Source organism: Ahaetulla prasina, chromosome 2 (genome assembly GCF_028640845.1).
Source record: "Ahaetulla prasina isolate Xishuangbanna chromosome 2, ASM2864084v1, whole genome shotgun sequence".
NCBI classification, from domain to species: Eukaryota; Metazoa; Chordata; class Lepidosauria; order Squamata; family Colubridae; genus Ahaetulla; species Ahaetulla prasina.
Genome location: NC_080540.1, coordinates 80,910,805 through 80,982,893, shown reverse-complemented (window position 1 = coordinate 80,982,893; position 72,089 = coordinate 80,910,805). Strand labels below are relative to the sequence as shown.

The following is a 72,089-nucleotide window of genomic DNA, read 5'->3' as shown; positions in this document are numbered from 1 at the left end:
TGTGTAGTTGCTTGTTGGGAAAAAAAAAAGTTCCGGAGAATGAATCACCTCATACAATAGTGCAATTCACTCTTACACAGAGAGGGGCTCCTCAGGGTGCCGTCAGCCAAGCAATGTCGGCTGGCGGCCCCCAGGGGGAGGGCCTTCTCTGTGGGGGCTCCTACCCTATGGAACGAGCTTCCCCCTGGACTCCGACAAATACCTGATCTTAGGACCTTCCGCCGCGAACTTAAAACCTACTTATTTCGTCTTGCTGGACTCGCTTAAATTTTAAATTATCAAATTGATTTTATGGGTTTTAAATTTTTTGTAAATTTTAGAGGGTAATATTTTATCTATAAGTAGCCATATCAAATAGGTTTTTTAAGGGTTGTTTTTAGTTTTGTATTGTTGTTTTCTTTCTGTATTTTATTCTTGGCTGTATACCGCCCTGAGTCCTTCGGGAGAAGGGCGGTCTATAAATAAAAATATTCTATTCTATTCTATATTCTATTCTTACCAATAATAGTGATAAAGTGCAAAATAGGCCCTGACTGTCTATTTCTTAGCATAACAGCAATTCTTGCATTAAATCAAGTCAATTTTAAACAGTTTAACTTTTAGCAAATGCTTTTAAAAAAGAATATAATAGGAGGAAGGGAAAGTATTTTGGTCAATTAGTAAAAGGGAGTTAGTTAGAGATTTTTTTGATGTATGTAATCTGCACAATCAATATCAATAAAATGCTTCACAATAAAAATTGATATATGTCCACCACATGGAACACACTTTAGTCTGTTTTAAATTAAATATAGTGGAAGACTTGTGTGTCGGATGTGGGACCTGATCCAATGTGGTCAAAGGATAATGGCTTGGATAAGGACCGGATAAACCCAGTTCAAGTCTAACCACAACCATAGTAACTCACTGGGTAACTTGGGCCAGTCTCTGCCAGTCTAACCTATCCAAGAAGGTTAGTTTCTTGTGAGGATAAAATAAATGGAGTTCCTCTTATAAGCTGTGTCATGCCCTTCAAGGAAAACTATGATAGAAATCCAACAAATAATTAAAAATAAATAGTGTTTTAAAGAGTCAGCATGGCCACATGCAGTATTAGAAAAGGTATAGAAATGAATTCCCTTTGACAGCAGGGGGTATATTACATTTCTTTGAAGTCGCTTTCTGCTCAAAACATTTTATGAAGCTACTTCTTGGGAACTGCTGAGCCTAATATTTTTCTACTCTGGCAATTTCTAATTATCTCTTACTTTCGTTCTAAATGAGGGCATTGGAGTAACAAATGGCTGGTTGAGGGCTAAGAAACAGATGCTCAATAAAAATTAAAATAAATCATACGAGAATGCTATATGTACCTGGTATTGTTTTACATTGGATCACAAAAGATCAAATTTGCAGGTTGTGATACAGCCATGAACCCAGGAGAAATGCTACCCACCCCCATCTCTGAGGCATCAGCTGTTAACAACCTGGATAACAATAACCCCGAGAATATCATGATATGTGCCAAAGGGATTTTACCTTTTACTAGTGCAAAATATGGCAATAAAGTTCACAGGAAACATGAGAAGAACCCTGCTGGATTAGGCCAAAGACTCCTTCAGGTCAGCATTCTGGGTCACCCGGTTTACCAGATGCCTTCTGGAAGCCATAGATAGGAACAAAGAGATGGCTTGCTCAATTGCTACTTCATCATAACTGGTATTTAAATAATGCTTTTTAAAATGTGGAACTGAATACCATTATCAGGGTAAATAATAGCCAGCCCATATGTACCTTTGCCTTAATTAGTAAGGTACTGTCCCCAGGCTAAGTGTCTCTTATATGTGTGTATGCTTGCACATACACAGGTATGTAAATACTTCATTGCAGGTGCTTTTATTATACTGCTTCAGTCCAGGGAATCTAAGTGCCGTAACAAAACCATCGTTTGTGGGACTGATGTTCTCTCTGCTGGCAAGTCTTTTAGAGGCAGGTTCAGTTTGGAGGAGGTGGTCTCAGTGATACAGATTCCCAAGCCAGGTAGAATTGGTGGGCTACAGAACATTAAGCAGAATTATCTAAAAAGAGTTCTGCTTTCCAATGCATAAACTGAGGAACAACTTGTCCTTATGCTTCTCAATGATATCTCAAACACATCTCAAATAAATAGATGTGTCAGCTCTGAGCCTAATTTCATTGCTGTCCCTTGCTTTTCAAACTCTTGTCTTATCAACTTCTCTTCAAGCTTAGCCAATTCTTGGAAGCATAAAGCAATAAACCTGCTTGACTTTAAAAGTTTGTTGATAGTTAATTTCAGTACGTGCTTTCCAATATTTACTGTTTAACCCTGGCATGTTGATCTTGTCTCCTGTTTCAGGAACCAGTCTGGGGTATATGCAACATGCTACTTCATTTATGCTTACACAATTCATTTATACAATAACATGTTTACTGTTTTACAGTATACCAAAGGATTAAGGGCTCCCTTTTCTTTGCATTCAGTCAGCATGTGCTGTAAAACTCTTCAGATTCAAAGGGGAGAAAAATATTTTGGAGCACATATATGATGATTCTCAGTCATCCAGGTCATGGTTTGTCCCAAAGGTACTTTTACAAGAGGCAACTGGACTTTCTGGTTTTTCTTCGAAAACGTTCTTCAGAGCTGAAGAAGCCTCTTAGATGAGAAGTGAAAGGTCTTCAAAAAACAAACAAACCCAGAAAGTCCAGTTGCCTCTTGAAAAACCACCTTTGGGATATTTCGGAGCATGTGTTGAGTTTCATGGAGTACCTATTAACAATTTTAAAAACCAAATACGAGACATTGCAGCTAGAAATCGATATGATGCCAGGAAAAGATGCAACTGCATGAAAACTTGCACTCATTTGCAGGTGTCACTTGAGTTCATGAGCAGAACACAGGTTATTGAAGTTTCTTCTCACAGTTTTCATTTGCTCTTAATATATGTTTAATATGAAGGTGGAATAAATAAGGACACAACTTTAGCTCAATCCTTTACCAGCTTAGAACCAATCTCCTGGCTGTGTTCCATCTACATGGTGGCTTTCTGTTCTGTGTATAGATTTCATAGGAGGACAAGAGATATTTTGGGATTCCAATTTTCCGAAGGTTGTTACACAGCTTGACATGGCCAACAATCTTTCTATAATCAATGAAGCACATATTGACATTTTGGGGATATTTTTTGGCCTTCTGAATTATCCAGTAGGCATCAGTATGGTTTCTTCTTTCTTAGCTTTTTAAAAACCAGCTTGAACATCTGGCATCGCTTGTTCCATGTAGGGCTTTAATTGGATTGGTAGATTGTAAGCATTATTTTGCTAGCAAGTAAAAATAAGGATATTGTGTGATAGTTTAGACATTCTCTTAAGTCTTACATATTGGAAAAAAGAACCCAAACACTAAGTACATACTTGATGGACATTACCTTACAGATGACCCCCACCCCGTTAAAGACCTTGGAGTTTTCATGTCAAATGATCTAAGTGTCAAAGCCCACTGTAACTACATAGCAAAAAAGGCTCTAAGAGTTGTAAACCTAATCCTGCGTAGCTTCTTTTCCAAAAACACTACACTACTAACCAGAGCATATAAAACATTTGCTGGACCAATTCTAGAATACAGCTTGCCTGTTTGGAACCCTCACCACATCTCTGACATCAATACAATTGAGCGAGTCCAGAAATATTTTACAAGAAGAGTTCTCCACTCCTCTGAAAACAACAAAATACCTTATCCCACCAGACTTGAAATCCTAGGCTTAGAAAACTTGGAACTCCATCGCCTTCGACAAGACCTAAGTTTAACTCATAGAATCATCTATTGTAATGTCCTTCCTGTTAAAGACTACTTCAGCTTTAATTGCAACAATACAAGAGCAACCAACAGATTTAAACTTAATGTTAACCGCTTTAATCTAGACTGCAGAAAATATGACTTCTGTAACAGAATCATCAGTGCTTGGAATACTTTACCTGACTCTGTGGTCTCTTCCCATAATTCTAAAAGCTTCAACCAAAAACTTTCTACTATTGACCTCACCCCATTCCTAAGAAGACCATAAGGGGCGTGCATAAGCGCACAAACGTGCCTACCATTCCTGTCCTATTGTGTTTTTTTTCTTTTCTTTTCTTCTTCCTATATATATATTGGTGCTTATACCTCCTAATATTTACTCATATATATACTTATATACTATATAATCCTTTTTATATGACGTTGTGACAAAAATAAATAAATAAATAAATAAAATAAAGTCACCTTTCTTTGGTAGTTGTATTTAAACAGATTTGTCTATCCATTTACTATTTTTATTCAATTTCTGGGTCTACCCATGTCAAATAGGTGACTTTGGGTGACTAATAATTATGAAAACAAGATAAAAACAATGATAAAAAGTGATAAATGAGATAAACAGCAAACAACAACAATTAGCACAACCATATTATAGATCTCAAGCATGTTCTCAGGTCCCCAAGCTGATCAGCAAAACCAGGTCTTCAGGGCCTTGTGAAAGGCCTGTAGTCCCTTGGCCAATCTGTTCTCCACATGTGCTGACACAGTTTGGTTAGAACCTTTACTGATTCTTCTGTTGCTTGCCATACTTCTGAAGATCTTCCATCAATTCCCATAATCTACTAATTTGGTAATGTCTTTTTTGGCTTCGGCTTTTCTTTTCTTCTTAGCAACTTCCACCATCTGTTCTGACATACAGTTGGCTTTCTTCTGTTTCTTTGGCAGTCTCTTTTGACATTCATCTTGAACAACTTTCATTTAATTCCACAATTTTTCTGTTTCTCTGTCAATGAAATTCAGAATTTCTAAGTAATTCCTGATGTTCTCCTTGAAAATGGTGAATATGTGCTCAAAATCATATCTTGGAAACTGGTTGGATTAGTTCTTTCGTTTCTGCTTGACTTGCACATGAATCTGTTCCACGGTCAGCCCTGGCCATTCCTTTGCTGTTATAAATGAGCTCTTTTACCTTTTTGTACCAATAATTTGATTTGTGTGCCCTCTGTCTGGTGAAGACTATGCATGTAATGGTGATTTTGCTTGTGGAAGACAGTGTCAGCAATGACAACATCATTGGGTTGGCAAGAACTGATAAGTCACTTATCTCATTTCTTATCTTGTCTCATTTGTTTCTTGGGCCATACAATCAAGCCATGTTTTCCTCGGTATTTCTAATATTGGCATTCCAGTGTCCAGCCACAGCAGTGCATCGTCTTGCCACCTTCTTTCAATTTCATATGAACTTGGCAATATAACTTGTCAATTTCATCTTCTTTACCAGTGGTTGGCGCATAAACTGCCATATTAAAGGGTTAAAGAGAAATCTAGTTGATATCATAAAATCATTGCTTGCATTGTAATCAAGGACTGTCTTTACTATATGCTTTCTGATTATAAGACAATGCCATTCTTTCTTCTTTTTTAATATTACGAGTGGTAACAACAGTATAATGTTCTGACTGAAAATGTCCAATCCGATCCATCTCAATTTTCTGATTCCTAAGATGTCAACCTGTAGTTGTGTCATTTCATCTTTCATGGTGTTGAGCTTTTCCATGTTCAGGCTTCTTACTTCCCATGTTCCCATCGTAGCTGCAGTTTTGGCTTTTCTTTTCCTGTATGGCAACATCAACAATCATCCTTCAAAAAGGCTTTTTCCTTGGCAGGTCATAAACACTCCATTCGCTCTACAAAAGATTCTCAGCTCTTACTCAATAATATATTGAATAACTCCCTGACCCGAGGGGAACCATCAGCCAGCACTAGATCACTAACCATTATTTATTTAATATGAGAAATAATACTATTGTTTCATTTATATTTTCTATCCATGTGTTTTTCTTGGTAAAATATAGAAGTGGTTTACCATTACCACCCTAAAGCTAATGGTAATTAGTTGATTTCTATAGCCATCCAGAGTCATTTGCTGAGATGGGCAGCTATAGAAATCAAATAAATAAATAAATATTTCTGTCACGCAATATGAAATTATGTCTTTGTTGTTGTCACACCTGGCCAATAAAAAATTCTATTCTATTCTATTCTATTCTATTCTATTCTATTCTATTCTATTCTATTCTATTCTATTCTATTCTATTCTAAAGTGATCATCCACCTCCAGGATTTCCCTACGTTGTTGCTGCCAAATTTAGATGCCTGCTTGCTTAGGTGAGCAGCTGAGGTGACCTTCAGTGCCTTGAGTAACCTGCTGAGAATGCATGCCTTTGACATACGCTCCTGCTGTTCTTTGCTCATCTCTCCCAGGACATATCCTGCCACAATGAGACAGCAGCATAGCAGGGCTTTTGCACTGAGAGGGATTATTCTCTTTTTAAATTGATATAAAGACATTATCAGATGCCTTAACCTTCGGCGTCCTCCCAAAGGTGCTTTTTCAAGAGGCAACTGGAATCTCTTTGCCCTCCTCTCAGTCCTGTTCTCAGCAATTGGCCTTACATTATTTTTTGGCTTTCTTCCCTCCACCTCATAGATTCAGTTTAAAGCTCTCCAGATAAGGCTTGCAAAGTGGTTTCCAGACATGTTCTTCCTACTTCTCACGCAATATAGCATAGCCTATTTTTTGCCAGGAGTCCCATCAGTTATTTCCATTAGCACCATCTGCTTGGCTAACTACTCACTTTCAGTGCTCTGTTTTTCTGGACTATGTTCTTTGATAAGAAAAAAGTGAAGAAAAGGTCACTTGTGCCTGTAGGGCCTCCATCCGCTTACTCACTGCTTCGCAGCCCCTTGCAGTGTCTTCAAGGCTAAATCATTTCTTCCTAGGTGGATCTATTGAAAGGGATATTTATCAGTGGGCTTGAATTGTCTTCGGAGAGTTTCTTTCAGATCCAGACCTAGAAAGAGCTTCTCCTGAAGGGCTTTCCAGCCAACATTGCTGGTGTTGTTTGCTTATTTAATACCCATCTCCTCTCACTTATGACTTCATGACTGTAACTTTGTTGCTTGTATCCTTATGATTTATATTGATATTGTTTCCTAGTATGATTTGATTGCTTATTTGTACCCTATGACTATCATTAAGTGTTGTACCTTATGATTCTTGATGAATGTATCTTGTCACTGAGAGCATATGCAACAAGGACAAATTCCTTGTGTGTTCAATCACATTTGGCCAATACAGAATTCTATTCTATTCTATTCTATTCTATTCTATTCTATTCTATTCTATTCTATTCTATTCTATTCGTATTTTATAATGATTATGATTATGATTTATTACTTGTTGCTTGTATTGTATATTGAAAGCTTATGCACTGGAGACAAAGTCCTTGTGTGTCCACTCACACTTGGCCAATAAAGAATTCTATTCTATACTATACCTCTAAAGGTTCCTTCAAATTTTGTGTTCATGCCAGGGTGAAAATGCTCCATTAACTGTTTCTCAAGGGCATAATTCTGCAATGTCATTTTAACTCACCTCAGACTGCCACAAGGTAGCCTGCTCTCATCTTTCCTTGCTCTGCTCCAAATAATGTTCTTTCAGCCCCTTTCAGCACAATCATACCATGCCAAGCATTCTGTCTGGGAAGAACTGCTCCAAAGCAAATCTGCCTTGCTCTTTTTGACCATCCAAGGTTATTGTGGGTGGATTCCAAATTTAGTTTCTGGCCATCAGTTTTTGTTCACCTTTTGGCAGCAAGAGAGCCAGGGCTATTCCTCACAATGAAAAGCCATTGCTTCCCCTTCTCTTGACAACCCTCAGTGGCTGGAGAAGCATGGGGAGATGGAAGGAGATGGGTCCCTTGGATGCCAGTTCTTCCAAACACTGAAGCCACAGCAGCATCCTAGACAAATGTATACAGCTAGTCTTCAACTTACGATCACAATTGACCCCAAAATTTATGTTGCTAAGTAAGAAATTTGTTAAGTGAGTTTTGCCCCATTTCACGACTTTTCTTGCCACATTTGTTAAGTGAATCATTGCAATTGTTCAATTGGTAACACAGCTGTTAAGTGAATCTGGTTTCCTCATTGACTCTGCTTGTCAGAAGGTTACAAAAGGTGATCACATGATCCCAGGACGCTGCAACCGTCATAAATGTGAGTCAGTTGTCAAGCATACGAATGTCAATCACGTGGCCATGGGGATGTGCAATGATCCTAGATGTGAAAAATGGTCATAAGTCACTTTTTTCAGTGCCATTGTAACTTTGAACGGTCAGTAAGTGAACTTTGTAAGCCAAGGACTACTTGTACCGTGTCCCCCTGCAGCTTTGGCACTGCAGCATCTAAATCCCAGAGAATGGGCAACTTCACTGTAGCATTGCTAACTGAACAGCTGTCATTGGCACCCTTGCAATGAAACCATTAGCATGTTGCTCATGCAGGCTGTCAGCAGGAATTGCATCTTGTATCCCCCATGGTGAAGCCAAGCTTTCCTTGCTTCCACCCCCACTTTCCTCCCCCCCGCCCCGTGGGAATAGAAGTAGGGGTAAGTAGCTCTTCAGCTGTTGTTCTGTGGCAGGAAGTGGTTCTTTTAGATACAGGCCTCAAACGTCTGCTTCCCTTTCCCTCAACTTTGCCTGCCCTCCACGGGTAGGAAAGGACGGAGGAGAATAGTTTCCTTTGCTTCCATTTCTCCAATCCCACAGTGATTACTCTGGAGGACTGATAGCAGAAGACCTGCTTCTCTGCTTCTTCCCATAGCAAGAAAATAAGAGAGGGGCAAAAGGAGGAAGGGCTCTCTTCCTCCTCTCATCTCTCTCGTCCTGAGAGAGAAAGGAGCAGCAGACATTCCACAGAGCAAACACTCCCAGGGATCAAAGAACTGACAGCAGAAAACCTATGGATCTCCTGCTATCAGTTAGTGACACCAAAGCTGATAACCCATATTCCATCTCTATATCTTTCCACCTCACATTTTTGGTGCAGACAGACTTCCTACCAGGGGTGAAATCTAGCAAGTTCTGACAGGTTCTGGAGAACCAGTAGGGGAAATTTTGAGCAGTTCGGAGAACCGACAAATACCACCTCTGGCTGGCCCCAGAGTGGGGTGGGAATGGAGATTTTGCAGTATCCTTCCCCTGCCACGCCCATCAAGCCACACCACACCCACCAAGCCACGCCCACAGAACTGGTAGTAAAAAAAAATGGATTTCACCACTGCTTCCTACCATACTTTGGGTCCAAGGCAGACAGGAATTGAAGGTGTAAGTCAATCCTTTTGAAACTGCCATAAATTTCTGCTGGTTCCAACAATGGACTAACACACACAAAAAAACTTTTGTGGTTTTGAATCAACCAATCAAGACCATTCAAGTCTGCACATTTTAGAACTGCCTGCAGAAAAGTACAGAATCTCCTATTACTATTGCTTATTGCTTCTCCTTTGGGATAAAAGCATGAATCCTTCTCTTTGGATGACCCATGGAGTCCTCTTCTTCTGTCCCTGGACCTGGGCAGCTGCTGTTTCTGAAACGTTAATAGTTGGGCTCAGAAATTTGTTATCAAAGTCCCAAGTATAGGAGGTTTGCTTGACAGATGTGTCTCGCTGCTCCATTTCATCTGTCTGGCTCTCCTCTATCTTCTCAGAAATTGCTCTTTCCCCCCTTCCTAAGCACCTCTTGCATTTGATTCAAGAATTCCTCACTTCTCCCAAATCCTGCAAGTGAGGTTATTTGTGTCTGGCCTCTTCACTTTCTCTTCCAAGAAAACTTTCTATCTTTGGGGAAGAAAACAGTGCAAATCCCTGTAGGCAGCAGTGAAATCCAATTTTTTTACTATAGGTTCTGTGGGCGTGGCTTGGTGGGCATGGCAGGGAAAGGATGCTGCAAAAGGGGGCTGGCTTAAATTTTGTTGGTTTTTAACTTTATATTATGAATTTTAATGGGTTTTTAGAATTTTAAATGTTTTAAAGTCTTAGGCCAATTGTGTAATAAGTTTTTTAATTCTTGTTTTAATTGTATATTGTATTGTTTGTTTTTTATTTTGGCTGTACACCGCCCTGAGTCCTTCGGGAGAAGGGCGGTATAGAAATCTAATAAATAATAATAATAATAAATTTTAAAAAATCCCCATTCCCTCCCCACTCCTGGGGGAAGGATATTGCAAAATCTCCATTCCCACCCCACTCTGGGGCCAGCCAGAGGTGGTATTTGCCGGATCTCCGAACTGCTCAAAATTTCCACTACCGGTTCTCCAGAACCTGTCAGAACCTGCTGGATTTCACCCCTGTCTGTAGGTCACGAAAGCCATCCTATGCATCTTCTTGATCATCTGATGAACAACCAAGAGCAATAATAAAGTATTTCCCTGTCATATTCCTATATTTTTTTTTCTTTTTTTTTATTCAGTGAGATTGATCTCTGGGCAGCCGTCTTCCTTATAGAGTATGTACCCTGAAGATGGCTCAACTAGATCAATAGCAAGCAATGCTCTAATTACACACAATGGGCAATCAGCAGCCGCTCAGGAAGCTGCAGCATCAGTCAGCCAGTAGCCTCTTTCTCCCCTTGGCTCTTCTCTCGGTATCTTTTCTCTCTCTAGTTGAATTCCTCTGCTAAATCTTGCTTGGTCAATCGTTGAGCTTCAAATGCTTTGAAATTTATATTGATTCCTTTGCCAGAAATAGTCTTATGTTTAAATCACCTATTTGAAACAGACCTTTTTCTAAGCAGATATTCATTCATCACCATTCTTACTCAGTCTTGGATCTCAGAATGGCACCATCATGTTTTCTCTACTTTTCCATCTTTTTCTCACCTGTCCACTCATGTCACTGAACAGAATTATTTCTCCCCGAAGTGTATTAATTCAGAATGTCCATAATTTTCCCTGCATTCATCTCTGAGCTTCCCATTATCACCATTCACTGGAGTGTAGCATGCAATTACCATAGCCCATCCTTTTCTACTTTATACTTTCTCCCATATATTTTAGCCCTCTCATTCAAAGCACTCTACTACATGTCCAGGCTACTTTCATTTAGATCTGTTATTTCCTTCACCATTTTCTTCTTTTCTCAGACCCATAACACATTTTTCACCCCAAATTCTTATGGCCTTTGACTTTTATTTATCTCATAAGTCGCAATCTTCTATATGCCTGGTCATCACCACAGGCTTTGAACACCATTACCTATAGTCAACTGAGGCTTTGATATAACACTTTTTATCAATGCAGAAAAGATGTAGACTAGATCGCCAGCCTTATTGCATCCCTGCTGCATGCAGCATTTCCTGCCAACAGGAAGGATTGTTTTGATCTGTTCTGAAACATTTTGGCTAGTATGCCACAGTACAGCCAAAGCTGAGTTTAGCCAAGCAAGCTCATGCAATAATAGTATGCAACTAAAGCCAGAATCTCCATAGAATACCTTGTAAGTTGCAAGTCAAGTGACATATAGTGATTAAAATAGAGCTGGGAATGCATGAATAAATAAACTTTGCCTCTCTTCAGAGGCAAGTTCAGAACTACAGTTCAGAACTACTTGTAGCATATTGACAATAGTTTTCAAGATACCCACCTTCTGCCAACAACCAAAGTATTCTATTCACTTAATAATTCATATGGGTAAGAAATGGAATTTAATTCTGTACAATAAGAATAGAATCGGTTCAGTCATGAAGGGAAAAGCTATTTGGAGTTGAATCTGACTCTTATTTGCTTCAAGAAAGGGGACAGGTAGTTTTCTTGATAATAATACAAAGATGATTTGTCATTGCCTTCTTAACTTACTAGCCAGAAATGCAGCCCTCTGATTTCCTGATACTCGACTATCCAAATGCTAATAAGATCCATTCTACTTAATGTTTTTAAGAGATCAAAAAAATTAAGCTAGATAATGCCATTTGTTATGCTATTAGGGAGAATGCAGAAGTGTTCATTGGCTAAGGTCAGATTATAGCTTTGGTTTTATGTAAAACACCAAAGTATTACAGCTGAAGTGGGCAGGAAACAGACTGGGACTTACGATTTGCTGTAGCTCAACCAGTGTTGTTGACTTGATGATTGTTTAACAATTGAAAAAAAAAATAACATTGTTTTTGTCTTCAGCAAACAGGACTGCTGAAATGGAAAACACTTGCTCTAACGAGGAATGGAGTTGATTTAAAGGACCATGGGATTAGGTAAGCCTAATTCCAAGAATAGGTTGTCCCAGATGTATTCAGTTGATGGAACTTTGGTTTGTATTAAAAAGAGAACATCTAATACATCTTAAATCTTTCCAAGACTGCTGTTTTTTCAACAGCAACCCAAGATTGTTTTATAAACAACAGTAAAACTAAGGCTATTAAAAGTGAATTTATACCTCACATATAGGACTTGGATAATTCCAGCAAAATGAATAACCAAGCTTTTTTGTCTTTGGTTAATCTTATTTCATAGCTAAGATGAAGGTATGGCATTTAAAGATACAGAGTTGCATTAGAAACTCTGAAATTGTGCCAAAGTCACATTTCAAAAGGCAACTGGACTTTCTTAGGTTTTTTTTCTTGAAAATGTTACACTTCTCATCTACGAAATTTATTCAGTTCTGGGTCAACCGTGGCCTGGATAATTGAGAATCTCCATAGACAAACTCTGAAGTTGATTTGAAGAGTGATGTATGATTTCTAGTATACTTAAACCTCCAAATAATTTAGGAGAGATGCCATTCCAACAGATACTTACTTTTTAAGTATTTCCACAAATCATGCTTGTAACTGTTCAGCAATGGATCCATAATAGGATCTTTGAAGGAGTTCCTTTTACGTTCATGGAATTTGGCTCAAGGGAAGATGGAGTGGAGAGGATAGAAGAAAACAGTTCCAGAAACAATTACTCTTGGAAGAAATAGAGAATAGATTGCTCTAATGTCTTTCTGCAAATATATTTGTTTTATATATTATAGCGCATATCTTCACAGTTTCATAATTTTCTCTATGCACCTGTTCATTGTTGCTATGTAGACACAAAAACACAGGGATTCGACAACAATTGTCAGAAAAAGAGTAAAGATTCCATAAAAGTGCTGATGCCCAGGATAAAGCAGGTTGTTATTAGGAAGGAGAATCTAAAGATAGATACAATTTTAAACAGCAGCAGGGAAAGCAAACAAACATAGACAGCTACAAATTAGATTAAAAAGAAAGGAGAAAAAGAATTTAAACCCTCAAAAAGTCAAGAAGAAAGGGGGGGGGGAAGGAGAGAGAGAGAGAGAGAGAGAGAGAGAGAGAGGGAGGGAGAAATGTTCGAATGAAACCAGAGTTTTAGCAATCATGCAAGGGGGAAAAAGAGAGAGCGAAATGAGCACAAAATGTAAAACTGTTCCTAATTTTAGAGCATCTGGCTTCTACTATATCTTGGCAGGGCACAAGCCTGAAAACAGATACATGGAAAGACAGATCTCCAGCATGTTAACTATGGTTCTAATCTTAAATTAAATCAAATAAAAACCAAATACCTAGTTGATAGTCTAATTGGGGGGGGGGAGGCTGTCAGATTAGAGGATCGAGTCTATAGGTTTTTGGTACAAGATACATACAAGACATTCTAGCTGTGGAAAGGTCCGCAGGGGTGTGGTTAAAAAATAAAATAAAATAAACTTTGACTAATAAACATGCAATGCTTTCATTAACTATTGTGGGTGCCACCTTGACATTTCTCAGCATCACTGTTGGACACCTTTGGACACCAGATTCAGTATTTGGAAGCTGTTCTTAAAGAAGAAAAGGAAGTAAAAGCTGAAAGACCCCTGAGGAATCATTGCCACCCAGAGCAGACAATCCTAGTTAGTGAATACTTTGGAACCGGCCAAGACCTTGTTCTCAAGAAGAACCCTCCTACTTCAGGTTATTCCCCAATTCCAGATTTAATAAAAACTTTATTATTTCAGCTTGTATTGGAAACTAGAATATAAAACTGGTATTAGAGCAAAGCTGCTCTGCCTTTGCTTTTTACTCTTAGACCTATGGTCAAATAAATCAGGGGTCTCCAACCTTGGTCCCTTTAAGACTTGTGGACTTCAACCCCCAGAGTCCCTCAGCCAGCTTTGGGAGTTGAAGTCCACAAGTCTTAAAGGGATCAAGGTTGGAGACCCCTGAAATAAATCTTTTACTTTAGAATTATCTAGAGTCCTGATGGGACATTATTTAAAATATAAAACAGTTACAGAAAGCAATTGATACCCCCAGATTTAATTAAATAGAAAGATGAAATTTCCTTCTTAGCAACATATAGTAGTTTTATTAAATCAAGTAATTCCACACTTGAGAAACTTTCTTTCATTGATGTTTTTACAATATGTACATTTAAGAAATCACATTTTTAAAAAATTCAAAAACAACCACAATTTAAATGATAAAATTATAGACAACATTACTAATTGTGCAATACACAGAAATTTAAATACTGGGATTCCCTGTAATAGATCTGCAACCTTGTTCTCGTAACGTCTATGCAAGCACGGTTGCACCATACTTTTCAATTTTTAACCTTACTCTCCGATTTAAGATATTGCTTGAGGCTTAGGCATTTAAATCCATATAGAATATTCTCAACCATTTTCTTTAAAAAAACAACAACACAATTTCAGATGGCCAGAATGAATTTTGAAAGAAGGATCAAGTTAAGGGAAAGAGTATAAGCACGACAAAATGTGTACACACTCATGTTGAGGAGGTCATACGATATTCTGCTAGAAATTCCAAGGGAAAAATTAAGATGGTAGATATAGTAGACTGTGAAAAAACAGTCTTGGAGGCATCAAGAAGTGGAGCGAGAGTGGCCAACGGTAAGAGGCAGTAACCAAAGCAGTCGGATACACAAGTAAGGTGTGCAGGGTGGCTGCTCTTTATAACTGAAAGGCAGGATGGTTGATGTTCACATTCTTAAGAGTGCGTCGGCAGGAGATTGTTCAGCACCTATGGATGTATTTATGCCATCTCCTTCTGTACCACAGCAATGACGAGTCAGGACTTAACAATTAACGCAGTAAGAGTAGTTTCAGTATTGCCAGTACAATGCCATACTAGCATGAGGTACCACAAGTGAACGATAAAATGGAGTTACCTGTCCCAAAACAAGGCAGCTGCACAAATACAGCACAAGGCTGGAAATAACTGTCGGGAGATGGAAGATTTGCCCTCTGGACAGGGGTCAAGGATAAGACTAGAAACTTTTTAATCCCAGCATTAAGCAGGACTGAAAGAAGTCTGCTCAGGAGAGCAACATGAAGGCACAAGTGCAGTACTGGGTGGCCCCAGGGCTCCAAGTCATGGAAGACCACATACAAGAGATTCCATATGGAAAGTGGATCAGGACTTTGGGTAAATTACAGGAGCTCTGGGGCATCTGTCTTTGGATCTCTCATTTTTTACTCTGCTCTTGGCCAAAGGGCAAATTAATTGGTCCTCCAAAGCTGCATTTGCCCATCTACGTGACGGGAAGGGCTTGTACATTTAATCAATTGCAAGCCTAATAGTTTGGGAATTGCCAGTTTGAATGAGGAAGTTGCGCAAGTGAACATGATTAACTTCTGTCTCGGCAATGCTGCTCCAAAAATTAAAGACTTCTAACTGCTTTCCAAGGCAGATGAAGATGTCGAAAGAGCTGATCTCAAACCTCCCACCTCAACATAGCTTGGCTCTTTGCTCAAGAGCTTCTAGGCTAAGGAATATGTATTTGCTTTCATGAGTACAGTAGGCAATTTGAAATCGACCAGGACTAAACTTAATGGAATCATTTTTGTTTTCTGGAGGGGAAAGAGGACAATGTGCTACAAGAAAGGGAAGGAGAAAGAAGAAGAAAAAGGGTGGGCTTAATTTCCCATGAAGGCTGGGAAGAGGAGATATAAACACTTTTCACACACTATTCGGTTATTATCAAACCCTATTGGAGTTCCACAACAGAAATAAAGCTAGAAACTGGTGTCATTTCACTAGCGATGGAACTATTCTTGATATTCTAGAATTTGTTATTCTCATTAAGCCAAGTTCCCAAGATCAAATTCAGAGATTGTCATCCAAGAAAAATCAATGATTGCTGCCTAAATGATCGACGTATTTGCAAATTCAAAGGGAAATTTAAAACCATCATTTCTATAGTGCCTTGGGATAACATACCAACCAAGTCAACAGCTTACAATAGGGATGGGTGGGGGAGAGGGTTTGGTTAAGAGAGAAGAAGACATGTGCAGAGACGGTTGTCCTTGCAGATCAGATATAACAGCCATGGCAGCTCTCTCATTTTACACCTTAGCATCTTCAAATCATCCTGTCCAGCGGAAGGCTGGTGCAGGCTCATCAGTAAGATGAAGCAGTGATGATGGGCTAGAGAGGGAAGTGCAGAGAGAAATACAGAAGGACCCTTTTTCCAACCATTAAGAATGTACATATGTTTTATACATACATTCACATTTATAGTAATATAAATATTTTTTAAAAAAAACAAACAAACAAACAAATGAACACCAGCAGATGAGCAGGTCAAAAACTGGGGTCAGGGCCAGCCCTGGGATATTCCATATTCACTCCTGCCACCATCACTCTCTCATCATGGAAGAGTGGTAGCAAGACAGACAGCTCCCTAGCAGTACACTGAAGGTTTCTGCAGAGGTTCCTTTTCTGCCCGGTCTTCGAACACTTCCCTTCTGGTTTGGGAATCTGCTGCCATCCTGAAACAACGAGCTGCACACATGCTGGTGGTGGCATGTCTTCGACTGTAAGCAAGTGCCTTCTTTTCTGAGTCAGCTCATAAGCGAGTTGGTTCCTCTTCACTTTCACTGCAGTTCCCGCAACAGTCCTGGAAAATGAAGGGAGGGAGTGAAAGGGAAAAGGGAGAGTGCACAGCAAGCACAGAGTGAGTCCACTTATTCAACAAGCAGGGAGCCGCAGGGTTTTATTCCCATTCCCCACAGAGAAACTCCATTACTCAGAAATATACTTTTTGGCCCAGCCCCACCTAAAACAAGGCTGCCAAAAGTACTGCTTTCAAAGTACAGGACTATTCTCCTGAAGCCAAAATTATTTGGACCTTCCATTACATTTATTTCTGGCCACTCTTTGCATTTCCCATGGACCATTAACACTTACTTATTATGGATTATGGAGAGCATAAATGCCATTAGTGGCCACGAACAAAGCAAATATAACTGTGTATTAGTGAACCCAGTCCAAAGATCAAAATGTAACTCAGTTCAGTAAAATTACAGCTGGAAGATATGCAATATGGAACTATGGACCACTTATTCCATTGGACTAACTAAGGCAATTAACACAGGAATTTAAATTCAGAAAGTTTCAAGTATCCAAAATATTAGCAAGATCTCAGAAATCTCCCCAGGACTTTTGGTACGAGTTGAAAAAAAAAAAGAAAAACCCTTTCATTTCCAAGCAATGGGACTACAGATACAGAAGCCATAATAAACTGAGGTATTTCAAAACTCCATACCAAATGATCGAGATAAAGCAATCTTGGTGTTTTGCAGGAAGTAGAAATAGTGACTCAAGGGATTATTAATGCAGAGAAGCAGCATTTCTGGTTGGGCGGGGAGGGGGCAGGAAGGAACTGAAAGGGCTAGGAGTCCACGTTCCTTTCCCTTGTCTTGTCATGCCTGCAGTGCAGAGTTGGGTTTCAGCAGGTTCTGACCAGTTCTGGAGAACCAATAGTGGAAATTTTGAGTAGTTCGGAGAACCGGTAGTAAAAATTCTGACTGGCCCCGCCCCCCTCTATTCTTTGCCTCGCAAGTCCCAGCTGATCTGGAGGAAATGGGGATTTTGCAGTAACCTTCCCCTGGATTGGGGAGGGAATGGGGATTTTATAGTATCCTTCCCCTGCCACGCCCACCACACCACGCCCACTAAGCCATGCCCACCGAACCGGTAGTAAAAAATTTTGAAACCCACCACTGCTGCAGTGGAATCTGGAAGAATTGGGAGAGAAGAGGTTCCTCACCTCTGAAAAAAATGAACAGGCTGTGAAAGGCCCAACCAGGGATCCCTGCTCCGCCATCAAACAGAGCCACTAGAGGAGGCTACTGGAGTTTTACTGGAAAGCAGCAAGTTCCCACAGAACACAGAGGCCAATTCAAAAGTGCCCTTGTTTACTATATCTATGCAACGTAAAATAAATAATTAAAAGAAAGGACACAGCATTGTTCTTAAACTACATGGGAGCTATGGGCGCTGTGGAAAATGCTCTATTTTTAAATCATGAAGCCATGCGAAAGAGAAGGAACAGCCTTGGGAGAAAACAATGGGACTTTCAAGTGGTTCTGAGCTCTCCTGCATCGGCCAGCTTGGAGTTTTCCCCACGGGATGCAGAAATTCTGGCCCCAGTATGGACAGCAGGCCTTTCAGAACAGGGGTCTCCAACCTTGGCAACTTTAAGCCTGGAGGACTTCAACTCCCAGAATTCTGAAAGTTGAAGTCCTCCAGGCTTAAAGTTGCAAAGGTTGGAGACCCCTGTTTTAGAAGACTCAGTGTTGCTTCTCGTTTCTTCAGCAGCCTCAGACTCATCATCCTTTGAAGACGGGGCTACAAATGTGATGCTGCTGGCCCAGGAGGCTTGTTCCTTGAAAAGGGGCCTCCCTGCTTCTTTGCTGCTGTCCCCGGAAGAGCTTTAAAAGCATTTTTGGTTGTGAGCACATCCCCCATATTCAGGAGCAAATGGAATGTTTACATTAAATGGACCTTCATGGAAATGACTTCCCAAGTGGTTATCATCACTGCAAAGAACAGATGGTAGGCTTTAAAACTTATTCCTCCATACAGACTGCTACTTCAGGAAGGAAACTGAGATAACTGCAAAGTGGTACACATGACCTTAACACAGAATTACTGCATTTGAGATGCAAAACTCTGGATGATCAGAAAACCTCCATCAAGAATTCCTATTAGCAGCCAGCTAGTTGCAGTCCAGATTTTTTAATTCAGCTCTGGTAGCCTTACTGCATTGAGGCTCCTGATCAGTTACTGGGAAGACATTGCTCACTCAAAAGTTGATTTTTGACGATGCAAAGAAACCTAATACATATCCCAGAGATCTGACCAATACCAAGCAAGGCTGGGAGGAGTAACAGGAATGTTGTGGAATGCTAAATGTCTATATAGTCAAATGAACCATTCAACAGTCTGCTAATTTTGATACATGAGGTGACAATGATATCCCTTATGAGTACCTGCTGCCCAATTGTTTCAAATTTTAAAGCAACTTGGAACAACTTTGGAGGTTCATGCTGGACCAACCCAGATTACTTTGTCCTGGTAATTTAACAAATTCATCAAGTTTGCTCAGTTAGGAGCAGGGGTGGGCAATTAATTTTCCCAAGGGGCCACAAGAGAAACTGAGACTGTGGTGGAGGGCCAAACCAATAGGACTGTGAAGGTACATAGGTATGCAAACACACACATATGTACATTGAAAAAAAACAAAACAACCGCCTTCAAAATAAAAACAATGCAGTTGTATTGTGTGAATGGCATACACTTATTTACATTTGATTTCTAATTTCTGATTGATTTCATGGGGGCCGGCAAGGACAGTCAAAGGACCGGATGTGGCCCCGGGGGCTATAAAACGTCCAAGTCTATTTAGGAATAACCCAGAATTTCATGTCCATCAGCAACTTGTCCCAATGAATATGTAATTCAATAGAACTCCACTTCATCTGGTAGTCTGATGGATGGAAATGATACTCAGAAGGAAGAAGAGTTATACAAAGTAAGCTATAGCTGACAAAAGTTTATACCTTTTAATAAAATTGGTTAGCTTAAAAAGGTGCTATCAAAAGCCTTTTGATTTCTCTTTTTTTAATGGTCTGATATCATAATGGTTTGTTCTGGACATGTTACTAATATCAACTTTCCCCTAAACAGCAAATGGCTCAAAATGGCCACTTGAAGGTGCTTAGGAAATGTCCTGCCTCGTTTAGAGAATCTCAAAGCTTGCTTGTATGGAAGATGAAAATGGCTTATTCCTATCATTCCTAATACGGCAGAATTAGATCATTCCTGGTAGATGAAAATATGTTCACCCTGACTGAGACTCCATTACTAAATTGAACTAATAATGGGTCAAATTAATATAACTTACTATATTAGCTGGCAACTACTTATCTGCTTTCTTGGAATCCTTTGAGCTTAAGGAGGTGAACAGGGAACAGCTTAAGGAGGTGAACAGGGAATCTACAGCAGTTAAAGCTACCACATGTTTATCTAACATTGCCCTTCCTTGCTAATTAAATAAGCTAAAAAGATTAATGTCATGGGAAATGAAGAAGATTATGAAAGGTTGCAGGAGACAATAAACAAAGCTTTTCTCCCATGATCATCTTGTGTAGGATTGTGATGTGGCCCACCTTATTCAACGGATAGTTTTATACATGAAACTATGTGGAAGAGATTGCTTGGAATTCTGGAATGAGATATCACCCATATGCTGATGGCCTTTAGCTCTATCACACTTGGGCAACTACCAGTACGAAGGAAATAGCTCACATCCTTCAATCCTGCTTGGGCTCGATAAGAAGGAACAAGTTTGTAAGTCCAGTTCTGCTGCGAAAGAGGAAGTCTGGTTCAGAGAGTACTTGTTTTGAAAGAGGTTGCAACCCTCCAAAAGAGCAAACTCGTAACTTTGGCAAGAAGTATTTGCACAATTACATTTAAATGTTCCAGCTGTGACCTTTACTGGGTTGGTATAATTTGGCATGAAGATTTATGCTCTTTACAGCAACATGTGAAAAGCATCCAGAAACTTATATAAAAGGTTGCATGTAGGCTTTTGACCGCTACTTAATATTAATAATAAGCACTCTATTATATAAATATTGAAAAATCTGTATAATTGCTCAATGTTTTCTGTCCTCCGTTCAAGGTAATTCATCTTTAAAGTACTCTTAAAAACTTATGAAATGACTGAAGAGCGCCCTGCTTCTTTGTAAATTTATTTGAGTATCAGTATAAACAGAAGATGCCCTGAGATGACATAATTTGCAAATATTGTTTATTAGATACTTGTCAAAGAGTTTTCTTCTGCTGCCCACTAAACTGTGAAATGGTCTTCCTTAAAAGATGCAACTGATTCTAAATCTATTTCATTTGGGTAATGAAACATCTGCAAGAAAACAACCAAGCTCAGAGAGCACCAAGGACCCCTCATTTCAACCCTGAGCTACAAATATTCTCCTCTGTTGTAAATTAACTATGTCCTAGAGATGCTTCAATACAGGATGTGCTGTGAAAGCTAAGATGAAGAGCTATAGAACAGGGGTCTCCAACCTTGGCCACTTTAAGGCTTGTGGACTTCAACTCCCAGAATTCTGGGAGTTGAAGTCCACAAGTCTTAAAGTGACCAAGGTTGGAGACCCCTGCTATAGAAAACACCTAATGGGAAGAGCTGAAAGGGACCATACCAAACAAATGAAATCTCCACCTCAGGCAATTGCACTCTCATCTGTCAGATGAATTACCTGTCGGCTGAAGAGACGCTGGAGCAGACCCTTTTTGGGCAGGGGAGGCTGCTGCCCTTTCCAGTCCAGATCAGGAGGTAGGATGCCATCTGGACCAAATACATTTAGCTCCTTGAAACATTCTGTATCTATCATCTACAAAATAATAATGATAAAAATTTCAGAACTTACTATAGTTCTGCTATGGCTACCCACTTGTTTCTCAGAGCCTCCCGCATCCAAAATCAGCTACCAGTACCAGTTTTTGTGGCAAAAGCAGATAACCCATTTTTAAATTCTCCTTTCAGACGCATCATTTCCCAGAAGAAAACCTACCTCATTTTGCCAGGGAATAGGGACACTTCCTGTTGCAAATTTATGATAGAAATCATGGTCTGTTGGTTCTAACTCTACCCCTTTGACTGTGGAAAACTGCTCAATATCCAGGACATCTTTGCAATAAATAGCTTGGGGCTAGAAGGGATACAGAAAAAATAACGCATAGAAGGGTTATTTTCTTCCATTTAAAATAGTAAACAATATTATAAGAGCATAAAACGTGGCTGCACCATACATGCATTTTCAACTCACATCAGGTTTAAAAGGTGGGTCCAGCATCCCAGCTTCCAGTCGCTTGAAATTCAGATGTTTAAACAGAGGGTGGTCTTTCACCTCTTGAGCACCGGACCCTCCACACCCCAGCCGTTCCAAGGGGTCTTTGCACAAGAGCTAAAATGCAGCACAGGAAGATCAAACACAAGCTGCCTCTATAGGGTTATGCAACTTCCATTAAAAGGGGAATAAATTTAACCCACATTTAAACTGTTAAAACTGGTTTTTTTTGGGGGGGGGTGGATACTGACATAAAACTTGAAGTGTTCTCTGTAGACTGTTTTTTTGTCCTGGTTTTTGCTAATCCAAAAACTCATTTTATATTTTTGGCTGATTAGAAATCGGCCTCAAACTGCACTTTTTCTTTTACGTCCTTAACCATTTATTTACCATAAAACTTAAAAAATGGCACACCATATAGTAATTTACTAAATGTTTATAAACCTTTAAAAAAAAAACCCCAACATGATTTAAAACAACTACACAAATATGCTACAACACAAAATAAAATGTAACTTTAAAAAAAAATCTTAAAACAACCGAGTAAAAAATACAAGACACAAAAGCAGATGGGGGAAATTAAAGAAGGCCAACCAAAATATACCTAAAATGCAGGAATGTCTCTGATTTTGACTTATCAAGAGGAGAAGTGACTATACATGACAAGAACCTTTGTTGGAGAGGCCATCTTGGCAATGACACCAACTGCTAATTTGCAAATCACAGGACAGAGCAATGTCTGAAGGTTAATGTATTAGGAGACGCTGTATTAGCTAACCTATTTAGAATTTTAGCCCCTTGAATCTGGCTCATTGGCAATCAGGGGCGCATACATATAAACCCCAATGAGGAACCCAACCATTTCATTCTGCTTTAGTTATAGCCTTCAGACCAGTCCCAAGGAGACCTCCTTCCCTAATGTATGAATCATGGTGACCAAACACTGTCTGTCTAGGGCAACATAGCTGGAGTATTATCTTCAGATGGTAAAAGTGAGTCTTTTGCCTGCTTTATTTCTGTAGTCTTTTAGGCCTCTTCATGGATCATAACAGAAGTATACAAGTAGTCCTTATTTAGCAGCCATAACTGGGATGGGTGACTTGGTTGTTAGATGAAGCAATTGCTAAATAAAATGGCAACTGCACTTACGAACTTACTTCGGCTTTTCTTTGCTTTACAGGCCTGTGTCGTAAATATGAGGATTGCTAGCAAAATTACTTTTCATCTCTGTCATAAGTTTTAGTGAATGGAATGAGGCAGTCACTAAGTAAGAACTAGCTTATAGATTTATTCTTTTCTAACATTTATGCCTCACTATTTGATAGCTAATAGCCTTTCCAGTCTTCCTCATACACGGCAGTTACAATTAAGAGACAAAATTAAGATCACTTATATGTCTTCTTGGGATAGCTAATGAATCTGGGTCAGAAAGGGCTTATTAATTTAATATCACAAGGTGGTATTAAACTATCACGGTGAGGGACATGTAGATTTCTGATACGTAAGCATTTTTCCTCTGATTTGAGGCAGATGTACATGCTAGTGAGGGAAACTGAGACCCACAGTGGGAAATTGATTTCACCATCTATAACTGTGATGGCGAACGTATGGCACGCGTAGCCATATTGGTGGGCACGCGAGCTCAGCTCTGGCACTGATTTTTAGGCTGTCTGGGCCTACCTGCAATAGGGAAACAGGCTGTTTCCTACCTCCGGAGAGCTGGATGGGGGTGGGGAAGGCCTGTTTTTTGCTCTCCTTATGCTCTCTAATATCCTTCTTTCTCTTGTTAGTCAAAAATGTGCAGAAAGGATACTCGAAACAATGGCTATTTATTTACTGGTTCGTAAACTGGGAAATCAAGTTGCTTTCTAAACAAAGGAAAGTTTCAGAATAATATCTATACAAGTTTATACAAGGATACAAAGGATTTGAAGTATGATTTAACTGCTTTCTGACAGGTAGATGTCAGGTAGGCTTAGCTGGTATATAGATACGTCGAGATGTACAGCACAATTGCAGCGCACAACTGTGCTCCATACTGGTCTAAATACAGGTTTGCAGATATATAATATGGTTTGTTTTGCTTCCACTTATGAAAGTGATAAATAGCCTCTGTGATGTGTAAACCATTTCTAATGGTTTAGAATCTATTAACCAATAATCCATGATTCAGTATGTGGAAAAACCAAGGCACTGATCACTGATGATGAACTGAAATTCTTGCACTTAACTGGCTACCAAACTACATCAAAAGTACTTTTGTTCCTGTTTTTTCAAAAACATAATTTAACATATATAGTAAAAAACTTTGCTTTCTGTTTTGGCTGAACCCATTCTGGAGTAAGCCAAAACAGTAAATTCAGTTTTAATTATATTATAGTCCAAAGGGAAGTACCAGTCCCTTTGAAAAGGAAAGGATTTATGCTGCAAATTCTAATTGTGCCTGATGGTCAAAGAGGCAGCACACGTACCATGGAACACAGGGAGCGGGAGGCAGGTGAGAACTTCTCGGAATACTCTTCCTGGACTTCCTTCACTAGACGTTCCACTTCTTCACGCTTGATCTTCTTCCTGCGCTGCTGGAATGGAGACTGGCCCTCAATCATCTCATAGAGCAGGCATCCGAAAGCCCACCAATCTGGGCTGAATGTGTACCGTTCATTCTTCACAACTTCAGGAGCTGCAAAAAGAACCATTGGAACCAGATCTTGACACAACCTTTACTTATATGGGATCTGATCTTAGGGAAATGTCAGGCACAAAACACCAGGGCCACACATTAAACTGATTTATTGCTCATGCCTATGCATGGGAATCTACTCAACAGATGGCATTATTTTGGTGCTAGTTAAGGGCTAACGGAATTCAAAAAGGGTTGGTCTTAGTCTGTTTGTGACAATGTAGGGACTCTAGGCCTATGATGGCGAACCTATGGCACGTGTGCCAGAGGTGGCATGCGTGCCGTCGCCCCAGGTCAGATCTCCGTGGCGTTTCTTTCGTGAGCTTCTGTTTCCCTGCAAACGACGAAACAGAAGCTCACAAAAGAAAAAGATCTTACGTCTTGCCGCGCTGCTGGTGTTGGGATGCCCTGCCTCCCACCAGCCAGCTGGTCTTCAGGCCTCTGCTGCGCCTGAGCACATGCCCGTGTGCATGCCTGCACATGCGCAGTCCATGTATGCGCCATGCATGCCCATGTATGTGTACATTCATGCATGCCCCACACATGCCCGTGTATGCGCACGTTCATGCATGCCCGTGCATGCACGTGTGCACCTTTCAGTTAGCGTGTACGCATGCATAGTTTGGGCACTCAGTGTCTAAAAGATTTGCCATCACTGCTAGGCCAGTGATGGTGAACCTTTTCGATACCGATGGTTCAAACTGGAACGCGCGTGGATGCACGGGTTCGCCAGAGCCCCGGAAACTCAAAGACCAGCTCACCAGTGCGCATGTGCATGTGCACGCTGGCCAGCTGTTCTTCATGTGTGCTGGATCCCCAGAAACCTGAAGACAACCTGGTCACCTGATGTTCGGGCTTCTGGTGCTCCAGCACATGAGATCAGCTGGCTGGCGCACATGCACGTGCCAGATGCTAGAACAACAGCTGGCGATGGCGCGCATGCCCACAGAGAGGGCTCTGCATGCCACCTCTGGCACATGTGCCATAGGTTCGCCATCACAGATATAGGGCTACAAAAGCCTACATTTTGAAGAGCCATTGCTGGTCAACATACAGAACACCACATTTAATACATCAGCAATCCAGTTCAATATAAGACAGCTTTGTAGGATTAATGAATCCAATGCACTCTGGCCAAAAGTACTGTGTTTTCCCAGCTTCATATTTAGAGTACTGTGGGGGGGTGATGGTGTAGGATGAATACTTGAAAGGAAGAATCAGAAAGCAGCTGAAAGAAGCAAAGAATGCATTTTTTATTTCCCCTTATTTGGGATTCAGACATGTAACACAAAATGCAAGAGGAAGCCATCTCTTTCTGTATCCTATTGTAAATTACAGGCTCCAACATTTCTACGCTGTTTGCACAGCATTGTCACAAAACGGTTGAGTTCTACTCCTCCATCTAAGCGGTAAAAGGTAATCAATCTCTCAGGGATATCTACTAAAATATTCAGAAAATGAATGCAAGCCAATTTGAACTGTGTGAATATTTTCTTCCAACTACAATTGTGTTTCTAGTCTGCAACCCCTGGATGATTTGGGACATAGAATGTGCAAAAACTAGTTGACAGCAAATGGAATTCTGCTTGTTTGAGTTACTCTAATTTAGTGCATCTGGGTTTGGGCACTAATGTGTCAGGAAGGAATGCTGCTACATTTGTACACAATCCTGAAGCTGAATATTTAAAAATGCTCCAGAGTCAAAAATTTGAAATGAAAGTTTATTTCTGGGCAACCTGAAAACACCTTCCGACGGAGTTGCCTCAGCTTTTTCAACAGGTCTGCCTATAGATCTGCAGAAACATTGGGGATTTATTTGTTTTACCAGTACTGTAATATTTCTGTTGGCTCCACAAAACAAACAATACTGAGAGTCCAAAGGTAACCCTGAAGGAGAAATATTTGGATCAAGCAAAGTTATTGTCAAAATAGAAGCAAATGAAGCGACAAATGCATTTCCTTATTCTGCCCTGCAGATCGAGTATACACGATCACTTTCTACTAGTTAGTCAAACTTAAGCCCAGATGCCCTTTAGTATGACATTCACCTGTTTTGCCCTGTTAAGTTCTGACAAAATATACTGCCCTTCCTCTGATGGGCTTCATAATTTCCAGTTTCCAGTCGACACTCCAGAGCCCTTCTTGGATACTCACCCATGTAGCCAACAGTTCCAACCCGACCTTTTATTGTCTGTTCTTCTGGAACGTGAACAGCTAGTCCCAGGTCAGAAATGCGGATGTGACCTTGTTAGGGGAAAAAGGAGTGGTGAGAATGCCTTGTTTACAGATTTCCCTCACTTTCTATAAAAGGTGAGTAGCATCAACTTAACCATGGAGGGGATCAATTGGTCTGTGAAAAACATTTACTCACCATGGTCATCCAGTAGAATATTCTCTGGCTTCAAGTCCCTGGAGAGGAACATGGATTTATAAGAATAACATCAATCAAGATGTTCATACAACGTATTTCTCTCTATCTTGGGTAAAGGGAATATTGGTCAGGCAGGACTAGTTTCCTTAGGTTTCGTATTTTCACTTCCTTCGGGAGGAAATGCGTCTGCCCAGGTTCTGAACAATAAGTGTTAATTTTACAGTAACAGCACTCAAAGTATTTCTGAGATGATCCACAGCTGAGTTCCAGCTGTGCCCAGAAGGTAAGTGCATTCTCACCTGTAAACTATCCTCTCTCGGTGGAGATCTGCCAAGCCACAGCAGATTTCAGCCGCGTAGAAAACAGCCCGTGGCTCTTCAAATCCTGCTTCTCCCATGTGGTAGATGTGGAACTTCAGGTCTCCACCATTCATGAGAGTCAGGACCAAGCAGAGAGCATCTTTTGTTTCATAGGCATAGGCCAAACTCACCTACAATAAAATCAAGTCGTTTCAGGACTAAAACAAATCTAAAATAGCTCCAGAAAGCACAGCTTCAAATATGAAGAGCTGCACTGACTATTCACCTTTCCAAAAACTCTGGTTATACAGAGACAGAAAAAGCTCTTGAAACGAGATGTTACTCAAGCAGGCATTAATGGTAAGGTAAAGGTAAAGGTTCCCCTCGCACATACATGCTAGTCATTGCCGACTCTAGGGGGCGGTGCTCATCTCCGTTTCAAAGCCGAAGAGCCAGCGCTGTCCGAAGACATCTCCGTGGTCATATGGCCGGCATGACTCAATGCCAAAGGCACACGGAACACTGTTACTTTCCCGCTAAAGGTGGTCCCTATTTTTTCTACTTGCATTTTTACGGCTTTCGAAACTGCTAGGTTGGCAAATGCTGGGACAAGTAACGGGAGCTCACCCCGTTACATGGCAGCACTAGGGATTCGAACCGCTGAGCTGCCGACCTTTTCGATCGACAAGCTCAATGTCTTATCCCCTGAGCCACCGCGTCCCATTAATGGTAGTTAATAGCTAACTGTCTGCTATAAAGTTTAATGTAAAGTTAAATGGTGCAGAGGAGCTAAAAACAATAGAAGAAACAGCGGGAGTAGTGAAAAGGCCAAATACAATGAGGTTCACTGCAATAAGTCACTGTTCAATTGGTTTCTATTCAGTGAAACAAGGACAATTGCAGGTAGGTAAGGTTGCTCAGTTATCTCTCTGTATCCCCTTTGGGATCTTGAACTGGTTTCAATAAAAACTTCAGTAGAAAGTCCAGCAGATCGCAGGCAAGGCCAATTGTGTATTCTCTTGGAATCAGGTGGGAAGGATAGGACCCATGCAGATAAGCCTACCTATGTGCCATGAGCCATGGTAGCGCAGTGATTAGAATGTAGTACTGCATGCTACTTTTGCTGACTGCTGGTTGACTGCAATTTGGTAGTTCAAATCTCACCAGGCTCAAGGTTGACTCAGCTTTCCATCCTACCGAGGTCAGTAAAATGAGGACTCAGATTGTTGGGGCAATATGCTGAATCTGTAAACTGCTTAGAGAGGACTGTAAAACACTATAAAGTGGTATGTAAGTGCTATTGCTATTGCTATATAGCCTACGTTTCAGGTGCGGCACATTGACACTACAACTAGAGCCACTGAAGAGTTTTGCCTTCCTTTTGTTAAATGGAAATGCAAAATGGGAGGGAGGGAGGGAGGGTGGGTGAATGGTCCAAGATGAAGACTGTGGAAGTTATAGTTAGATGGAGTTGATAAGATTCTTAGCACAATAGAGAAATGATAAGCTTAAAACACAAAATATATGAAATGTTGCATGGACATGGTTTTCAGGGAACAACAACAGTGGTGGGTTTCAAAATTTTTTGCTACTGGTTCTGTGGGTGTGGCTTGGTAGGTGTGGCATGGCTTGGTGGGTGTGGCTTGGTAGGCGTGGCAGGGGGAGGTTACTGCAAAATCTCCATTTCCTCCCAATCAGCTGGTACTCGGGAGGCAGAGAATAGATGGGGGCAGGGCCAGTCAGAGGTGGTATATACCAGTTCTCTGAACTACTCAAAATTTCCACTAACGGTTCTCCAGAACTGGTCAGAATCTGCTGAACAAGTATATAGAGGTACACTAAATATGTTGTCCAGATATAGATTTAACTCTATATCCTTTCCTCTTCCCACCAAATGCCCTAACTATTTTGGTTTATTTTTTTATAACTCTTTTTCTGTAATCTGCCTAATGTTTCAATTCCAAAGAGGTGTAGCCAGTGGTAGGCTGCAAATTTTTTAACAACCAGTTCTCTGCCCTAATGGCCGCAGCAATACCTGCAACTCGGAGTTACAAATTAGGTAGGTTGCCAGAGCACATTGAGGAATTAAAATAGTTAAAATACAAGGATAACTATCAGCAGCCAAGTTACTCTTGCCCTTTAGCAATGAGGACATTTAAGCTCTCCAGAAAGTGGGTGGGCATATTTGGGCTACAAAATGCCAAGCTAAAGAGACAAATTAACATCTTGAGTAAGGGCTAATCCCATTCTGCCTTTGTTCAGACCTTTCTGCAGGGAAATTTTGCCCATGAATATAGCTTTCTATCAAAAGATTAGGCAAAATTTCCCTGCATCTTCTGTGGGCTATTAAGGAAGGTGGGGGCTGCTTTCTCCCTCTAAGAAAACATGTTTTTCCATTTCTCATTCAGGGAAATATATTCTTCCTTTTTAATATTTCTCCAAATATTTCATTCTTCTAGGAGAGGGAACGTGGTGGCTCAGTGGCTAAGACACTGAGCTGGTTGATCGAAAGGCCGGGAGTTCAGCGGTTCAAATCCCTAGTGTCGCGTAATGGGGTGAGCTCCCGTTACTTGTCCCAACTTCTGCCAACCTAGCCAGGGGTGGGTTTCAAAACCTGTCGTGCTTGTGGGCGCTTGCGCAACCGGGCAGGTGGGCGGAACCTCCTGCCGCTGCCGCAACCCACCACTGAACCTAGCGAGGGGAACCTTTACCTTTACCTTAGCAGAGGGGTGGGTGCTAACTTTCTACAATTGGTGCCATGTTACTATGTCATATTATCATGAGAGAAAACTAAAACAAATAGGAAGGAGGATCCACTTATTATCATTGAGCAATCATGTGCCTTGCCCACTCCAAAGCAATGCAAGAGACTCCTGTCCCAAAGGTGCTTTTTCAAGAGGCAACTGGACTTTCTGGAAACCAAGGAAGTCCAGTTGCCTCTTGAAAAAAGCACTTTTGGGACAACCATGACCTGGATGACTGAAGAATCCCATAGACAAGAGATCCTGTGCTCAATGAACTGACAAAGCACAGTTTCCCACCCAGGTGAAGCAATAATTAGATCCATTTGCCCCACTTAAAGATACCAACTGGTCTCACTCATCTCACAAGATATTCTTAGGTAATCATCCAGATTTAAAGAAAGAACACATGCCCCCAGAAAGGCAGTAAAAAAAAAATCAGACAGAAAGAATCTTAAGCTTGCATTCTTCCTCTCTGCCATTTCTTCTATGGCTATGCCAACCGTTCTGTATATAGCGTGTTGGAAGTATACTCCAAAAAGCTTAAAACAACCCTTTAACAATCTTTAAGAAAGTCAAGCACCAAGAAACAGGAAATGATTACTTATAAAGAACTTTTGTATGCTGAAGGAGGTAGATTGCAATTAAAATCATTACAGGTATTAAATGAAGAAGGGAGGAATTATACTTGGTTTCAATATGGGCAAATAAGTGCTAGATGGAAAGAAGATCAAAAAATTGGTATAATGCAAAGGGAGGAAAATTTAATAAAACAAATTAGAAATCAGACCCAGGAGCATATAAAGAGATTGTATAATGTGTTGCTTGAAATAGATTCGGAAAAGGATTTGGTAAAGGATTGTATGATAAAATGGGCACAGAATATTCAGGAACCAATAATGTTGGAAACATGGGAGAAAATTTGGGTTAGAAATGTTAAGTTTACACAAGCACAGAATTTAAGGGAAAATTTTTATAAGATGTTTTATAGATGGCACTTAGATCCCAAAAAATTATCATGTATGTATCCTAATATCCAAGCAAAATGTTGGAGGTGTGATTGTGATGACGCTACATATTTTCATATTTGGTGGACTTGCAAGAAAATTAAGGTCTTTTGGATAAGAATTTGGTGGATTATTCAAAATGTACTGAAGAAGAAGATAAAGTTCCTGCCACAATTTTTCCTTTTGGGAATTATAACGGATTGTACAGGGATTGAGACTAAATTGATTCTGAATTTAATAACAGCAGCAAGACTGTTGATTGGACAATACTGGAAGAAAGAAGAGATACCTACAATAGAAGAATGGATATTGAAAGTTATTAATTTGGCTGAGATGGCTAAAATCTCAGCGTTTTAAAAGACAATACGCAGGAAAGATATTTAATTGAATGGAAAAAATGGATTGATTATCTACAAAACAGATATCAGATTAAGAAATATCAGATTGCCTTTGAATAATTAGAAAGTTATTTTATGTAATGGGGAGGGGGTTGGGAGATGAAAAGCTTTGGATGTGGTTATTTGGATTGGAAGGGAAAATTTTATTCTATGTTTGGTTTATGTATAACAATACCTTGTGATTGACCCAGGAAGCCGGGGGGGGGGAGGGGGTTTTTTTGGGAGGGAGGGGGGGAAAAGGGGGAAAATGTTTTTGTTTTTTAAAACTCTTTCAATAAAAAAAAAAAAAGAAAGTCAAGCACCAGATCTTGGTGTCACAAAGTGTCACACAAAAGTGTCACAAAAAACCTGGGGTGAGGGTGGGGAGTCTACAGACAGAAAGTCTGGGCGTAAGGCTTACAATGTAACAAGCTTAACCCAGAGGCAGTTTCTGAAAACACTTAAAGCAGCAGGGCAATTAAGGTAAAGTTTAGGCTAGAAATACAGGCATATCAGAATGTTTCCTTCTTGCCTCCCTTGCAGTATTAGCTTTGTAAAGTGGGAAAAGATTTCTTCCAACAACCGGTTCTCTGAACTGCTTGGAAAATTAACATCCGGTTCGGGAGAACCGGTGTGAACCAGTAGCAGCCCACCTCTGGGTGTAGTGTGATGGATCTCTATGTACAGTATGTAAGCCTTAAACATGTGGAAGAGGGAGCAGTATTATAGGTGAAATTTCTCATTATCATTCAGACCTTCCACAAAGCATTTACTGGCAGTTCGAAATCCCATGATGTCTGAGAGAGACCAGTAGTCCTGTAGTGGCTATAGGTTTAGCATTATAGGTTTATAGGCCAGGAGGGGGAAAGCCCAATATCCTTGCCACCTGGCTAAGGAAATCCCACTTACTATAGCCCAGGTGTGACAAACTTGTGTCATAGCGACATATCATGACTTTTTTCCCCTTTGCTAAACCGGGTGTGGGTGTGGTCACCATGTGATGTATTCAGCCTGTAGGCAGCAAGTGTTGTTTTTATTTTATTTTTTATTTATAATTACATTTCTATACCGCACCATCTCCCGGAGGACTCAGGGCGGTTTACAGCCAATGTTAAAATACCCACACCAATACAATATAAATATAATAAATAACAATATTTAAAAACAATTAAGAACAAATATTTACTGGCCGAATCATTAAAACGGTCAAAGACCGATTAAAACCCCTTAAAATTCCGCTAAAATATGTCTTAGGCTAGTCCCGCTCGGTGAAATAGTAAAGTCTTCAGTTCACGTTTGAAGGCCCGGAGGTCGGGGCGTAACCCCGGAGGTAGCTCGTTCCATAGGGCTGGTGCCGCCACAGAGAAGGCCCTCCCCCTGGGGGCTGCCAACCTACATTGTTTGGTCGACGGCACCCTGAGGCGGCCCACTCTGTGGGAGCGCACAGGTCATTGGGAGGCAATCGATGACAGAAGGCGGTCTCACAGTTGTGGCCTGCCAGCTGCCAATGGAGCTGGCGGCACACTCGGATGAGGAGGAGGTTGGGGAGGAACTTGGGCCAGTGTTGGAGTCTGCAGAAGGTACTGATGGATGCTCTGCGTCGGAAGCACAGATAGACCCAGGGCCGTCTGACATTTCCCAGCCACCAGAGAGACAGCTGCCTTCGGAAGCTGAGATAAGTGGGGAGGAAGAACAGCTGGGGCCTGTTCCAGAAGCGCGTATACACGGAGCTGTTAGGAGAGGAGAACTGAGGACAAGGAGTTGACTCGGGAAGCAAGGCGCACGTGGATGCTGAATGGCCCCTCTCTGGCTGGGGAATAAATAGAAGGAAAGGGGAGTGGTGGTTGTAGGAGACAACTGTTCGGATTTCAGAAGATTTGGCTCATCGTGTTTCATGCCTCAGAGACTTCTTGCCAGAACTTTATTTACAACTTTGGGGCTGGAAGCTCCCAGCCTGGCAATTATCTCAAAGAACTGATAAGGTCTGTTACTGCAATTAATTCTTTGAAGGATTATTGCCTGGACTTTTTGGTGTGTGAATGCCATTAATTCACAGGAGATAATAAAGAGGGTTCTTTTGAGACAAGGAATTGTTTCTGCTAAGGCTGGGTCAGAAAGTTTCTGCTAAGGCTGGGTCAGAACAGCAAGTTTGACAGCCCTGCTTTAACCCCTGCCTATCATGGAGCAGAGATTAAGTGAGTGGGCAGCAAGTAATTGTATGACCAACCCCTCTCAAGCCCCAGGCAGAAGTAAAGCAGTTCCTATGTACTTACTACAAACCTACTGTTCACTTTTTCCAGTATCTGCTTCTCATTTAAGGCCATGGCTTCCCCTTTTCGCTTTTTTATCCGCTTTTTCTCAAGCTTCTTGCAGGCGTACATCTTTCCAGTGGCCCGCACCTGGCAAGCACAAACCTTGAAAGGAAGAAATTAAGGGTGATGGTTTTGGCAGTTCACAGGATTTTATCAGCTTTATCAGTTAAGTGGTTTATTGGATCCTGAAGTCATTACTTTGATATCTTCAAGCAAAAATGCTGTGATATCTTAGTGATTAAATGGTTTATTGACTCCATCACAAAGTCTTGGCTTTTATTGCAAAATAATAATAATAATAATAATAAGAGTTCATGACCTTCCTGCTGAGAATAATATGACAGTCTTGAAGCTCAGAATCAAACATAAATAGATGGATTAAGATCTACTTCTTGCTGAATCCTTTCATGGTTTGCAGCCATTAGTATTTCCCTGATTGCAAAGTTTGGGGCATCAAATGTAGGAAGCAGTAAGAAAGGGCCTTAAATGCTTAGCATATCAATCATGCTATTCAGAAAGGTACTTGTGATCACCAGCAGCTCAAATCACCAAGATCACATTCTTGTGGAATTCTTATTCAGAAACACAAAATTATTCCATAAGGTAGGTTCCTAAAAGCAGGCAGAAGAGCTACTTCCTCGGGGTTGGTCAAATTACATACCTCTCCAAAGCCTCCCTTCCCCAGCACACGGTATTGACGAAAAGTGTTCTTGGTTACATGCCGCCTAAGAGAAAAACAGAGATCAGTTGCCCATTAGAAAGGTGAAGTGTTAATTCTATTCTCTTTTGATCACAACAATACACAATACACAACAATACACACAAAGTCAAGGTAACCCGCTCCAAACTCGATTGCAGAAAATATGACTTCAGTAACAGAGTGGTCAATGCCTGGAATGCACTACCTGACTCTGTAGTTTCTTCCCCAAACCCCCAAAACTTTAACCTTAAACTGTCTACTGTTGAGCTCACCCCATTCCTAAGAGATCTGTAAGGGGCGTGCATAAGAGCACCTGCATGCCTAACATCCATGTCCTAATATTCCTTTTTACTCACTCTTTTCATTTATCCAAATGATGTTTATACTTTTACCTGTTATCTTATATATGATTGACAAAATAGATAAATAAAATAAAATAAAATAAATACAATATGCAAGTAAAATTTTATAAATGAGCCCAATAAACCGGAATAAAAAAGTTCTAGCAGGCTAATGAGGAAAAATCCTGATGAGGATTGCACTCATGTTCATTATGTAACCAAGATTCCCTCTCCCACCCAACAGTCAGCACGATTGTTAAGGGCAGGAAACAGGCTCTTTAAACTATATATTGTATAAACAATAAGCCCAAAAAAGCTGGATCACAAGTACCACAGAGTCCATAACAAAGATTTACCTTTCCAGATACTTCCACTGCAGGAAGCGGTTGAAATAAATGCTGTCAAGATAATCTGCGAAAGGTGCCACACTAAGGTAGTCATGGATGAGCCTAGAAAAGGAATTAGATCCTCTTAGGGAAATTGAAGTCACCCCCATGCAGAAAAATAAAACTGATGCCGGATGCTTCTTAGTTAAATAAAAATTGACTGGACACAAGGGGGGAAAACCCTCATGGAATTAGGAAAACTCATAATTTATGTGGCCAAGACTATTCCAGAGATATTACCCTATAGCAGGGGTCTGCAAACTTGGCTCTTTTAAGACTTGTGGACTTCAACTCCCAGAGTTCCTGAGCCAGCAAAGCTGGCTGAGGAACTCTGGGAGTTGAAGTCCACAAGTCTTAAAAGAGCCAAGTTTGCAGACCCCTGCCCTATAGTAAAGGCAAAGATATACCGTGTTTCCCCGAAAATAAGATCCTGTCTTATATTTTTTTGAACCCTGAAATAAGGGCTTGGCCTTATTGCCATGCGCTCAAAAGCCTGATTGGGCTTATTATCAGGGGATGTCTTATTTTGGGGGAAACAGGGTAATACTCAACTTAGATAGCACGAGGAAAGTGATTCTCATTTACAGAAAGAGCAGGAGTCCATTGATTCATTACCCATTTGATAAAACCTTTTTGACAGATGCAATAGAGGACTAGAAGATCTTTGCTAGACAAATTTGGGCCAGTACTTGTTACCAGATAATATAAGAGGTTTGAGTATAGAATGTCCTTATTTCTATATGCCCTGCCGCCCTTGAAATCAATATAATGGACGCATGGTGTCTAAGGAATCTCTAATATGTTTGCTAATCAGGTTGCCAACTGGCTTACTTTGGTGGAGTACTCTCTCAGCTATCTAATGAAGGCATAGTGTTTTCCAGGGACAAAGACTATGACCCAGAAGGAAGTATCTGGGTCTGAAACATGAGGTTAGGATCTCTTCTTTTCCACCAGTTATCAAAACTTCAACAGCTCTGCTAATAATCTAAATATCACTTATTAAGATGTGCACAAAGATGTTTTGCTCTATGTTGCCTAGCAGCCTTTCTGTGACAGGGAAATGAATGATATTATAGAACAGGGGTGCTATTCAGCAGGTTCTGGAGAACCGGCAGCAGAAATTTTGAGTAGTTCAGAGAACCGGCAAATACCACCTCGGACTGGCCCCAGAGTGGAGTGGGAATAGAGATTTTACAGTATCCTTCTCCTGGAGTGTGGTAGGAATGGTGATTTTGCAGTATCCTTCCCCTGGAGTGGGGTGGAAATGGAGATTTTGCAGTATCCTTCCCCTGCCACGCCCACCAAGCCACACCCACAGAACTGGTAGTAAAAAAATTTGAATTCCATCACTGCTATAAAACAAGTTCTAACATTTATCAGTAACAAATCCTCCATGCTTTTTGTGAAGAGCAAGCTTAGATCTTGTTGGGTGACCAATTATTGTCCAGAAAAATATACAGAGCATTAATCAAATTCTACCTATTCTCTTCACTCACTTGGTAGATTCCTTAAAGAGTTCTTTACTTAGTTCCTGTTCCAGTTGCTCAGAACACAGATTCACTAGTTCCAAGGGCACTTCAGGGACATGGTCCGCACTCTGAGGGCAAAGCATCAGTGTCAAATGAGGATTCACAGTTCTGCAAGAAGCAACAAATTCCCTCCCGAAGCACTAGTCCCTGGCAGAATTATTGTCGGGCTGGAGGGAATGGAATAGGGCAGCAGCAGGAATAAACAGGAAGGAATTACTGTAACCTCTTGGTGTTTCTCCTTGCATTGCTAGAGTTTGTTGTAGGTTAGGAACTTTGGCAATGAATGATATTGATGATTAGTGATTTTGATTGCTATTCTACAAGGACCAGGCACTGAATAAGACTGCCAAGTTGTGACCATCCTGACAATCTGCACATACACCCACACCCACATACCACAAAGCCCTGAAAAAAGACAAATAGAGTTCTCACTAAGGCAATTGTTCTTCCCAAAGCCCAGCTTATTATTAGAGTAACTCACAATGAGTCCCTTGGCTCCTTTGCTCGGCTGCTACAACCCGAGAAGCCGCTCACCTTAGGATTCAAATATGCTTCAATCAGGTGCTTCCCACATTCTTTCCGTTTCTCATCCGGGGTCACTTCATACTCGGCCTGAAATGAGAGCAAGCAGCACCATTATTACAGATCCCTGCTAGAAATAAAAATACAGCTCAAAAGATTCAAAACGGCTGTTCTATGTACAAAGAGACAAGTCAAGGAGAATATTCTTTATGTGTTCCAGGATCTCTTGAGAAAAAATTGCAGTACATTTCAGGGATAATACTAGACTCTGCTCTGAAGAGAGCACAACAAGGAAGTAGCAACAGGGCTATGCACACAATCCGAAATGGATGCACTGTAGGATCCCCAGATGCAAAAATGTGCAATTAGTGCCCCCATCCCCATCAGATACTCCTATTGAGTTTTGCTTACCACAGCATCCAGGAACTTGACACAGCGCTTGAGTTCTAGTCGAGTGTCACAAAACTGCCGGAACAGCAGACGTCCAATCGGCTGTTTATCACACAAACTGTGGTAGTCCCGCTCTGAAAGCAAAATAAACATGGTCTCATTATGAAAATACTCGAATCCTCCTTCATTGTGATATGGCTTTGAGTATTTTCATAATGAGACCATGAGACAACACTTAAAACACTTTCCAACACATTGACCTGCTGGCTGAGAATTTTGAAAGTTGCAGTCTGAATATATCTTGGGGGAGGGGGAGGATGTGCCCCTTTGAGGAGGCTGTGCAGCATCATTTATTACATCTAAATTTCAAGAATAAAACCAAATCCACAATTGTCCTGGAAAAGCTGTCTTTTCACACCGAACAGTCTCCAAGAAAGAAATTTTGCATTTCTTGTCAAATAATCCTTTGTCTAAAAAGATTCCAAGCAGGCTTTCCTTGAGAGAAAATCAGCTCAACTAATTGGTCCCAGAGAAGATTTGGTATTTTGTTTTAACTCCTGGTGACTATTCTCAGCTAGAGAGGAAAGGAAAGGATCTTTCTCAGACCCTAACCTCATCTCTGTTCATGACTTTTGCAGTTCCCCTTTTGTTTCTTTATTGCAGACCCATAATTGCGTGCCAAAATTAAACCACCGTATTTTCACTTATTATTTTTCTGCCCTTTAGTTCATTTTTACACCCAAGACATTGAAGCTCTCTCTCTCTCTCTCCCTCTCTGTTAATTCCAAAAATAATTTTACAGACAGGAGGTTGAACAGCTAGCCTTGTGGTGCGACCAGAACAATCTGGAACTGAACGCACTCAAAACCGTAGAAATGGTGGTAGACTTTAGGAGAAACCCTTCCATACTTCCACCTCTCACAATACTAGACAACACAGTATCAACAGTAGAAACCTTTAAATTTCTAGGTTCTATCATATCGCAAGATCTAAAATGGACAGCTAACATCAAAAACATCATTAAAAAAGGACAAGAAAGAATGTTCTTTCTGCGTCAACTCAGTAAGCTCAAACTGCCCAAGGAGCTGCTGATTCAGTTCTACAGAGGAATTATTGAGTCTGTCATTTGCACCTCTATAACTGACTGGTTTGGTTCTGCAACCCAACAAGAAAGACACAGACTTCAGAGGATAATTAGAACTGCAGAAAAAATAATTGCTACCAACCTGCCTTCCATTGAGGACCTGTATACTGCATGAGTCAAAAAGAGGGCTGGGAAAATATTTACAGACCCCTCGCATCCTGGACATAAACTGTTTCAACTCCTACTCTCAAAACGATGCTATAGAGCACTGCACACCAGAACAACTGGACACAAGAACAGTTTCTTCCCGAATGCCATCACTCTACTAAACAAATGATTCCCTCAACACTGTCAAACTATTTACTAAGTCTGCATTACTATTAATCTTCTCAATGCTCCTATCACCTATCTCCCCCCACTTATGACTGTATGACTGTAACCTTGTTGCTGGTCTCCTTATGATTTATATTGACTGTTTCCTAATATGATTTGTTGCTTATTTGTTCCCTATGACTATCATTAAGTGTTGTACCTTATGATTCTTAATGAATGTATCTTTTCTTTTATATACACTGAGAGCATATGCACCAAGACAAATTCCTTGTGTGTCCAATCACACTTGGCCAATAAAGAATTCTATTCTATTCCATAAACCTCATTCCAATCTTTGCCATCATCCAAGAAAGCATAGAGGGAGAGAAAAATAAATATTCAGTTCGTTTGTTGAATTGTTCTCTTAAGGTCTTTGTTCCTGCTTTGGGCATGTCAATACAACCGGAAGGAGGCAAATATTTAGGAGTACTTTTATCAAGAGGCAACAAGATAGCTTTTCAAGGAAGATTCTGTTGCATCAGGTTTAACTAGGCGATGACATGATGATTTGCCTATATCAAGTGAGAAAAAGAAGATTATTATTATGAAACTGGGCAGAGAGCAATAAACAGCTTTATCTGAAGGTGTATACTTCAGCCTCACAGGTGTCTAGCCTACCATCTAGCTTGATAATTCATTGCTGATACACAAAACTTAATGAGGTTGAGAAACAGATGTTATATAATCCAGGGACTGATACATTATCTAATAATCCTTATGAAGATATCCAGACTTTTTCCCAGTCAGAATGCCTGCTAGATCAGCTGAAGTGAGCTGAAATATATAGCCAATGAGAATATTGTTCCAATACACTTATAATCTTGAGAAACTCCAACTTTTATCAATTTATATGTTGGAATTATATCCTCTGGGATCTCACGTAGCACTTCTTTGAATGTAGACTTGAACTGAGATCGCCCTGGTCCTAGAGCAACACCTTAATTATTATTATTACACTGTAGCTACTCTACAGATATCCCATAAATTCAAACAATTACAGAGTCGAGTTTGAATATATTAAACATTTTGTGTGAACTTTTAGAGCAGTAGATTCCTCTTTTAAGTGATTAGTAATCCTTCACATCATTTCTATCATTATCAGTAACTCTGTACTTTGTTTTCTGCCACTTTCTTTCTCTCCAGAAAGGTCAGTACAACATCCTGTCTGAAGAGATTTTCCTCCAGTATTACCACCATTTCATTAGTAATTAGACTTTATATTGAAGTCCAGAAATGAGGACCACTGCATAACTGTATTATCAAGAGCAAATGGAGTACAATGGTTTTGTGCTATAAGGCCCCCAGAGTTGGTTTGGAATGAGTTGGGCGCAGAGGTGGGTTTCAGCAGGTTCTGACCAGTTCTGGAGAACCGGTAGCAGAAATTTTGAGTAGTTCGGAGAACCGGTAGTAAAAAATTTGACTGGCCTCGCCCCCATCTATTCTCTGTCTCCCAAGTCACAGCTGATTGGGAAGAAATGGGGATTTTGCCGTAACCTTCCCCTGGAGTGGGGAGGGAATGGAGATTTTACAGTATCCTTTCCCTGCCATGCCCACCAAGCCACACCCACCAAGCCACACCCACAGAACCGGTAGCATAAATTTTTGAAACCCACCACTGGTTGGGCGGCAAATAAAATTAATAAACAAACAAATGGCTTCAAATTATATTTGAAGCTTAAAGTTAAAAGCATTCTCTGAGAACATTGGTTTCCAGAAACATGCTAACACAGTTATGCAGTGGACCTCATTTCTGTATAAATTTCCAAGCTGGGATTTTGGAAAGAAAGAGCCATTGAAATTTGTTAGAAACCAGTAAAGGCAGGTTTTGTGCCCAGTAAAACAATGTTTAAAGATTTTTCAAGTCGGTATTGAGCAAAAATATAATAATAATAATAGCGGCCTGGTTTGTTTTCCAGATAGCCCCCAAATTCGTGGTGTTGTTTTATTATCCTGCTGTATTGTTGGAATCAGGACTAATCATAATTTCCCAGGAAGCCACTTGCCCATAAATCAGCCTGCCCCAACCCTGTCATGGCACATGTTGTAAGACTCTCCTTCTCTGTGCAGCAGTTTCTCTAAGGAAGCTGTGGTTTCCTGATCTGTGAAGAAAAACAACACCAACTCCAGAAACATGAGGGGGAAGGGCCCCATGCAAAAGAACCATTTCTTCCTCTGATAGGAAATGAGTGCATTGAATAAGGGAAGGTGAGGGGTTCAGAGCCTGGCAAGATTATTCTTTAGTACTCAAGAACATGGTCAAGCCAAACATAGGCAAGAGTTATGTGCTAGACAGAAGCTTCATATTACAGGTTGATTTGGCCCCAGGGCTCCGTAGTGGAATTGAGGGAAACTAACACATTATAGTTGAAAAATAGATTTCCTGTGAGATGGGAAATTTCATGCTTTTATCTAATCTTTCAACCACAGGTTGCCAATTTCACACAGCTTTGCTTATTAGTTAATACATCTGCAGAGATTTGAAAACCTACATTACATTCCGTGCCCAACTCAAATCTTTAAGACATCTGTCTAGATAAGGGGTGTCAAACTCGATTTCATTGAGGACCACATCAGAGTTGTGTTTGACCTGGAGTGGATGTGCCGGGGTGGGCATGGCCAGCTTGACGTCATTTGGGTCGGAGGTGCCTCTGGCGGCCTGAGCGCTCTGCAAGCAAAAATGAGCTCATGAGCTCCATTTTCAGCTGCGACGGCCTCCTGCAACCCTCTGCCAGTGAAAATGGAGCTCGGGAGGGTGGCCTGTGGCCCTTCCAAACTCCATTTTCACTGGCAGAGGCACTGCTGGCCAGTCTTTCGCTGTTTCCAGGGTGGCCCTGTGGGTCAGATCCGGCGCCTGGGCCTTGAGTTTGACACCCCTGGTCTAGGTGGACATCAAGGTTTTAATGTGTACCATCTCTACATATCCAGCAGCATTCATTGTATCATCAATATTTTTGGTAAATTGCAAATTGGGCATTAAAAGAGCACAATTGGCACAATGTTGGCACAATGGTTACTTCTGCTGCCTGCTGGCTGCCTGCAATTTGACAGTTCAAATCCCACCAGGTTCAAAGTTGACTCAGCCTTCCATCCTTCCAAGGTGGGTAAAATGAGGACCCAAATTGTTGGGGCAAATATGCTGACTTTGTAAAACCACTTAGAAAGGGCTGTAAAGCACTGTAAAGTGGTATATAAGTTGAAGTGCTATTGCTATAAAGAGTTGGAAAGAAAACAAGCCTTTTATAAGACAGCTAGATATTACTCCAATTTCAAGATGGGGAAGAGAAAAGTGTACTTTTCAAATTAACTTAGATCAATATTATAATTCCTAAGAGAACAAATAGCTAAGCCACACAGAAAACATTCAGGTTTTTAGGGTCAACATTGAAATTCTGGCCGAGATCCAAAACTGAATTTTCCTCTTCCATCAAATACAAGATAATGCATCAGAAGGAATAATTAACTAAAACCACTCAAGGAAAAAGCTCAAACATTACTGTGGACAGCATACAGAAGCTCTAATTCAATACACCAACAAGAAAAATGGTTATACAGGAACAGAAGAGAAACTGGACTTAATGAGTCAGTGGTATAATAATATGATCTGTATTCAGTAGGTTCCATATTCGATCTTTTGATTTGAGCTCCAAAGAATTACTGCAAAGTTTGATGGACAACAATCCAAGTCAATCTATAGCCTATATCATTTAGAATCAAACATTCAGAACATCAAGTCTTCCAAATAAGAACAGACTCGCCATTATTCTGTAATAAACAAGTTTAGGGATGAGCTTCTTGTTTTCAGCTAAGTTTACACTAAAGTCTAATTATGTCAGTGTAAATTTATCAACTGGTGCCACTTCTTTCAGATACCTTATTTGAGGTTCAAAAAGCCTCACATACAGGTATCCATTAATCCATTTTTCAGGAAGAATGTTCCAGACAAGCAGAACCCCCAACACTAACCAGATTGTGGTTTTCAAACAAGTAATACAATTCCTTTCTGAGCAGTGACAGGAGCTCACATTATTTTTTCCCCTTTTTGTTACTCTGTGCAAAGAAATTTCTGCCCAACCCCCTTCCAGTAACACTCTATGTATGCCAGAGGGGAAAAACTGAATTCAACAATTGAGGATTGGCATTCACCCAAACTACCAGCACCTTTGATTTTTCTTACTGCAGTTATAATTCTACAAAGTTATTGGGTTTTTTTAGAGAAAAAATATCAAAATAGTATGGTGCACACACTGTAAGCAGTCAACTCTCCATAAAACGTGGGACAAAAAGCCAAGTCTCATGTAATAGATTTCTTCAAACAAAAAACAGTAGTAATTTTTTAATCAAAAATGTTTATCAAATTTATATAACTGCCCATCTCACAAATGCCCACCTCATGACCTATTGAAGTGGGAAATGGTTACTAGATTTTTAAAGCTGCCTTAAGGAACAGCCCAGACTTAATCTTAAAGCCGGTTCCTCAACTTCCAGACCCTAAGAGCTTCTCGAGCACTGAGACCGGGGTGGACTTAAAATTTTTTTGCAAGGGGTTCTCTGCCCGGTTGCTATGTGGGCATGGCCATGGTGGGTGTGGCCTAGTCGGCCTCCTGCACAATGTGGGAGGATGTTTTTGCCTTCCCCAGGCTCTGGAGGCTTTCCTTGAGCCTCTGGAAGGGCAAAAACAGCCTCCCCAGGCTCTGGAGGCCTTCTGGAGGCCAGAAACGGGCCTCCCTGAATTTCCAGTAGGCTTGTTTTTCATCCTCCCCGAGCCTCCGTGCGTGCCTTGCACTTACCTGCATCCAAAACGGGCTGTGTGGGGACTTCTGGGAGTGGCGGGGTGGGCGGGGCCAGCCAGGAGTGGGATTTGGGGGTTCTCCGAACTGCACAGAATTTTAGCTAGAGGTTCTCCTGAATCACTGCGGACCTCCAGCAGCCAACCCCTGACTGAGACTGACCTTGGTTGGCTACAGGCCAAGAGACATAACTGGGCATCTTCAGCATATTGTGACTGTGCTGTCAGATCACCTTGACTGACAGCCTCATGTAAATGTGAAATAGGCAAGAAGTAAGTGCTGTGCCCTGAGGAACACCAAAAAGCAATGTTGACTGGAACTGATAACAGAGGAAGGAGAACCACACTGCAATATAAATTCTCCTCCTGATCCCTGAGGCCAATCCTAAAGGTTACCATGATGGATAGCATTTGCCCTGAAAGCTGATGACAGATAAATCCAGGAGAGCTGTATTGCCCTCATTTTGGTCCCAGTGGACGTGTTCAACAAGCAGAAGCAATGCTGTTTTCCAATGCTGCATCCAAGCCTGAACACGTCTGAAAAGATAATCCACATCCTCCAGATTTATCAAAAAGTTCAAAACTTTCTACCAGCATAGATTATCATATGGCCTTTATTTGAGTTTGCTTTAAAAACTTAAAGTATTATGCACATATAATGTGTTACAGCTGTGTTTGGAACTTGAAGACAGAGGCAAGTGACTGTGAAACTTTGATCAATGACCCTTTTAGTTAACTTATGAACCTACATGCTTGAGCCTACTCTGAATGGCAGTTGATCATAAACAATTCAAGCAGAAGGTTGTTCCCCCCCCCCAAGCCTTTGTACTTGAGATTGTCTCTGAATCTAGCGGACCGTAAAGTACAGGTGTGCAAAATTTACCATTTCAGGAATAGAATATTAAGCAGAACTCTGGAGTGGTCCATTTCCTCTCTGGAGCATGCTAACTGAGCCACACTAGGGATAGTCTGGAGATTTTCTGAAAGCAGTTTATGGTTTTCTAGGCTTAGTATTCTGGACAAAAGAGAAATGCCAAGATATTCCTCGAAAGAAAAATTTTGTTTGCAATTCCCTCCTATAGAACAGTGGTCACCAACCAGTGGTCTGTGGACCACTGGTGGTCTGCGAAAAAAAATTGGTGGTCCGCAGAAAAATTATTTGCTTTTTTATATTGCACTAAATCAGAGGTCCTCAAACTACGGCCCCTGGGCCGGATACATGCAATGAACATTTGTGTTGCTGAACAGAGTCTCCCCCTTCTGGGTCTTTTTGTGCAGGTTGGAGGGGGGCAAAAATTCTGACTTGGGGTCTGCTTCAACCTCCTGGTGAGGGGCTTTGGGCGAAGGCTGGAAGAAAGCACTACTGGTGGTGAAGAGCAGGAGGGCCTTGTTCTAATGGGACTGCATCCTGGCCTGGAACTGGCTGACCAGCTCAGTCCACTGAGCCTCCAGGCACCGGTACCTGGCCTTGAACTACCGCAGGTCTTCCCTCTGTTTGGAAAACCTATACTCCTAGTCCTCAGTGAAGTCCTTCTGCTGAGCCTCCTTCTCGGTCAGATCCAATTTGAACTGAGCTGTTTTGCCAACTCTTTCTCATGGTGGCTGCTTAGCTTCAATAACTACTTCCTGTTGGGTCACTAAGGAGCCAGGGCAGGCTAGCGAGGAGGGGCTGGGAAGGGAGGGGCGAGTAGAGACCGGCGAGATGCCCCTCAATTTGAGTGACATTGAGTTTACCATGCCCACCCAGTCACATGACCACCTAACCACGTCTACCCAGCCGGTCATTAGGCAGATCATTAGTGGTCCGTGGGATTTAAAATTATGAATTTAGTGATCCCTGAGGTTAGGGACCCCTGCTATAGAAGTAGTCCTTGACTTACAACCAGAATTGAGCTCAAAACTTCTGTTGCTAAGACATTTGTTAAGTGAGTTTTGCCCCATTTTACGACCTTTCTTGTCACAGTTCTTAAGTGAATCATTGCACTTGTTAAGTTAGTAAAAGATTGTTGACTGAATCTGTCTTCCCTGTTGACTTTGTTTGTCAGAGGTTCACAAAAGGATGCTGTGACCATCATAAATATGAGTCAGTTGCCACGTGCTGAATTTTGATCACGTGATCATGGGGACACTGTAATGGTCATTAAGTGTGAAAAACGGACATAAGTCACTTTTTTCAGTGCCGTTGTAGCTTTGAAACGATCACTAAATGAACTGTTGTAAATTGAGGACTACCTGTATTCTGTTATTTTTATTGTCCCTTCGTAAGTCAATCAGTGGGTCATAATGAGAAGATACAGTACAGGTAGCCCTCAATTTATGATCACAATTGAGCACAAAATTTATGTTAAGTGAGAAATTTGTTAAGTGAGTTTTGCCCCATTTTACGACTTTTCTTGCCACATTTGTTAAGTGAATCACTGCAGCTGTTAATTTAGTAACAAGGTTGTTAAGTGAATCTGGTTTCCTCATTGACTTTGCTTGTCAGAAGGTCTCAAAAGACTTTGCTTGTCGGAATGTCACATATCTCCAGGACATTGCAGCCGTCAGTCAGTTGTCAAGCATCCGAATGTAAATCACGTGACCAGGGGGGATGCTGCAATGGTTGTTAAGTGTGGAAAAACGGTCATAGATCAGTTTTTTCAGTGATGTTGTAACTTAAAACGGTCACTAAATGAACTGTCACAAGTTGAGGACTACCTGTACAAGGCAAGTTAGGTCATAATTCCATGTCAGAAATGTTTTTCATTTCCATACAGTGGCACCAACACAGTCATGCAAATAATAGATGAACAAACACAGTTCACCAAGGACGAATGAGCATGATCTTGTTCCAAGCATTTGAAGCCTTTCACTTACAATCAACCAATCCTTGTATACTTCTCCACACCGGGCCACCCCAACGAAGCTATCGAAGTGCTGTCCCGGTGCCTGGAAGCCGTACGGGTCTGGATGGGGAGAAACAGGCTCAAGTTCAATCCCTCCAAGACAGAGTGGCTGTGGATGCCGGCATCCCGGTACAGTCAGCTGCAGCCGCGGCTGACTGTTGGGGGCGAGTCATTGGCCCCAATGGAGAGGGTTCGCAACTTGGGTGTTCTCCTGGATGGACGGCTGTCCTCTGAAGATCATTTGACGGCCGTCTCCAGGAGAACTTTTTACAAGGTTCGCCTGGTTCGCCAGTTGCGCCCCTTTCTAGACCGGGATGCCCTATGAACGGTCACTCACGCTCTCGTGACGTTTCGTCTGGATTACTGCAATGCTCTCTACATGGGGTTCCCCTTGAGGAGCACCCGGAGGCTCCAGTTAGTTCAGAATGCGGCTGCGCGGGTGATAGAGAGAGCCCCTCGTGGCTCCCATGTGACACCTCTCCTGCGCAGACTGCACTGGCTACCTGTGGCCTTCCGGGTGCGCTTCAAGGTTCTGGTAACTATCTTCAAAGCGCTCCATGGCATAGGGCCGGGTTACTTACGGGACCGTCTGCTGCTACCGAATGCCTCTCACCGACCCGTGCGCTCTCACAGAGAGGGACTCCTCAGGGTGCCGTCGGCCAGGCAGTGCCGACTGGCGACACCCAGGGGAAGGGCCTTTTCTGTGGGGGCTCCCACCCTCTGGAACGAACTTCCCCCAGGACTCCGCCAACTTCCTGACCTTCAAACCTTTCGCCACGAGCTTAAGACACATCTATTCATCTGCGCAGGACTGGACTAAAATTTTAAATTTTGAATTTGGTTTTAATGGGGTTTTACTATTTGTATTGCTATTTTTAATTATTCAGCCTTTGTAATAAGTTTTTTAATGGATGTTTTATTTTGTATTTATATGTATATTTTATCTGGCTGTGAACCGCCCTGAGTCCCTAGGGAGATAGGGTGGTATTAAAAATGTGAAAAATAAATAAATAAATAAATAAAATAAATTAAAGTAGGGTCAAGAAAGTAACAGGCAAAATCTCACTCCTCACCTAATGTATGCCGAAGATCGTCACACTGGCTGATATGTGGAAACTGCAGCATCTGACGCCATTTCTTACTCTTGCCCTTCCGATTCCCACCTCCACCTACGTGAGACAAATAAGAAAGAAAACACCAATAAAGTAGTGAGAAAACCAGAACGCACTATTTATACATATCCTGTTGTTACAAACTGTTGCTCACCATCAGAACTCAATCAGTGGTCAAATCTACCCCAACTTTTTTTCTGAGCAATATATCATCTAGAACATTTCCAAAGGACTCCTTGCAGATGTGAATGGTGAAAGTGCAACTGTGAAGACCTTCATTAAGATCATGGACCGTCTCCCTGTAAATAACCTTCAGTGACACAATGCATTGAAATATGATCTCCAGGATTTTCTTCCATATCACAATTGGAGGTAAACAATACATTCTACTCAGTGCCAAGTCCTGAATAAGCAAATGACGTTGCTTTAGAAAAGAACACGTGCCAAAGGACAGGAACTTGTAAGATTTTACCTCATAGGGCTGTGCAGAGTTTCAGGTCACACGTGGACCATACAGGAGCATAAATATAGCACCTATATGAAATTCTTTGAATAAATCATGACTCTAGGACTGAGTAGTACAGTCACAGAGGGAAGCCGTGTGATTCTGGGAAAATATGCCACTTCTTAAAAGAATTACAGATTGATGCTATAGTCACATACTTCAGGGTACCTAATCCAAAGTGTTTTGCACAGCCTGTGAAGTCAAGTTATGGGTTACCAATATATTGATCATTTGAGTCTGAACATTAAATAAGGATGTGGTCTAAGCCTAAACCAAAGTAGCATTATATAATTTACAATGCTAATAAAAAGAAATTAAATTGCTGACTTCCTCTAAAATGCTCATGGGTGCTATGATGGATTATAGGAATTTAAAACTACTTAAGTTTCTATATGTACCAGCAATTTGTCATACAGTATCCAGCAACGACTTTTTCCCCACTTAGGCCTTTTTATTGCCTTGAGTACCTAGACAGCATTGACCCATACAGATGCTTTGCAGAAAAACAGATTCCTCCCCCCTATCCCTCCCCCCAAAACCTCCATAACAGTATAAACCAGGGATGTCAAACTCGATTTCATTGTGGGCTGTATCAGGATTGTGTTTGACCTTGAAAAAGGTGGGGGGGCGTGGCCGGGGTGTGTGTAGATATAGCCAGCTCAACATAACTCATGTCGGGGCGCCTGTGGAGGCCTGAGTGCTCTCGAGCTCTTTTTTCAGCTGTGATGGCCTCCTGCAACCCTCTGCCAGTGAAAATGGCTACAGGCGGCCCTTCTGAGCTCCATTTTCATTGGCAGAGGCACCACAGGCCAGTCCTTTGCTGTTTCCAGGATGGCCTTGCAGGCCAGATCTAAGCACCATGTGGGCTGAACCCGGCCCATGGGCCTTGAGTTTGACATCCCTGGTATGAACTATATAGGTCATTGTAGCCTTAATATTCTTATAGCAAAGGAATCAGAAGCTGAGAAATACTGATATGCAAGACCATCTACCATATTTCCCTGAAAATAAGCCCTCCCCCAAAAATAAGCCCTCCCCAAAAATATTTAACCGCATATGCAGCCAGTCCCTGCCATTTCCTCTGGTTAGGGTTAGGGAGACAGAGCCGGAAATCAGGTACTTGTCTAAGATGGCAAGAGGATCCCCGTCTTGCTCCACATGCCCCAAAATAATAAGACTGCCCCGAAAATAAGGCCAAGTATTTATTTCAGCGAACAAACTTATTTATTTCGGCAATTTATTTCGGCAAGGCGAACAAACAAGTCAGTCCTAGAGGAGATCAACCCTGACTGTTCTTTAGACGGCCAGATCCTGAAGATGAAACTGAAATACTTTGGCCACCTAATAAGAAGGAAGGACTCGCTGGAGAAGAGCCTAATGCTGGTTGAGGGCAAAAGAAGAAGAGGACGACAGAGAACGAGGTGGCTGGATGGAGTCACTGAAGCAGTAGTCATGAGTTTAAATGGACTCCAGAGGAAGGTAGAGGATAGGAAGGCCTGGAGAAACGTTGTCCATGGGGTCGTGATGGGTCAGACACGACTTCGCAACTAACAACAACAACAATTTATTTCAGGGTTCAAAAAATATACTGTAAGTCAGGTTCTTATTTTTGGGGAAACACGGTAATCAGAATATAAATCAGGATTTAAGTCTAATAGTCATTTCTCTTGCAATGCTTATACTTCTAAGAAGGAAGCAAAAGGGAAGTTTACTCTTAAGAAATATCTGTCAGCCTAAACCTTTAGTAATGAACCAGTATGGTTAAACTGAAACAGGTTGGCCAGATTTCCTGTGAAACTCTTTTACAAGACGATTTAAATGCATTTATAGAGTAGGGAAACACAACTGTCAGCTCAGCTGCACAGAAGTTAGAAACTATCTCGCTAACTGAAGAAACTGTGTGTTTGCTATTTTTGCAGCTGATAAAGAAAAACCAGTTCTTTGTACCATCAGCAATCAGTCCATCCCTTATGTAATCAACTGAAATGGATTGAATGGGAGATGAGCAACATTTCTAGATAATAAAGTTCCATGTTTGAAAGAAGTTACAGTACAGATCACATTATTATATTGAAAAGAGAAGCCTAAGTGTTGACATTAGAGATGATATTTAGAATTAGAACACATCGTGGTTTTGAGACACATTTTACTGCTGTGGCTGATCTCAGGAATTTAATTAGATTGACCCTTGTTAGTGCTTAAATAGAATACAATAGAATAGAATTTTTATTGGCCAAGTGTGATTGGACACACAAGGAATTTGTCTTGGTGCATATGCTCTCAGTGTGCATAAAAGAAAAGATACGTTCATCAAGGTACAACATTTACAACACAATTGATGGTCAATAAAAACCAGAAGATAGGCTCAAGTTACAGAAAGATCTTGACAGACTTGAACATTGGGTGCTATCTAACAAAATGAAATTCAACAGTGAAAAAAGTAAGGTTCTACATTTAGGCCAAAAAAACAAAATGCACCAGTACCGTATATGTGGTACCTTGCTCAATAGTAGTACCTGTGAGAGGGATCTTGGAGTCCTAGTGGATAACCATTTAGATATGAGCCAGCAGTGTGCAGCAGCTGTTAAAAAAGCCAACACAGTTCTGGGCTGCATAAACAGAGGGATAGAATCAAGATCACGTGAAGTGTTAGTACCACTTTATAATGCCTTGGTAAGGCCACACTTGGAATATTGCATCCAGTTTTGGTCGCCACGATGTAAAAAAGATGTTGAGACTCTAGAAAGAGTGCAGAGAAGAGCAACAAAGATGATTAGGGGACTGGAGGATAAAACATATGAAGAACGGTTGCAGGAGCTGGGTATGTCTAGTTTAACAAAAAGAAGGACTAGGGGAGACATGATAGCTGTGCTCCAATATCTCAGGGGCTGCCACAAAGAAGAGGGAGTTGGGCTGTTCCCCAAAGCACCTGAGGTTAGAACAAGAAGCAATGGGTGGAAACTGATCAAAGAAAGAAGCAACTTAGAACTAAGGAGAAATTTCCTGACAGTTAGAACAATTAATAAGTGGAACGACTTGCCTTCAGAAGTTGTGAATGCTCCAACACTGGAAATTTTTAAGAAAATGTTGGATAACCATCTGACTGAGATGGTGTAGGGTTTCCTGCCTGGGCAGGGGGTTGGACTAGAAGGCCTCCAAGGTCCCTTCCAACTCTGATGTTATGTTATGTTATATAAATGGGGGACTACCTTCAAATTCCAAGAGTCTTGGCTAGATTAGGAAGTTAAAAAGAGATCCTAGAACAATAACAAATTACTTCTTGAACACTGCTAAGAAAAATGTATGAATGAAATCACCACAATTTGAGCTCGAGGGCATCTTTACCTTTCCTGGAACTTAACCATGGAATACAGAGGACAGGAAAGGGACATAAGAATACAAAAGACTGATGTGTAGCAAACCCTTTTCTTTCTTATTAGAGAATAGACATTGCTTAAAATGGCACAAAACAATTGTAGCATACGATTGACTATACAAATCTAGGAAGGAAGTGAATCAAGGCAATGGGCAGCCAGCTGTACAATATTCTCAACTGAAGCTCCATGAAGGGAGACACTAACTAGCACCAGAAGTTCCTTATAAAGGTCTATGTTGTAAAAGTTTTACCAATGCAAGACTCCCAGTGCGATCATTTGCCAAACCCCAGCACCGATCATTATTTTTTCCTTCCAAAGGAGAAATCCATTGCAAAGAAAAAAGAAGACAGCAGCTCAGTCATTCTATTCATCTTATCTCTGTAGAACAGTCATCTACCATGGCAGAATTGCTCAAAAAGGGGGAAAGGTCCTCCAATTTCTCCCCTAGTAAAATCCTTACCAATTCCCTTTAGAAAACATTTGTTCTGTAAATGGGATTCACTATGTACATAACTGCAAAGAGGCATAGCTGAATAAAAGCAGCTGTTTTTGTAAGTTATTTTGAAGTCTAGAGGGAATTTATGAGAAGAGAGCCAAAGAGAGGCATATCATAATGATGTACAAAATTAATGTTGTTTTCTTTGATGAGCAGAAGGAGAATGCTGTAAAATCAGAGTGTATACGTATTGCTGAATGTGTATATATATATATTTATATATGAAAAAAATGTAGAATGTTTAGCTATCATCAAGTCTCCTTCAAATTGTGATTCCTTGCATATTTATAGATACATATCAGGCCAAAAACCAAGTATGACACATGATAACTCTCCCAAGCTGAGTTCTTTATTGTTTGAAACTGATAGACAAATTCTTGCCAGACTGAGCACTCTAGTAGCTACATCTACAAATTTCTCTGTCAACTATTAGAGAAAGGCTATGTTCATCATTTTTCTCTCACATATGCTATCTGGGCTGAGTTGCCTCTTACTCCTTTGCAATGCTCCACCCTCTCTCCTCGGAATCTACACTACATTCCATCATATAATGTTGGTTTACATCTATAGGACTTACTAGTGCTGCCTTCAAGATCACTTATCTTACACAGTTAGAAACCCTGTTGCCTCAGTTCCTTCTTAATATTGTTGCATCTCAGGGTTGGAAATTTTAATTTTTTTCCCTTACCTCCCAGAGTCTTCACTGATATGGCTGCTAGTGTAATTATCTGCCATTTTGAAGCAGGAAACATAGTAGTGTAAGCTCTATAATAGGCTTATGTACCTTTGAGTTATTGTCAACTCTTAAGTGACCACACACATTTTCTTCTTAATAATCTGTTCCTAATCCAGTCTTTCTTCCGATAGTGCACTCTATAATTGAGTCCAACTACCTCACTGCTGGCTGTCCTCTACTTCTTTTTCCTTCCATCTTTCCCACTATTACAGTGTTCTTCAGCGAGGTAGATCTTTACATAAACTATAAGATAATTTGAGCTTGGCTATTTGTGCCGCGAGTGCGAATTCCTGGTTGATTTGTTCAATGAGCCATTTATTTTCTTGACTGTCTTTAGTATTCTTAGGAGCCTTCTCCAACAACAAAGTACAAGGGTGTCAATACTCTACCTATCCTGCTTCTTCACAGTCCAACTTTTGCTTCCAAAGAGTGCCATAGGTAAAGGTAAAGGTTCCCCTCGCACGTACGTGCTAGTCGTTGCCGACTCTAGGGGGTGGTGCTCATCTCCGTTTCAAAGCCGAAGAGCCAGCACTGTCCGAAGACGTCTCTGTGGTCATGTGGCCGGCATGACTCAACGCCAAAGGCGCACAGAACGCTGTTACCTTCCCACCAAAGGTGGTCCCTATTTTTTCTACTTGCATTTTTACATGCTTTCGAAACTGCTAGGTTGGCAGAAGCTGGGACAAGTAATGGGAGCTCACCCCGTTACACGGCAGCACTAGGGATTCGAACCGCTGAGCTGCCGACCTTTTCGATCGACAAGCTCAACCTCCTAGCCCCTGAGCCACCACGTCCCTTTTAGAGTGCCATAGGAAACACCATAGCTTTCTCTGTAAGTATAGATCAGTGATGGCTAACCTTTTCCGGACTGAGTTCCCAAAGTGTGTGCGCGTGCCCAAGTTCCCAAAATGCAACGTGCATGTGGCCCTGCACATGCGCTTGCCCCCCTCACATGCATGCGTGCACCCCGCATGCCCCCGCCCATGCACAGCAGAGACCCGAAGACCAGCTGGCTGGTGGGAGGTGTGCATGCATGCACAATGAAGCTGAACTGGGGTGACGGCTCGCATGCCATCAGAGAGGGTGCTGCATGCTACCTCTGGCATGTGTGCCATTGGTTCGCCATCACGGGTATAGAATATGGCATATCTCATGATTTTTTGTTCCTTTATTGCTGATGGTTGATTCCACAAGGCAAAAGCTATCCAACCCTTTTGATATCTTCATTGTCAATTTTAAAGCTGATTTTTGTATCTATTGTCATTAGTTTGATTTTTTTTCCATATTTAATTTTTTTCACGGTGCTTTTTGACTTTTAAAAATAGGAAAACTTTAATTCTCTCCCAAGCCCAGGAAAGAAAAAAAACACCAACTCCTTTTTATTTGCATGATTATCCCATCTTATTCCTTTGTTTTCATCAAAATATTAGATATAACACTCAGAGGTTGCTTAGCCCTGTTGTAGTGCAAAATTGCTGCCACCAAAATGTACAATATTGACCAATATTGAACGTTACATTATAGGTACTTTAGCATAAAAGGGTGAAGATTTCATAGACAGGTCCTGCACTGAAGGTAAAGAAGAGGTTAATCTCTACAGAACAAAGTGTTAGTTTTCTTAAAAATATGTCTGTACAAAAAAGAATTTGAGTTTGGCCTTGATGGTTATTTTTAATAAAGACTTCTTATGCAGAAAAATAGTTTGATTGAGAGCCACCAGGACTTGTTTGAAAGATGAGCAGCTACACAAATGTTTTAAATTAGAAAAAAAAATCAATCAAGAATTTACATGCAGATCTTATACAATAACCAAACATCTATTTATTTTGCTGTACGTAAAAATCATAGCCAGCTGAACTAGTATAGTACTACTATTTGTTGTGCTCAATGAATAGACTTGAGCAATGGGCCCTATCCAACAAAATGAAATTTAATGTGAAGAAAAGCAAGGTTTTACACCTGGTCAGGAAAAACCAAAGGTACAAGTACAGATTAGGTGAAACCTGGCTCAAAAACAGTAAACTGTGAGAGGAACCTTGGAGTCCTAGTGGACAATCACTTAAACATGAGTCAACAGTCTGTGGCAGCAGCCAATAAAGCTAATACAACCCTTGGTTGTATAAAGAGAGGCATAGAATCCAAATCACCTGAAGTATTAGCAACTCGTTACAAAGCCTTAGTGAGGCCATACCTGGAATACTGCATCCAGATTTGGTCACCATGCTACAAAAAGGACTTTGAGACTTTGGAAGAAGTACAAAGAAGAGCAACTAAGATGATTAGGGCCTAGAGACAAAAACATATGGAAAACGATTGCAGGATTTGGGTTTGGCTAGTCTAGGGAAAAGAAGGACTGGGGGGGACATAATAGCAGTATTCCAGTAATTGAGAGGCTACCACAAAGAGGAGAGAGGGTCAACTTATTTTTCAAAGCACCAAAGGGCACAATAAGAAACAATGAATGGAAACTAATCAAGAAGAGAAACAACCTGGAATTAAGGAGAAACTTCCTAACAGTGGGGACAATTAACTAGTGGAACAGTTTGCCATCAGAAGTTGTGAATGCTTCATCACTATAGGCTTTTAAGAAGAGACTGGACAGTCAACTTGTCTGAAATGGTATAGGGTCTGCTGCTTGAGCAGAGGGCTGGACTACAAGACCTCCAAGGTCTCTTCCAGCTGTATTCTAATTGAGTATTGATTGAGCAGAACAAAACAAAGACTTGCTTTGCAAAGTGAGATGTGAGCCCAAAGTGAGTACTGCACACCAGAACAACTAGACATAAGAACAGTTTTTTCCCGAATGCCATCACTCTGCTAAACAAATAATTCCTTCAACACTGTCGAACTATTACTAAATCTGCATTACTATTAATCTTCTCATCATTCCCATCATGCATCATTTTCCACTTATGACTGTATGACTGTAACTTTGTTGCTTGTATCCTTACGATTTATATTTATACTGTTTCCTGATTGCTTATTTATACACTATGACTATCATTAAATGTTGTACCTTAGAATTCTTGATGAATGTATCTTTTCTTTTATGTACACTGAGAGCATATGCACCAAGACAAATTCCTTGTGTGTCCAATCACACTTGGCCAATAAAAAATTCTGTTCTGTTCTGTTCTATGTGTGGCATATAAATCTAATAAATAAACAAATAAAACAGGCCTCCAAGGTCTTTGGATGCTTTTTCCTACTACCAGTTTTCATATTGGACTGAAATTGGAGTTTCTCAAATATCTTAAGGATTCTAAGCTTAGTTACATAGCTACTTAAGCCATTTCAATGCACTGCATAAACATATGGAAATAGTAGATCTCTGTGCGCTTAAAGTGATTTCTGTTAGAATTGTAGCATGGTGATTTTTCAATGCGATAAATGGTTGTACCTATGAGACAATCTGTACAATCTGTAATGTTATTGTGTCTACTTTACTCTTTATAACTCTACTTATAAACAAGCTTGTGCATTTCAGACACAGCTCCTGGCAGAGTACACTATGCAAATGATGCAATGGCAGGGCCCAGGTCTGGTTGCCTCACATGCATCCAAACTTTTTCAGAAGACTATGTCTTATAAAATTTATTGCCCCATTAGAACAAATGTTCTATCTCTTCCTTTGTCAATTTTTGAAGATTCATTGTTACGTCATTCCTACAGAAAAGAAGAAACTTTAAAATACATAAAAAACTGCATCCCCATACACTTATCAAACTGTATGATTCAGTGGATTTACTATGAAACACATATTTGTAAGATTGCATATTTAACTAAGGTCTTGAGTCTTGATAAATACATAAATGCCTAGTCAGTCGCAGACATTTTCTGCTGCACTTTTAATGGACACAGCTTAAATTATATCCAGCTGTATTTGGACAATGACTGAGAGTAAAGAAGTAATCTAAATCTACTGCCTGAAAAACTTCCAGACGTAATAGCATGATGTCTTCTTTTAAAAAAACACAACCCTAAGCATTTTATAGAAGATAGTGCCATGGCTATTATTTCTAGCATAACACAAACTATTCCCTCTTTATGATCAATTTAAAATTATGTACTATATAATTCTATACCTTGATAAGAAAGCCATTCTTGCAATGATTTTCTTATCCCAATTCAATTTTCTACAGATTTTAACTTTCCATGTTTCTCTTTACTATCCCAAAGCATTTCAGCAGCAATTGTTCATTATATATGTCAATCCCTTCCTACAATTCAGGTGGTTTAATTAATAGGGATATTCAATTCTATAAATTTTATGATTATTTTCAAGATTTTTTTTAAAAGTCTAAGCAGAGACTTCTTCAGAATCTTAATTTTTATACAGTTTATCTATCAAAATAGCTACCAAATGAGGAAATACTTGCTGTTCTGATTAAAAGAAATCTAGATTTTGTCATATAGAACTCTTAGAAATTCCCCTTTATTTCACAATAGTTTGCAGTATTTCAATGAAATTTTTAAATTTAAATAATTAAGACATTTTGGACACTTTCCTGTATGTGCTTACTTCCAATTTTCAATTAGTATGAGGAGTCTTGCTTAGGTTGCTATTATATCCATACTTTCCTGAGAGCAAATCCCAATGATTTGCACATTTTCTGAATAAAATAAAAATTAGTATGCTACCTTAGTCTGAATAATTGAGTCTCATTTCTCACAAATTGTACATACAGGAAAAATAATCCTATATTTAGTATAAATCCTATATAAAAAGCAAAAGCACCTTTAAGAAAATATGCTTAAGAATAGATGGCTGAATGCTAAAGGAACATTTTCCAGCAATAGATTTGTAAAGGAAACATCAACATGCCCTTTAATGCAAAGTCATTGCCTTAATAGAAGTTAATTCAGAAAATTTTCTCCCTTGCCATCAAGCTATAAGAACTTTGTTTCTGAATTCAGAATTCAAACTGGCATTCAATGTGTTACTTGTGACCATAGGAATTGAATCAGAAGAACCAAGAATTTCACAAGTCAATAAACCCTCCCCCACAATAAGCAGAACTGAAACAGTTTAGTAAATCCACGCTCATAGATCTATACAGATTTACATACAAAGCCTCACAATCATATCAAACCTTTTACAGAGGACATATGTTATACGCATATACCTCTATCGTACCTATAAAAGGATCATCTCAAATCTTCTGCTCGAAATAAAATTCCCTATCCTACCAGGCTTGAAATTTTAGGTCTAGATAGTCTCGAACTACGCCATCTATGTTCTGACCTATGCTTAGTTCATAAGATTGTTTACCAAAATGTTCTACCTGTAAATGAGTACTTTAATTTCAACCGTAATAACACAAGGGCTATCAATAGATTCAAACTCAATGTAAATCGCTCTAATCTTGATTGTAGGAAATATGACTTCAGCAATAGAGTAGTAAATGTCTGGAACACACTACCTGATCCTGTTGTTAGTTTCTCTAATCTCCATACCTTTTACCTCAAACTGTCTACTGTGGACCTTTCATGTTTCTTACGAGGTCTTAGGGAAGGTCCAAGCGCACCAGCATGCCTACTGTCCCTGTCCTACTGTCCCCATTTGTATTTATAATGATAGATTTGCAATGGCACCCACAGAAATTGTTGTGGCCTGATCCACATATATTACGAAGCCTTAAAAGTTTCATCTGGTAAATATATAGCTTGTTCAATGAAACATGATTAAATTCTGGGTTAGTTATATGAAAATGAAACTTATCTGTCAGAAGCATACTACTAAGCAAACAAAGTTGTAGGGATTCCCTTAGAATTGGGTGGTACACTGAGGCATTTCTAAGCTCCTCTCAAGCATGGGAAATACACTCTTGAGTTGATGCAAGACTTCTGAGGATACCCTCTTCATGTCCAGATTAAAGTCCAGAAAAGTTAATAGTTTTAAAAAAGAAGAAGTCAGAGCATCTCACCCCAAACTACAGTTTCCCCACCATAACCAATACAGCCCCTTTGATCTCAAATTACAATACCTATACTTGTTTTCACCACTTCGTGGACAGCTCCTCCGCCAGGCCTAGTAAACGTCCACCTCTCTTGGCTGCTAGTCGGTGACTCAGAAGCTCTTGCTGCCTCGTCCTTCCGACAGCCGGGCAGCCGAGGTTGCAAGAGCTCTCTGGCCACCGCGCCACAACTTCCTTCCAGCCGGTGCTTTTCAAACAAGCACCATCACCTTCCAGCCCAGCCTCACCTCCGCCTGACCACTCACGCCGGCCGGATCTTCCACCGCCGCCTTGCCTTTGAAGACCACCGGTCCTCCGCACACTTCACTACCTACCTAGCAGCCTTCGAAGAGGCCGTGCATTGCATAAGGACCGCGGTGCCCAGACAGGAGAAGGGGACGCTGGGCCAGAAAGGACCAGCCCTGGTTCAGTCCGGAGAATGCCCGGGGTTCCTTTCCCGGTCATTCCCAAACCTTTCCCCAACCGAGACCAGGTTCTCACCCTCGCGCGCCTTGAGCAGCACAGTGTTGGCCACGATATTCTCCAGCTCCATTGGGGCCAGCCGGAGCCGCCGCCGCCACCGCCGCCGCTGCTGCTGTCACCTCTTCCCACCCGACAGCTCACATTCAACCCAGCCCCCCTCCCAACTCCGACCGCTTGGTCCGGCACCCAGCTACTGTACCTCCATTCTTAGCCCGCCCACTGCCTGCTCAGCCCGACCAATCCCCGCGCCAGCATGGCCCGCATCGGTCCCTAAATGGCCCGAGGAACCCCCCCGCCTCCACTCTGCCCTTCTTTCTCATTGGTCGCCGAAGGAAAGAAAAAAAAAGCCACATAGAAGGCATGGGCCGCAGGGTGATTGGCTGAAACTGTTTCGGGAGGCGGGGGGAAGCTCTTAAAAAAAGGGAGCTGTCGGTCGGGTCATCATGGCAAAGACTTTGATTCAAAGGGTTGGGGTTACTTCTCCCCAAAATTGCAATTGCTTGCAAAGGTTGCTAATCAGAGAGTAACAGGTAGGTTCAGAGGTCATGAAGCAATAATATCATGGCCTATAGACGAATCGGAATGCCGAGTAGGCTTCAAGGCTTTTATTTTGTTTATTTATTTAGTTTGTCAGACGTGCGAGAAAACATATATAAACATGGTCATGAACATGGATATGAACTTGAAATTGGCCACTTATCTCTATTGACTAAGACGGAGTGAGCAGCCTGATCTGGGAGACAGAAGTAAATATCTTACAAATGAAAGCCCCTATCGAATTTTTGGAGAATTGCTTTAGATAGAATTGGAATGTGTGCAGACTTGAAGAACAAAAAATAAATAAAAAAAAAAAAAAGTCTTAAACATTATGCTATTCAGCATTGTAGCTGCTGAGCAAATTAGTAAACTTCTGATTTTGATCCATATTTTGGATGCAAATGCTGTTGTAAGTGCAGACTCACTCTTCTTCAATTATTTCCTGGCCTTTTTTAAAAAAAATGATTGCTCTAATGGTTTTAAAGTAAAAGCTAATGGTGAATGTGTAATTATTGCATTGATACAGTGGTGTATTAAATATACCCTGATATAGTAGTTTCTCCCTTTTTTATGTGTATGTCTCCAAGTCAGTTTTGATTCCTGGTAACTGCCCAGACTAGGAGAGAAAGAATATGCACAGTATTTATAATGGGGAACACTCGCATCTATGAGGCTAATTTAAAGGGGAATGTATCTTTGTGTATGTTTATATGCATATATTATTACCGTATTATCTGTCCAAATCAATCTACTTCTAGATGAAGCTATCTTCATTAAAATGTATCTAACATGCTATTCCAGTGCTGGTAGATAGGTCTGTATATATATGTGTGTATATATGTAGATAGATAGATAGATAGATGGATAGATAGATAGATAGATAGATAGATAGATAGATAGATAGATAGATAGATAGATGTATTTGTGTTAACTTAAGGCTGAGAAAGAGTGTGGGCCAAAATCAGTCATCCAGCTTCTATGCCAGTGGTAGTCAACCTGGTCCCTACTGCCCACTAGTGGGCGTTCCAGCTTTCATGGTGGGTGGTAGGGGTTTTGTCCGATACTGAAGCACTTTCCTTTTTTAAAATTTAATTGACTTTTTAAAAAATTTTCATAGCATTATTTAAAAACATTTTTATTAGGTTTTCATAAAATTCCCCGTGACAATTTAAATTTCTGAAAATATACTATTTGTATCACCCGCACATAAGTTTAGTTCACGTTACGTAAGTAAAACTAAATGGCACTATAGTGCGACCGCAAACAAAACAGCCTTGTCCCAGAATAGCTTGTGCATCTCCCCCCACACCACCCAGCTGTAACAGACAAGCAGAGCTGGTAGCCGGCAACCCCCCCAAATCCAATTCATGATGCACGAGAGGCATGCGCAGACGACAATACACGGTGCATAACTGTGGAACCAGTGGGCGGTTAGAAAATTTTACTACTAATAGAGATACAAAATTTAGGAATTATTTTAGATTATGATTGTTAGTTTTGATACCCTGCATTTTGTTCTGGGAAGTCGGGGTGGGGGGCAGGGGGTATGGGGGAGGGGAATTGGGGGGTTGAGGCTAGAGATGGAGTGATGGTGAATGTACAGGGATTAATGAAGATGTATAAATATAATTAATGTAGGGTCGGGTCTGCCCAGTTACCATTTTAGAACGGTGGGGAGGGAGAAAAGAGAGAGTAGGAGGTAGGAAAGAGGAGAAGAGGAAGGAAGAGGGGTAGAAGAGGGAGAAGGAGTGTAGGGTGGAGGGAGGAGAGGATGTAGATAAGAGAAGGAGAGGAAGGTTTGGAAAGAAGGCAGAAGAAGGTAGAAGAGGGAAGAGAGTTAAAAAGGGGGGTGGTGACTGGGCAAGCCCGACTAATTGTATATAATTGTACATTGGATGAATTATTTGTTATGATTGTAAAAATAAAACTTTTTTATTAAAAAAAAAAAAAAGTGGGCAGTAGGTATAAAAAGGTTGACTACCCCGTTCTATGCCCAAGAAACTAAAATCAAACCATCATTATTCCACACTTTTCTCCATTTTTATCTTTTTAATTTCCTTGCTTTTTATATGTGTTTGCTGTTTCTGTGTTATTTTTTTTTTATGTTGTCATTGTCAACTGCCTAAATAAATGCATACAGGCATATATACACCATTTTCTTACAGATGGATTTTCTTAGATCTACCTTGTAACTTAAAATAGATTATGTAGCTTTGGTGTGGAAATATAAATGGGAAAAGCCATTTACCTAGCTCATTCTGAAATTAAATTGATTCCCCAAAGTCGGAATCTTACGCCTGCATGCCTAAAGGTAGTTTTCATTTATCTCAGTAAGGTTTCTCAGAAGATATATACAAAATTATTAGACAACCAATTATGTCTTGAACTCACTAAGACAGTGAGTTCAAGTCCCTATTTTAGCCTTGAAAGCCAGCAGGGTAACCTTGGATCAATCACACTCGGCCCAATCCTTCTCACAGGGTTAATTGTTGTGGAGAAAGTAGGAAAGAGGAAGATGTGTTGTATATATTCACTGCCTTGAATTATTTGTAAAAGTAGAAAATAAATAAATAAAATAAAAGTTTAAAAATCCATTTGTGTTAATATATTCTGACATTTTTAAAGCATTGACAAGACCATTTATTTTAGCTGCAAGAAATAAAAGTTGACTACTTTGTGTAACAAAAAGTGAGAATGCTAAAAATGAAGTCAAGTATGTTAATGCATATTTGTTAAGTACTGTACATGAATAATCTACCATGATTACCCTCTGACATGACAACAAAGATGAGATAAGATAAGTCCAGAATTGTTGGTCCAACAATTCAGTAGTTGGATATGCTTTCAGCCATTTATAGTTTCCATAGTTCAATCAGGCTGCTGTAAGGAAAAAGGAGTACAAGGCAAAATTAAAAGAAAAAAAGATCTCAGATGATGATTCAGCTATATGGTCTGAAATTTGCAAAGTGATATGTGTGTGTGTGTGTGTGAAGGTTGCATCATACACTGTAATTAAATGCATACCTGCATACCTACAAATTAGCATTAGCATTAACATTTAGATTTATATACCGCTTCATAGTGCTCTTACAGCCCTTTCTAAGCGGTTTACAGAATCAGCATATTGCCAGCAACAATCTGGGTCCTCATTTTACCGACCTCGGAAGGATGGAAGGCTGAGTCAATCTTGAGCCTGGTGAGATTTGAACTGCCGAACCGCAACTAGCAGTCAGCTGAAGTAGCCTGTAGTGCTGCACTCTAACCACTGCGTCCCTCCGCGCAAATGGTTTCAAATTAGGAAAAATAGGTATATTCAATAATCACAACATGTCCCTGTATCTAGGAGCAATGCCAGGTCTAGAAGCTCTTGTAAGTTAAAAATGATATGTGTAATACCGCCTGTTAAAGGCTTGCCAATTTTTGGGTCAGCTTTATGCTACATCTCAAAATTCTCGTATTATCCAAACTGAGACTTAAAACCTAATCATTTTGAGGCAGTAAATTCGAGTGAATGTAATATTGTTATTTTTTTACTCTCTGTGGCTGCAAAATTTTAGAACATAGCACTCGCTATGTGGTTGTACCTATAAGCAAAATAAATATATTTCTAGCCAAGAAATTTCTCTTGGCTCTGAAAAGAGAATTCTGATTGCCGTGTGAACAACATATTAGATGATGTGGCTGAACAATTTGTACTACTGCTTAGGTTAATTGCTCAACAAGGCAGTTGCTGTACTGGCAATTGGCACAATTGTCAATGTATATGGCAATTAGGGAACAATATCCTTGCTTCTAAAGTCATGGCTTGAGCAATTCCTGTGCCCCATGGCAGGGTGTATTATAGAAATGGAAGATTTTTTTAAAAAAGTGAAGCCTAAGTACTATCAAAATCTGAATCTAACCTTCAGGTGTGCACTTTTGGATAGAGAAAAGAGGTGAACTGTTCAGTTAATAGTAAGGAAACCAACCAATTTTTAAAAAATTGTCAGACAACATTCTTAATATTTTTAATTGATTAAACCTCACACACTGACCTCTAACAGCTTTTGCAGCATGCTATGCTATAGGGCAGTGGCCCCCAACCTTTTGGGCACCAGGGACTGGTTCTGTGGACAGAGGTTTTTCCGCAGACTGGAGTGGACATGGTTTTGCATGCTGCCTGCATCCGACGGATAGGGCTTTGCTTGATTGTGCGGCCCTGTTGTTTGCATTATGTGGACCGGTGTCAGTCCATAGACTGGGGGTTGAGGATTCCTGGTCTAGGGGCTAGCACAGGAGTAATATTTTCTTTTGTCTGCCTTTGAGTCAGTGTTGACTCCTGCAGTTTTCTTGGAAAGATATTTGGAAGTGGTTTGACATTGCCTGCTTCCTTGGGCTGAGAGGATATGATTGGCCCAAAGTCACCCACTGATTTAATGTGGAACTATAACTCATAGTTTTCTGTTTTAAACACGCCCAATAAAGTGGGCATGTAAAGAGGTGGATTGGTATCCATATTAGAGTTATTACGTAATTTTGCAGTGGGCTATTATTATTGGTATCTACTTAACAGCAGTTGGGATACTGTATGCAGAGAATTACTTAGAATCATTCTCGGGGAGATCCATAATTCTTTCTGTTTCATCCTGCCAATCCTGAGATTCTCCACTTTTAATAAACTGGTGTATCCACATGACATGAGTTTTCTGTAACATCTTTGTTGCTATCTAGTGGTTGCTCAGATTTGTACAGCCCAATTAAAGTAGCCCTACTCCTTCTTAAAAGCAAAAACTTGACTGATCTTAGGAGGAGCTAGTAACTCCACCTGTGTTTTGGGTTAAGAACTACTGGAAAAGTGTATCAAATTAACTGGGTAGCAATTGGCATCACACAATCAATATTGTCATCAATGATACAACTCTTGCAGATAGTGAGGCCGCTTTTGTAAAGCTGCAGCATATTTAATTAATTGTTTGATTTATAAATGACTTAACTTCAAAAGAGAAAGAGTCGGTAGTATAGTGGTTAAGGCATCAGGCTAGAAAACAGGAGAATTATGAGTTCTAGTCCTGCTTTAAGCATGAAGCCAGCTGGATAACCTTGAGCCAGTCACCCTCTCTCAGTCCTAGGAAAGAAGTAAGAGCGCATAATTTCTGAAATATCTTGCCAAGAAAACTGCAGGGATTGACTCTAAGCACACACACGCACGCACGCGCACATACACACACACAGAGTTCAAAAGTAGGCTAAACATATAAAAATCTGAAATCACATCACATCACATCACATTAAAACTAAATAAACAAATAAAAAGAAGCCAATGCCAATAACAAACGGCACACATTAGGGAAGTTAGAAATATGATTAAAATACAACTAATATGGATTCGCTGCCTCAGAGCCTGCTGGAAAAGCCGTGTATTCAGAACTTTCTTTAAAATCAGGGAGGTATAGACCAGCTCCAGTTGCCTGTTGTTGTGAAAGGGCCTGTGATATACAACAGAAACAGAAGGGACAGAAGGACAAGGTAGTTCTCCCCAGTTTCTTCTCTTTACCTCTATACTTAGTCAACAGTGCAAGAACTTCTACAGTTCTTGGAACTCTTAGGGAAAATGTCCTGCGTTATCGACTTACGTTTGTATGTGTTAAGCTAATTATTGTTTGGCTACAGATGACTTGCTTTTTTAAAAAGTAAATTGGACTAGGAAAGTATTTCCCAAATGGTTGCTTTACAAGGTACACAGGAATGACATTTCCTTTCACCTGAAGGATACCTGGTGGAAAAACCTGTCATATTATTTATTAGTTTTCATCTATCCAGACTTGTCTTTGAACTATGATTAGTGAATTTCTGCCACATGCCTGAAAGGAATATTCTAACAAAACCACACTACTAACCAAGAATTCTAAATAGGGCAAGGGTAGGAATCTGTGACACTCCTATCAGCCCCAGACCACAGGTTCTTCAGCTCTGACGTAGACTTTGGCAACAGGTAAAACGTGACTGAACAATAGGATAATTCAGTGGTGAAATCCAATTTTTTAAAATCACCTGTTCTGTGGGCGTGGCTTGGTGGGCGTGGTATGGCTTGGTGGGCATGACTTGGTGGGGGTGGCAGGGGAAGGATACTGCAAAATCTCCATTCCTTTCCACTCCTGTGGGAAGGACATTGCAAAATCTCCATTCCCACCCCACTCTGGGGCCAGCCAGAGGTGGTATTTGCCAGTTCTCCGAACTGCTCAAAATTTCCGCTACCCATTCTCCAGAACAGGTCAGAACCTGCTGGATTTCACCCCTGGGATAATTCCATCTCTGACATTTTGGGAGTCCCAAAATACCCTGTCATAATGGCTTAAGATTCTGGAGTTTTATTTATTTATTTAAAATATTTATGTGGCTGCCCATCTTTCAAATCAACTTTGTAGTTCCAATCGAGGACACACAGTGGGGGGACCTGCTATTCTATAGTGATAAGCAATCATTTTGCAGCACCATAAGCAATCATTTTGCAGTCACTTCCCAGGGCTGGGAAGTGGCTCAGGCTGCTAATGCAGCCTGTTATTAACACACAGCTGCCTGCAATTACAATTACTGCAGGCTCGAGTCCCACCAGGCCCAAGGTTGACTCAGCCTTCCATCCTTTATAAGGTAGGTAAAATGAGGACCCAGATTGTTGGGGGGGGGGCAATAAGTTGACTTTGTATATAAATATACAAGTAGGATGAGACTATTGTCTTACACAATGTAAGCCGTCCTGAGTCTTCGGAGAAGGGCGGGATATAAATTCAAATTAAAAAAACAACAACCATTAGTTGACATATTCGTGTAAGAGAAGATCTGCTGAGTCTCTAATCTATACAACTGTTGCAAAATTGTCACAAAGGTTTCTGAAAAACCCAAGAAACTGTCTTCTGGAATGAAATGCTTTGGCAAAAACAGTTTGGGTCATAAAATGTAAATTGAAATGACTTCAGATCATCCAGAAATGCCTATCCAGAACCTGCCTAGCCACATTGTGTGATAATGGGCAAACTGAAATATGGGCTTTAATTATTTAGATCATAGGGGTAAAGAGGGACTTTTGAGACAGCAAGATGACATTTTCTTGCAGAGTAGCTTTTATAGATTCTTGATTTTTAAAAAATCCAGTTCTTTCACCACCCCCCAGCTAGAAGTTATAAAAAAAAAGGATAAGGATCAAAAAGTTACATGGGTTTCTGGACAACAAAAATTAAAATGGGTGGTATCTACCTCTGAAAATTTCTGTGTACACAATGTTGGAATAATCACTGCATCTCTCACTCAATCTATCAGAATAGAGCTGGAAGGGACCTTGGAGGTCTTCTAGTTGAGCTATCTGCTCAAGCAGGAGATCCTATACCATTTCAGATGTGACTGTCCATTCTTTTCTTAAAAACCTGCGTGATGAAGCACCCACAACTTCTGTAGAAAAGCTCTTCTGGTCTTCTGGTCAATTGTCTCATTGTTAGGAAGTTTCTCCTTAATTCCAGGTTGCTTCTCTCCTTGATTAGTTTCCATCCATTGTTTCTTGTCCTGCCCTCTGGTGCTTTGGAAAATAAATTGACCCCCTCTTCTTTGTGGTAGCCTCTCAAACACTGGAATACTGCTTTCATAGGCTTTTTTTCCTCTAGACTGGCCATACTAAATTCCTGCAACTGTTCTTCATGTTTTTGTCTCCAGGCTCTTAAAAATCTTCTTTGCACTTTTTCCAAAGACTCAACATCTTTTTTTTAATGTGTTGACCAAAACTGGGTACAGTATTCCAGGTATGGTCTTACTAAGGCTTTATAAAGCGGTACTAATACTTCACATGATTTTGATTCTATGCATCTGTTTATACAGCCAAGGATTGTATTAACTTTTTTGGCTGCCGCTGCACACTGCTAGCTCATGTTTTAATGATCATTCACTAGGATGCGAAGGTCCCTCTCACAGTTACTATTTTTGAGCAGGTTTCACATAAACTGTTTATGTTTATGATTTTTTATTTTTCTTGCCTAGTTGTAAAGCCTTGCTTTTTTCCACATTAAATTTCATGTTATAGGGCTCATTGTTCAAGTCTGTTAAGAACTTTTCGGATCCTGAACTTGTCTTTTGGGGTGTTGCCTATTCCTGCCAGTTTAGTGTCATCTGCAAATTAGATGAGTTCCCCTTCTATTCCCTCATCTAAATCATTGATGAAGATATTGAAGATACTGGGCCTTATGGTATCTCACTGCTTCCTTCCTTCCTTCTAAGTAGCTGTAGTACCATTAAATATGGTTTGTCACCAATTACAAATCCATCTGATGGTGATGCTATCTATCCCACATTTTGCTAGTTTACCAAGAAGTAGGTTGTAATTTACTTTGTCTAATGCCTTGTTGAAGTCTAAGTATACTATATCCACAGCATTTTGCTGGTCTACTAATTTAGTCATTCTGTCAAAAAATGAAATAAGATTTTTTTCACATGATCTGTTTTTAACAAACCCGTGCTGGGTACTAGTTATAACCTTATTTGTTTCTAGATGTTCACAGAGCAATTTTTTAAATTATTTTTTCCAGTATCTTCCCAGGTATTGATATCAGGCTGATTGGTCTGCAGTTCCTGAGTCTGTTTTCCCCCCTTTTTTTGAATATGGGAACCACATCAGCTCTTTTACAATCCTCTGGTGCTCCAGTATTTTTAAAAGATAGGGTACAATGGTTCTGAGATAACATCTGCCAGCTCCTTCAGAACTCTGGTATGTAATCTATCAGATCTCCTCTAAACACAGTGCCTTGTAAACAATGGAGAATGGAAAACTGATTAGGCAACCCAATTTCCTTATGGGGATTGAAACATCTATCTAGCCTCTCTAGGAGTCTCTGGAGGCTGGGGACAGCAAAAAAGTCACTTCCTGTACAACCAGAAGTTGGTAAATGGGCCATTTCTGGCCTCCGGAGGGCCTCCGGGGTATGTGTGGGAAAGGCAGTTTTTGCCCTCCTAAGACTCATAGAGAGGCTCTGGAGCCAGGTGAGAGAGAAAAATGGGCCTACCGGGCCATCATGGGCCAGGAGCGGGGGGGGGGGGAGTCGCATGCGCATGCATGGGGATAGGGTACATAGAACTATGGGTGTGGGCATGCATTCACGTGACCCCATCCATCCCCCTCCTTGCACGCGATGACAAAAAGGTTAGCCATCACTGATATAGATTCTCCTGCTTGTTCAGGGAGTTGGACTAGAAGACCTCTAGAAGTCCCTTCCAATTCTGTTATTCTATGTTCTATAACCTTGGCTTGAATTCATCTAATGAAGAAGATCCCAGTGATCTTGCTTTGTAGCTCTAGGTCCATGGGCTGGATGTGTCATGCGCTGGCCACTCCCACACCCAGTTTAGCAAAGGGGGAAAAGTTCCAATTTGTCATATGACACCGCCATGACGATGTGAGTTTGACACCCCTGCTCTAGGTCATCTCCCAGTAAGTCAAGGAAGCTCCAGAGTCAGCTGCTGCTTACTGGTGAAACACTTTCATTAGAAGCTTAAATGGCTGGGGTTGTGGGGTTGTAGCTGGGCCCATACCTCATCTTAAATTATATTTAGTTTAATCACAATTCATTGAGTAAATATTTCTTACAGACTGCATTTACACAACCTGCCATGTCATAAACCCAAAATACAAAAGTATACCTCAACCTTTTATAGCTCATAAAGCAATCCCTGAATGAATAGAGCTTAACAGGTCAGACTTTTTTGGCAGCCTGGCTGGATTTGCGGGATGAAGGATTATCAAGTAGCTCTTCAGCACTGCAGATTCTTAAAGGCAGGCACTGCGGCCCTCAATTTTTAAAATCTACCTTCAAAAAGAGAAATTGTTGTCGTGGTTAAGGCATCAGACTAGAAACTGGCAGGCTGTGAGTTGTAGTCCTGCCTTAGGACCAGACACTCACTCTCAGTCCTAGGAAGAATGCAATGGCAAACCACTTCTAAAAATCTTGCCAAGAAAATTGCAGACTTGGCCTGGCAGTTACCAAGAGTCAAAAAACTAATTCAAAGGCACACCAAATGAAATAAAACCTTCGAATAGGCCTTGGCCTAGCCCATTTTTTGAACAGGAATTTGCTTTGCAAATTTTGGTGTGTCCCTCAAGCCAAAATAAGTTTGCATACTTCCAATAAAACACAGTGGATAAACCACAAAGGTTGAGTTCACACAACCCAGTAAGCTAAAATCACAAGTCCCACCGTGGCTTCGTTCAAGCGAGTGAATCCAGGCTGTATCTCCCCACACTGTTTACAGCTTTGGCTGATATGTGAGTTATCTGGATGGAGAAGGCTTTCGATACACAAAGCTCATGCTTTGTGTCAACTTTTGGTTTAGATTACCATGAATTATACCATAAATGGGGCTGGTTTAACCCAAAATGCTTAGTTGCGGTCAGAGTCTGAGATGATGGAGAGTTGTATCCATCTGCTTTACCTTGGCTTCTTCTCAGAAGGCTGTGTTTTTAAATTTTCACCTTTAAAAAAGATGGTCAACTAGGTTAGAAAAAGAGGAGGCTGTGGAGAGCATCCTTTGTGTTGAGCATGACGGTCCTCCTATAAACAGAAGACAGAGTTCCCCACAGAGTCATGTTGTGACATATTCTTAACTTTCCAGGGGTGTTTAACAACCCAAAGTGGTTGGTTACCCAATGGATTTGTCTCCTGCTGTGACAGACCTAGAGCAGCAGGTGGCACTCAAGGAAAGGAAGATACGGGGAGGGGGTGGGAGGAGTAGGAGGAGGCAGCTTCAGCAGAATGGGAGAGATGAAATTCTGCTGCTTGCTGTCTTCTCTGAAGTTTAGTTCCTGTGTAAGCATCTGTTAGCCACTTCTGCTTTTTTTTTTCTTTTTGCATCCACGAGCTTAACATTATGCTTTATGTTTTATCAGAAGCCTCCCAGAAGGGCCAAAATGGCACAAATAGGATGTTCTTCTCTGGAGATAACAGTTTCCCAGAGGTGCAAGCAAGTGTGAAGGAGAAGATAAATGCCTGGGAACTGGATTGCAAATGGAAACACACACACACAGTTGGGAAAGAGATATTTGAATGAACGTGCTAGATGGAACGCATTAAGATCAAAGCATCTGGTGAGGCCCCATTAGCTTGCTTCAAGTAGTAGCTTAAGGCTGGGAATATTATGCAATTCTTCTTTAACTGAGATGTAACGTGTTTTCCTGAAAATAAAACCTACTCCGAAAATAAGCCATAGTCTGATTTTTAAGTGTGCACCTAGTATAAACCCTACCCCAGAAATAAGCCCTAGTGAAGGGGGGTGGGGGTGGCCAGCACAGGAGCGCACATGGGCTGATAGTATCTGGCTGTAGCTGGTGCAGCACAGGTGAACTGATTACCTGTCCATGCAGCAGGCAGAGGCAGGGAGGAGGCATGCGATCTGGACACGCCTCACAGGCCAGGTGAAAGCTGAGAGTTGATGGGCTGGAGTGGGTGGGCAGTGCAGGAGGCTTGTCTTCATGTCTCTTGGCTTGCCTGCAGCCTGCATAGCACCTTCCACCCTGCACCTCTGCCTCCATCTGCTGCCCTTGCCACTGCATGAAGATAAGCCTCCTGCGGCCAGCTGCCCACTCCAGCCCACCGACTCTTGCCTTTCCTGGGGCCGGTGTGACATGGCTGGATCACCTGCCTCCCCCCTCCATGACTCTGCCTCCGTCTGTGGCTTGGACTGGGAATCAACTCACCTGTGCTGCATGGGTTGATTCCCATGGGTTGCGCAGCCCCAGAATGCCCTGACCGAGGGACCGGCGGGCTGCAGCTGCTGCCAGATACTGTTGGTCCTCACACGCTTGTTGCTTCTTGTGCATGCGCCGGGGGAGTGGGTGGGGCAGAGCACCCAGCTGGGCTGTTCATCCTGAAATCGTATTTCCCTGAAAAAAACCCTAGTGCTTATTTTGGAGTTCCCAAAAATATAAGACCGGGTCTTATTTTCGGGGAAACATGGTACGGGTAATTCTCAACATACAACCATTCATTTAGTAACCATTTGACATTACAACAGCACTGAAAAAAATTATAGTTAAAGTCCATCTTTTCTGTAGCATTGACACTGACCCCCCAAATAATGATAG

General features: G+C 40.9%; 1 protein-coding gene across 2 annotated transcripts; it reads right to left on the bottom strand.

Annotated features, from left to right (window-relative positions):
• Nucleotides 1-16,397: 16,397 nt before the first annotated feature.
• GRK6 (G protein-coupled receptor kinase 6) lies at nucleotides 16,398-59,633 on the bottom strand. Of its 2 annotated transcripts, none has more exons than XM_058169402.1 (16): nucleotides 59,480-59,633; nucleotides 47,869-47,964; nucleotides 37,690-37,802; nucleotides 37,291-37,368; nucleotides 36,724-36,824; nucleotides 35,198-35,290; nucleotides 34,462-34,525; nucleotides 33,762-33,902; nucleotides 27,364-27,554; nucleotides 27,065-27,102; nucleotides 26,848-26,937; nucleotides 24,485-24,693; nucleotides 21,993-22,130; nucleotides 21,738-21,875; nucleotides 21,423-21,557; nucleotides 16,398-16,756 (listed from the first exon to the last, which is right to left on the bottom strand). In XM_058169402.1, exons 1-16 carry the CDS (start codon nucleotides 59,529-59,531, stop codon nucleotides 16,706-16,708), a joined length of 1,728 nt encoding a protein of 575 aa, XP_058025385.1. In that variant the 5' UTR covers nucleotides 59,532-59,633; the 3' UTR covers nucleotides 16,398-16,705. The 2 variants fall into 2 exon arrangements, with proteins under 2 accessions (XP_058025385.1, XP_058025384.1); XM_058169401.1 differs by lacking the exon at nucleotides 59,480-59,633 and adding an exon at nucleotides 59,314-59,465.
• Between the last annotated feature and the right edge of the window lie 12,456 nt (nucleotides 59,634-72,089).

Excerpts from the sequence above, each read along its gene's own strand:
- GRK6 (XM_058169401.1), bottom strand. The coding sequence starts at position 59,443 with ATGACCGGGAAAGGAACCCCGGGCATTCTCCGGACTGAACCAGGGCTG. Across the intron at positions 36,825-37,290 it reads AAGCATATTTGAATCCTAAG|AGTGCGGACCATGTCCCTGA; the intron begins GTGAGCGGCTTC and ends CTTTGCCCTCAG. Across the intron at positions 22,131-24,484 it reads CCCGCTCCCTGTGTTCCATG|CTCTTGTGCAAAGACCCCTT; the intron begins GTACGTGTGCTG and ends GCTGCATTTTAG.